Raw genomic sequence first — 70,000 nt, 5'->3', positions numbered from 1 at the left:
CATGTGCTAAATCTCTCACCTCTTTATTTTTGATCTTGCCCACTCCCACACCCTGTGTCTTATTCCCTTCCCCTTTAGATTGTAAGCTATTTTGCACAACGGCCTTCCTCACCTTTTTTACCGGTTGTGATGTATGTAACGCTGTATGTTCTATGTATGTAATTCATGTGATTTCTTTGTTTAAAAACAGTTATTTTACAGCGCTGCACAATATGTTTGTGCTCGAAGAATACATGTTAATAATATTATAGTTATTTTAAAGGTGAACAACCTCTTTACAGCTTAACTCTCAAAGGGGTTATGAAATAAAAGGCACCAAGATTTCCAAGGAGCAGTAGCCCATAACAACCAATCAGCAAGTAGGATTTACTGGTCACCTGTTTAAAAGCAAACCTCTTATTGGTTGCTTATTGGACGGACTACTGCTCCTGGGCAAACTCCTGGGCCTTTTATTACATATGGGGGAAAGGGGCTTATTAAAGTCTCAGGGGTCTCAGACTCTGACCATTATGAATACTGATTCCTTAACCCGTCCCTGGGGGGGTGACAGTAAAGAGCAGCTGGAGCACCACAGGCAACCAAACATGCCTGACATACAGTCTTGTCACCGCGTGTTTATTAGGCTTGGTCTCCGTGGTAACTGCTTTTCACCTGGGCCTCTGCGCATTCTCATTGGCTACTAGTTCATCCAATAGCGAGGGGACGTTTGAGGGCGAGCTGGCTCGGCGAACCAGAGAGTGACGTAGGAGGAGCCGTAGCCTGACCGGAAGAGGGGGTGTGGTTTGTTGCCGGAAGCGAAGGCACCGGCGGGGGAGATGGCGCCGAGCTCGAAATCAGAGCGGGGCGGGAAACGGAAATGGGGCCCACGGGACCATGTAATAAGGCAACTGGACCGCGTTAAGGTACCCGAAGTGTCTAAATTGCTGTGAGGGGAGTCGCGAGATTCATGGGGCAGAAGGGGCTGTTGTTATTATTGTTATTGTTGTAGTTCTGCTGCTGCTGCTGAGGGAAGGCCAGTGTAGGCTACTCGAGGTTATTGGGTTTGATTTATATCAGGACTTCAATTGATCCCGCTGAGGATCATGGGAAAGGAATAAATCACAGATGTTCCTCCTGTTGCAACTCCCAGCAACCCCCGACTCCAGGGCTGGACGTAGAGAAGTGGGGCCCCCAGAAATGCACAACGGGGGGGGTTTATTTGATGATGGGAAAAACCATTAATTAGGGGAGATCAACAAACCTTGGGCTGTTCACTAAGGATGCAGGGAGTTGCACTTTGGGGGCTGTGAGTCTTTGTAAGCGGTCAGCCACATTCATATATAGAAACCATGAAGAGCCACATCAGAATACAAAGAGTTCCTTGGGTGCTAAATAAGGGCTGTGATTGGCTACTGGTCGCCCCTATGTGGCCTGGCAATGGACAGGAGCCTCTAGTTGAAGGACATGTGGTTTTTATGAAACTAACACTTAACTACAGAGGAAGCAGACCCTGCGGCTCTAGGGGGCCCAGGAAGTATAGGGGCCCTAACTCATTTACAATTTCAATAAATATTGATAAAACAGCTCAATCTCTAGCTATTTTGGGGGCCTGCAAAATAATTTGCAGTGGGGGCCCGTAAATTATAGTTACAACACTGCTTGCCTGGAATTTAAAAATTAAAGTAGGGATGCACCGAATCCACTATTTTGGATTCAGCCGAACCCTTCACAAAAGATTCGGCCGAATACTGAACCGAATTTGCTTATGCCACAAATTGGAAAACATTTTTTACTTCCTTGTTTTGTGACAAAAAGTCACACAATTTCCCTCCCCGTCCCTAATTTGCATATGCAAATTAGGAATCCGCTCAGCCGGGCAAATCCTGCTGAAAGGCCGAATCCTGGATCCCCAAAAATAAGCACCTGCTTTGAGGCCACTGGGAGCAACATCCGAGTGTTTGGTGAGGAACATGTTGCTCAGGAGCCATTGCTTGAGGATCACTGCTCTAGAGACTGTGTATCATGGCTCTTATGGGAGATACACATGGTTTGTGCAGTTCTTGATATCAGGGCTTTCCAACTGTTGAGGGATACCAGGAGTTGTAGTTTTATAACTGCCAGAGGGCTGCAAAAGGAACATATCCAAAATACGATCTTTTATCACCCAAGATGCTGCCAAAATTCTTATTCACTCTCTCATCATATCACGTCTAGACTACTGTAACTCTCTTTTAATTGGCCTTCCCCTCCAGAGACTGTCACCTCTCCAGTCCATAATGAACACTGCTGCGAGGCTCATACACCTCAGCAACCGCTCCTCCTCTGCCTCACCATTCTGTCAATCCCTGCACTGGCTTCCGTTACCTTTCAGAATCAAATTCAAATTAATGACCCTGACATTCAAAGCACTTCATAACTCTGCCCCACCCTACATCTCTGAACTCATCTCTATATACTCACCCAACCGCTTACTACGCTCCTCTACTGACCTGCTACTCAACTCTTCTCTCATTACCTGCTCACATGCTCGCATTTAAGACTTTGCAAGGGCTGCACCCCTCCTCTGGAACTCTCTCCCACGGTCTGTCCGACTTTCTCCCAACCTTTCTGCTTTCAAGAAATCTCTTAAAACGCACTTTTTTCGAGAAGCCTTCCCTCACTCTGCTTAAATACCAAACGCAACACCACATACAGTACCACATTTCTCACCCACTTAATTCGATCTTGCCCACTCCCACACCTTGTGTATTACTCCCTTCCCTTTAGATTGTAAGCTCTTTCTGCATAGGGCCTTCCTCACCTTTTGTACCGGTATTGATTGTGATGTATGTAACTCCATATGTTCTATGTATATAATTTAATGTGCTTTAGTTGTATAATCACATTTACTTTACAGTGCTATGCAATATGTTGGCGCTATATAAAAACATGTTGATAATAATAATAATAATACAAGGTCATTATTTGGCGTGGTCATTCTATGATTGCTCATGTTAATTCAGCCACTGGGGGGCAGCATATCATTGGCTTCTACGAGACACAGTCATATATAACTAGTAAATATTTAACAGATAATAATAGTATGGAAACTCCCAAATACACCAATAAATATCAGTCTGCACTGAGAATCTTCCTTGTAGGTCCCATTCCAGGGTTTTTTCAGGCACGTTGATAGAAAGACTCTTGAATATTTTTTTTTTTAATCCTTTATACTCCATACTATTAATTACTGGGCTATACTGGATTTCTGTGGCATCGAGAGAAAAGGAAGGGAACTGGTATGTATGGTGGTTCCCAAGTCGGCAGAATCCTAGGAGCACCCTTGCTTGTGTTTATTGTAGTTCCTGGTTTAACTCTCCCTCCCTCTCTCGCTCTCTCTACTACGGCCACTACTACTCTCAGTAACTTTACAGTTGGTTGCACCCCTGGGCGTCCGTGTTTGTGCAGAAAGACTCGGCTGCTGTGTGCATTTATTTTTGGACTCTAGGGGATTCTACAATAATTTTGCTTTAAAGAGACAGAGCGCAGTTCCAGGTGGTCCAAATGTGTGAATCCCTCTGCGCATGACCAAGACCCGACAGGAATGAGTGGGTTCATCTTACACACTGACTCTTCTTCCCTCTCTCTCCAGATCACAGGTCAGCTGTCCCCGCGTCTCTTCCGGAAGCTTCCTCCCCGACTCTGCGTATCTTTGCGGAACATCGTGGACGAGGAATTCCTGCAGAAGGGGTAAGTGTTTGCATGTGGCAGAGGCTTAATCCCTGTATATTTAGAAGAGGTGTGATCATTCGCCACTTTGAGAAAGAGATTTCATATAAAGCTGCTCTGTCTCCTGCTCCTGTTCATTCTCGTGGTGTTTTTTTTTACCTCCAGTCACATCTTCCTGGGCTTCTCCAAGTGCGGCCGCTTTGTGCTGTCTTACACTAGTGATTTCCAAGACGACTATTTCTCCTCGTTCTCCTATCATCTGTACTGGTGGCAGTTCCACGTGCACAGCAAACTGCGCCTGGTGAGTTACACGCTCTCCTGACAACCCCAATTCCCTCACAGCCCACCTCCTCCACACTGCTAGTGGGATCCCCGGCATACGGAGCTGCTTCACGCTTTTGGGCTGCTCTCCATTGGTTAGTCTATGGGCGGGGCTTACAAATAAGGGCTCACCCACTGCAGTGAAGTAGGTTGTGGCCAAGAGCACCATCAGTCTACTTTGTAGAGCTCATAAAGATGAATAGTGAGGATCCACCTCCTGCCTATCCATGAGAAAGACATCATCCCTGGAGCAGGAATCACAGATATTTGTATAAAAGTAACTATTCGTCGGTAACTATTTGGCCACAGCTGCTGCCGGGAAACAAATAGAAGTTGTAAAATCTGTGGTGCTGGCAGTGTGTCCGTGACATTCCCTATGGCATGTGAAGAGTTAATGGAGTGCGGTGCTTCTCTCGCAGGTACGACAGGTGCGTCTGTTCCAGGATGAGGAGATTTACAGTGACCTGTTTCTGCACGTGTGCGAGTGGCCCAGTGACAGCTCCAAGGTTATAGTATTTGGCTTCAAGTGAGTTTGATTTATTTGTCATAGTCTGGCCACGCCTCCAAGTTGCCTGGTGCCCCACCCACTTGAACCTGTCAGGTTAACTCTGTGTTTCCCCCATCTCAGCACCTCGGGGAACGGGATGCTAATGAACATGATGAGTGATGAGAATCACCGTGATATTTATATCAGCACCGTGTCCGCTCCACCTACCTCCCCCTGCACAGACTGCAAAGAATCTCACATAGGTACGTGTACTACCCGATCCTTCTTATCCACTCCAACCTGGCAGCCATTTATAGGTAAAGAGATATTGGCATCAGAAAATAACCTTTTTAATTATCTATCTTAACATTGTCTTTGAATGCGATTTATAATTTTGCCATAAAAGTATTTGCCTGATGCACTTTAAGCATCCGACAGTGGCCCAAAGGTTGGACATTACAACAGCAAGTCCCTTACGTTGGTGTCTGACTAATGTCTCTGTTCCTCTGCAGGATCATGTCTGTCCCACAGCTTTATGCTCCACACCAAGTACCAAGTTGTCTACCCCTTCCCCACCTTCCAGCCTGCCTTCCAGCTGAAAAGGGATAATGTTGTTCTTCTGAATACCAGCTTCTCTCTTGTGGCCTGTGCTGTATCTGTGCGCTCAGCAGGTAAACTGGCCCAACTGGCTCCTTGTCATTGGCTAAAAGTCTTCCTCCTGTTAGTCAACCCTGCATGTTGGTTGGTGCTCAGGTCTGGACTGGGATTCAAACTAGGCCCTGACATTTTAAAGGAGAAGGGAAATTGTTTACTTACCTGAAACCCTAGGCCAGTGCTCCTATCAGCAGAAAGCTGCACCGGCCCTGCGGGCACAACGGATCGCTTCTCTTCCGGCTTCTTCTTTCTTCAAATTTCCCGGGGCAGACGCATGCGCATTACAGTGAAAAGCCAAACAAACTAAAAAGTCTGCTTTTTCATTCTACTGTGCATGCGTCTGCCCCGGGAAATCTGAAGAAAGAAGAAGCCGGAAGAGAAGCGATCCGTGGTGCCCGCAGGGCCGGTGGAGTTTTCTGCTGATAGGAGCACCGGCCCAGGGTTTCAGGTAAGTCAATACAATCATTGGGGGTGCCTAACATTTGGCACCCCCAATTGGTAAACAACTTTCCTTCTCCTTTAAAGGGGTTGTTCACCTTCCAACACTTTTTTTCTGTTCAGTTGGTTTCAGATAGTTAACCAGAAATAAAAACTTTTTCCAATGACTTTCTATTTTCTATGTGTGACCATTTATCTAATATTGAAGTGTAAAGTGTACTGATTCACCTTCTAAAGCAGCTCTCGGAGGGGGGGTAGCCGACTCTTTAACTGTTCCAAATTGATACATTTAGTTGATACATTTCTTATCTTTGTCCCTGCTGAGCAGAATCTCTGGGTTTCATTAAGGCAGCTGTTAGAATTGATACAATAGTTGCTAATACTCCAGAGATGCTGCTGAGAAATGGATCAACTAAATGTTGCAAAATTGTAACAGTTTCTAATACTTCTGGATCACTGAGCTGCCAGACTGAAACACCAGAGACAGGAACATTCAACTTTAAACTTCGATAGTAACATAGTAAATTAGGTTGAAAAAAGACACATGCCCATCAAGTTCAACCTTTTTAAATTTTTTTATTTTTTATCCTGCCTAACTGTTGGTTTTGGGAAAACGGTAAAAAAATAAAAGATAGAAAGCAATTGAAAAAAGTCTTTGTTTATGGTGAACAATCTTAAAACAACTGAACTGAAAAAAGTGTTTGGAAGGTGAACAACCATTTTAAGTACACAGAGACCCAAACAGCCCCCCACCAGCCCGTTAAATAGTTATTGTCTATGGCATTTTACAGCAGCACCTCTGGCATTTGCCACAATACACAAATTGCCAGTCGGGCCTGGTGGTGCTGTGGCGAGTTGTTTCCTAGTCCAGTAGCCCATTGTTTTCATTATTATAGCACTATGTTAAAGCTCATCACTGATTGGTTGCTAGACCAAGGCAAAAGGGGTTGCAATATGATTAGAGAAACACAACGTGTACAACCCCACTGCCCCTGTCTCACTCGTTATTTCCAAACGTTGATATTTTAGGAGAGGCGGAACCCAACCAGATACTCTACAGCAAGCAGAGCCCACAGCACAGAGACCCCAGCTGTTCCTTCCCTTCCAGCCCTAGCACCCCATCCCCCAGCACCCACTCTCCTCTTCCCTCCCCTCCCCCTCCTGGAACGCCACCCGCTGTGACTCGAGCCCGAGAGTTTGTGGCCGGTATCTTTCGGCGTGCAAGAGAAGCTTCTGGAGTTGAGATACAGGATAAAGGAGAGAGTCCTGGCACAAGCAGAGAGACTCCACCCCGGGTTTCCTTCCCAGACTCCCCTGTATGTCACCGTCCCTCCATTGAGGGGTCGGCACGCTCATCCCACCACTCCGAAGAGCCGAGCTACGTGAATTACACGCGATTTCGTTATATCCTGGGGGAGGCAACTGAATCTGAACATGATAGTGGTGAGACTTTTGTCATGGGTTGGTTGGAACTGGGTGCTGAGCAGTGAGGATATTCCTTTTGGAAAACTTTACCCCCAAAATGAATATTTAAAGGGCATGTAAAGGTAAAAATATCTTTTTCATCTTTAATGAAAAAGAAACCAGAATCTCCAATATACTTTGATTAAAAAATGGGTACTGTTTTTATAAGAAACCTGACTGTATGCAGTGAAATTCTCCCTTTATTTACTGCTGTGGAGAGGAATTGTCAGACGGTCCCTAACTGCTCTGCAGGGAAACAATCATACTTATGAACAGCAGGGGGAGCCCCCGCTTTACTTCCCAGCCATGCAGAACTCAAGCAGCTTTGTTTGTTTCCCTGTAGAGCAGTTGGCGACTATGTAGAGATTTGTATTGGATTTTATTTTTGCCTTTACATCCCCTTTACTGTTTCCAACTCCAGCTGCAGGGACAAAGATCATGGAGCCAGATTTAAACCGATAAACTGGGATTCTATTTGGAGGATTATTTTGCTGCAGCCACTGGTTCTGCAGAGTTGGAGAAAGTTTGTATTAAACAATACAAAAACTATAAAATCCACATTAGATTACATGACAACACAGGACCCAGTGCAGTCTGTATATTCTGATTATTAATCCGTCTTGTTGTATCGGCTTCTGGCAGATATTATTTGACTTGTGCTGATTTGATCATTTATGACGAGCCCTAAGCAGCCCAGACTACATTGAGCATGTGCACAGTCTTGGTCTTGCAAAGATGTTTAACAAAGTTACAAGATGGTGACCCCATATATAGCACATACTACTAAAACAGTATATTATTATGAAAATGGTTTATTTCCATGAAGCAGGGTTTTACATATGAGCTGTTTTATGTAATATCTTTTTATAGAGACCTACATTGTTCGGGGGTTATTTTCCTTTAAGGAGAAATATGTAGAAATAAGTCAAATAAACTGGACTTTTTTTATTTATTTATTTTTTTGAAGACATTTCACCAGTCATCCAACTGGTTTCTCAATTCAGAATCAGATGAAAGCCAGTTGGGTGATTGGTGAAACGTCTTCCAAGAAAAAAAAAAAACACACAGCAAGTCCAGTTGATTTGACTTATTTCTACAGATATACCATGACCTGGATGAATGAGAATCTTCACAAACCTTTAAGAAGAATTGACCTTATTGGTAAAGGAGGGGTGGGGTGTGTTGTACCTTTTAAAGGATAAGTCAACCCTAAAAATAATTTTTTGCCTAATAAAAGAAAACACAATTCTAAGCATCTTTCCCATATATATTCATTAAAATAGTTTCTATAATTTTTAAAGGGGGTGGTTCATCTTTAATTTAACTTTTAGCTTGTTATAGAATGGCTACTTCTAAGCAACTTGTCAATTGGTCTTTAGTTTACTTTTTTTTAGTTTTTTAATTATTTACCTTCTTCCCCTGACTCTTTCCAGCTTTCAAATGGGGGTCACTGACCCCATCTGAAAAACAAAAGTTCTGTAAGGCTACACATTTATTCTTATAGCTACTTTTTATCACTCCTCTTTCTATTCAGGCCTCTCCTATTCATATTCCAGTCTCTTATTTAGATCAGTGCATGGTTGCTAGGGGAATTTGGATCCTAGCAACAAGATGGCTGAAATTGTAAACTGGTAGAGCTGCTGAATAAAAAGCTAAATAACTCAAAAACCACAAATAATAAAAAATGAAACCCAATTGCAAATTGTCTCAGAATATCAGTCTCTACATCATACTAATAGTTAATTTAAAGGTGAACAACCCCTTTAAGTTATTTGTATATGTATTGCTATTGACAGCTGTGTTTGTCTGTCCCTGCCTATTCTCTGTCCTCCTACAACGTTGCAACAGTCAGTCCCTCACTAAAGACAAGTCTGTTAATCAGCTGCCTTGTCTTACATGCTATCAACAGTCAGAACCTCCAGTGCAGAGAATAGGCAGGGACAAGCACAGCTTTCAATAACAATACATATACAAATTACTTAAAAAAACATAGAAAATGTGTAATGAATGTATACAGGAAAGTTGCTTAGAATTTTATAAGGCAAGAAATTATTTTTGGGGTTTGACTTATCCTTTAAATCCCATTAACTAGTATATAAATGGGGTTTTAGGGAGGGTGGAAGTTCTGGATATAGGGGGGGACCTGTGGAGTGGTGGGTGTGTGAGGGGGTGACTAACGCTGAGTTTTTGCAGAGTATGGGGACGATAAGATTTCGCTGCCTTTCCTGGTGACTGATCTAAAGGGAAATCACTTGAAGCCCCTGAATGAGAAATCCTCCTTCCAGGTAACACCGGGCTCTCCCCCTCCCTCCGTTGGTTTCTGCTCTCTGTTCTCCAGTCATTTATTTTTTTCCTCCAATCACAGGGGCAGCATCTGAGCGTGGAGCAGCTGACTCTGGATTTCGAATACGTCATCAATGAAGTTATAAGAAACGACGCCTCCTGGTCCCAACAGTTCTGCTCCTTTAGTGACTACGATATTGTTATACTGGAGGTGAGGAGTCTGTATGTGCAGCACAAAGCATAAAACTTGCACTTAGTCCTTTTTATTTAATCCTTTATTCTCCCTCAGATGTGTCCTGAGACCAACAAAGTCATAATAAATATTGGCCTCCTCCTACTGGCCTTCCCAGCCCCGCAAGAAGAGGGACAACTCAGGTCAGTAAGAAATCATTGGTTTTGTCTGAACACCATTTACACTGGTATCTGTAATAATTCTTATGAGTTCTACTGGCAAAGTGTAATGGCATTCATCTGTACAGACTATGAGCAAACTTAGGGACTGTTCCTGCTGAATTGTGCTTAGTACAGGGGAATACCTATGCTGCCATAGTTTTATGGGATCTCTCTGTACAGACTATGAGCAAACTTAGGGGACTGTTCCTGCTGAATTGTGCTTAGTACAGGGGAATACCTATGCTGCCATAGTTTTATGGGATCTCTCTGTACAGACTATGAGCAAACTTAGGGGACTGTTCCTGCTGAATTGTGCTTAGTACAGGGAATACCTATGCTGCCATAGTTTTATGGGATCTCTCTGTACAGACTATGAGCAAACTTAAGGGACTGTTCCTGCTGAATTGTGCTTAGTACAGGGAATACCTATGCTGCCATAGTTTTATGGGATCTCTCTGTACAGACTATGAGCAAATTTAGGGAGCTGTTTCATTGTCTGCTATTTTTGTCTAACTATGCTGACAGATTAGGCCATGGTTTTTTTTTTTAAAGGTATTTTTTATTGAGGTTTTTCATAACATAATAGGTTACAGTAAAAGTAGGAGATTAGGCTATGTTTAGTTAAATGTTAACAAAGAATATTTGCAAAGAAGTGCAAAACAATTGCACAGGTATGGGACCTGTTATCCAGAATGCTCGGGACCTGGGGTTTACCGGATAACAGATCTTTCTGTAATTTGGATCTTCATCCCTTAAATCTACTAGAAAATCATGTTGCACGTGTTGCTTTTACATGTAGCTAAAAATTTATATTATCTTTAAAAACTGCCCCTTTATTGGAGCTCCCTATAGATGTTCTCTGGTCCCTGTCTGTGTTTCAAATGAGGGGTGGGCGTGTCCCTTCCAGAAGCACAGTAGGAGGGGGCAGCCAATCACAGCATTGTAATCACACAGGCTTCAGTTCCCTATCAGGTCCTGCTAGCTGCTGATTGGTTCCTGTCCTACAGTGCAGTGAGCTGAGTGCACAGCCTGGGAATTCAGGGAGCAGCAAGTGGAAGAGAAGGGAGAGATTTGGGTTTTTGCAGAAATATTCAATAAATCAGCCTGAAATACTACTTTTTAAAGCACAATTCTTCTATATCTAAATCAGTATAATGCACAGGTACATTCTTATTTTTTACACAAAATGTCTCCTTTAAAATAGACTTCGAGGGAGATGGCCTTTCCGTAATTCAGCACTTTCTGTATAATGGGTTTCCAGATAACGTATCCCATCTTCTATAAATGCAGATTCCACTTGGATTCTTTAATTGTTTGATGTGTTTGACTTTTACATGTGCATATTTTCAGTAAAGCTGATTAATACTTGTATTTCCGGAGCTGGTATTGTTCCATCTGATTGGTCGTCCCAATGTCCCATTGTCTCTCCGCAGGCCCAAGGCTCATCACACAAGCCTGAAGGTGGCGTGGGATTTGCACACGGGGATATTCATTACTCTCAGCGTGGGGGAACTAACGGAAGTCAAAGGTCAGACAAGGTGAATAAACCTGCGCCCTGGTCATGTGACCGAATACACTATTTTGGATTCCACCAAACCCTCGAATCCTTTGCAAAGGATTTGACGAATCCTAATTTCCATATGTAAATTAGGGGGTAAGGAGAAAACATTTTTTACTTTCTTATTTTGTGACAAAAAGTCACATGATTTCCCTCCCTGCCCCCAATTTGCATATGGAAATTAGAATCTAGATTCGGTTCGGTATTTTGCCTTTTTCAGCCGAACCGAATCGAGATTCTAATTTCCATATGCAAATTGGGGGCAGGGAGGGAAATCATGTGACTTTTTGTCACAAAATAAGGAAGTCAAAATGAATCCTAATTTGATATGTAAATTAAGGACGGGGAGGGGAAAACATTTTTTACTTCCTTATTTTATGACAAAAAGTCACATGATTTCCCGCCCAGCATATGCAAATTCAGATTCGGTTGAGCCTGGCAGAAGAATTTGGCCGAATCCGAACTTTGCTGAAAAAGGCAGAATACCGAATCCTAATTTGAATATGTAAATGGGGGAGCATTTCTACTTATTTTGTGACAAAAAGTCACCTGATTTCCCTCCCAATCCCTCATTTGCATATGTAAATTAGGAACGGGAGGGGGAATTTTTTTTTACTTCTTTTGTCTTTTGTGACAAAAAGTCACATGACTTCCCTCCCTTATGCAAATTAGGGGTGGGGATTCAGCGCATCCCTAGTTATTAGTCAGTCTGTCCATTTATGAACGTTATTATTTTGAGATATCGCCATTGGAAGAATCCGTTATCCCTTTCACTTCTCTTGTTCCGACTCCTGACACAATGTAGCACCAGTGTGTTCTCCAGGTTTGCTCGCTGGCTGGAGTCAGACAGTAGAGACGATTACTATGTACGGTATCTATGGAAGTGGAATTTAATGTAAAAGGCAGATATTGGGTGGCTGACCCCACGGTGTATGTCGTGGTCTCACACTGTCCCCCCTCCCCCACCAGCGGCAGCGTGTGGAGCTCCTATCGGAAGAGTTGTGTGGACACCGTTATGAAATGGTTGGTCCCGGAGAACAGTGTACGATATGTGAACCGAATGACAAACGAGGCTCTTCATAAAGGTGGGCGGAGCTTCTGAGGAGGCAATGTGGGGGGTTGGGATGAAGCCGGAATGCATATCATGTGACTTACACAATCTCCCTCTGTCCCTAGGCTGCTCCCTCAAGGTGCTGGCTGACAGTTTACGATACACTTGGATTGTGCTGTAACCTGCCGGTGCATGCGGGTGGCCAAACACTACCTCTCGTGGTGCCTCTCATTAGGGATCCAGCGGCAGCAGCAGGTCACTAGCCCCTCCCCCGTGAAGCTGCCATACACAGACTGTACTTTACAACGAGGAATGGGAAGCTGCTTTCGAAACTAATTTGCACCCCCTGTAACCGGACCGGGAAAGGGTTAAAGCGTGGGGGTGGATGGGGCCTGCGAGGTTCATTTAAAGGGGTTTGTTCACCTTTGAGTTAACTGTTCATATGATATAGAGGGTGATATTCTGAGGCAATTTGTTTTTGACTTATTTAGCTTTTTATTCAGCAGCTCTCCGGTTTTTAATTTCAGCCATCTGGTTGCTAGGATCCAAATTCCCCTAGCAACCGTGCATTGATTTGAATAAGAGACTGGAATATGAATAGGGGAGGGACTGAATAGAAAGATGAGTAATAAAAAATAGCAATAACAGTGACCCCCTATTTGAAAGCTGCAAAAAGTCAGAAGACTGAAAATAGTTTTAAAAAAAAAAAAAAACTATAATAAAAATAAAGGCCAATTGAAAAGTTGCTTAGACATGGCCATTCTATAACATACTGAAAGTTAACCATCTTTTTAAGCCATTTCCAGCTGTGGGGCCCGATATGTTGCAGCTTCTTTTTATTTTTGTCCGACTAGAACAAAGCAAAAGTTATTTTTAACAGCATGTGTGTAAATATTGTGTATCTCCAGCCCTCGTCTGTCCTTGTGTTGTGCAACTGTCGCTTCTTCTTTGTGGGAATAAAAACTTGTCGTTTCAGAGAAGCGTCTGAACCACAGGCTCCTGCGTTTGCGTTTATAACGGGGATTAAAGGGGCAGTAAGTACCAAGACTGAATCTAGTTGGGAGAGACTTACTGTTGCTCGAAACAGAGGAGCCCAGGTGATGTATAAAAAGTAGAAAATCTTTATTTAGGACATAATTAAGCCTGACTCGTTTCATGCCAAGGGGGAGCAGTTAGTCATAGACAGCCTGTGAGTAAGTCCCCACTCTTGGCACAAAACACGTCTGTTTCAAGCAACAGTAAGTCTCTCCCAACTTTTGCTTTTGTTCAATGTAAACTTCCTCTCATGAATAAACATGAGACAGGCAACAAAGGGGCTTGTTTATATGGAGATCAAAGTATAAAGGAGTTGGTAATTGGAGTGAAGCCAAAACAGTCCTCCGTTATTACTTTCTCATAGACAATTTCTCTAGTCGGCCCTCATGGGGGTTAATTTCCTCTCATCTCTGGAGGCAGGACAGAAGAATAAAACTTTTATCGGCGGCCATTATTACAATTTATTACACTTTCCTCACATCTTTGTCCCTGCAGCTGGAGTTGGAAACAGTAAAAGGGATGTAAAGGCAAAAATAAAATCCAATACAAATCTCTACACAGTCGCCGACTGCTCTACAGGGAAACAAACAAAGCTGCTTGAGTTCTACATGGCTGGGAAGTAAGGCGGGGGCTCCCCCTGCTGTTCATAAGTATGATTGTTTCACTGCAGAGCAGTTAGGGACTGTCTGACAATTCCTATCCACAGCAGTAAATGAAGGGAGAATTTCACGGCATACAGTCGGGTTTCTTATAAAAACGGTACAGATTTTTTAATTAAAGTATATTGGAGATAGGTTTCTCCAATATATATTGGAGATAGGTTTCTCCCCTCCCGCTGGGCAAATGCCCCTAACTTGTTACTTACCCTTCTGCGCAGGTCCAGTCCAGGGAGTTCACCGACGACATCTTCTTCCACGCGATCTTCTTCCTGCTTTGAACGGCGTTTTGGCGCATGCGCAGTAGGATCATTTCGTCGGTATGGATCTACTGCGCATGCGCCAAAAGTCACGCGCATGCGCAGTAGATCGTACCGGCGAAATGATCCTACTGCACATGCGCCAAAACGCCGTTCAAAGCAGGAAGAAGATCGCGTGGAAGAAGATGTCGTCGGTGAACTCCCTGGACTGGACCTGCGCAGAAGGGTAAGTAACAAGTTAGGGGCATTTGCCCATTGGGAGGGGTAGGCCAGGGGGGAGGAGGGAGGGTGGGCAACAAACGGGAGGGGGGGTGGTGGGTTTGCGCCGACAAGGTTTCCTTCCCCTTTAAAAGCTGCTTCCTCTGTTGGGAGAGCAGTTTGTTTAGATAGGCTGCAACTTCAGAATTAACTTTAGGGCTTTTATCTCACATCTTACCCTGTTTTTCTCGAATGGAGTAGGTGTTGTAAAATCAATTGGTCAAAGCCGAGCGGCGATCTGGTTGTTACAATTCAGTTACTATAGTTTGAGTAATTGCTTTAAATATGGGAAAATATTGTTTTTTTTCTTGTGCACTTCTAGCACTTTATCTGCTTTAGAAACCATCACTGACTCATATTTGATCTCTACATAGTTACACAGTTACATAGTTACACAGTTACATAGTTACACAGTTACATAGTTACATAGTTAAATTGGGTTGAAAAAAGACAAAGTCCATCAAGTCCAACCCCTCCAAATGAAAACCCAGCATCCATACACACACCCCTCCCTACTTTTAATTAAATTCTATATACCCATATCTATACTAACTATAGAGTTTAGTATCACAATAGCCTTTGATATTATGTCTGTCCAAAAAATCATCCAAGTCCCTCTTATAGTCATTAAATCAGCATCACAACATCACCCGGCAGTGCATTCCCCAACCTCACTGTCCTGACTGTGATGAACCCCCTACTCTGTTCCTTTAAATGAAACTTCTTTTCTTCTATTCTGAAGGGGGGACCTCTGGTATGTTATTCTCTTTATGGGTAAAAAGGTCCCCTGCTATTTGTCTATAATGTCCTCTAATGTACTTGTAAAGTCTAATCATGTCCCCTCGCAAGCACCTTTTTTCCAGAGAAAACAACCCCAACCTTGACAGTCTACCCTCATAATTTAACTCTTCCCTAACTCTAACCAGTTTAGTTGCACTTAGTCTCTGCACTCTCTCCAGCTCATTTATATCCCTCTTAAGGACTGGAGTCTCTGGACTAGGGTCTCCATCATAGGAGTTTGTTGTCCCTGATGGTGACCATAACATGTGCTGAGAGGGTATCAGAAATGGCAGCACTCTCTTGCAAGGAACCATGGCTGGTTATGCATCAGATAAAGTCGTCCTTAGAACGGTACCAGGTTTATTTCCAAAGGTTGTCTCCAGATTTCATATCAATCAGGAGTTAGTCTTACCATCCAGCTAATGATTAGGAGTTACAGCTGCACAAACTAGACGTTGGGATGTACCTAAAAGGGAATTTTGTACTCACCGAAAAATCCTTTTCTAGTAGGCCCGAACTGTCAGTGCAGACGTCGTGGGGTTATGTTATCCTTCACCTCTGGAGGCAGGACAGAAACTGTTAACTCATGGCCCCTCCTTCTGGCTATATATACTTGGCTCCACCGTCACTCCTCAGTTCCTTTGAAAAGCTCAGCTGGTGGAGACATCACAGATAGAAGGAAGAGCAGAGACAACAGGTAGAGAAGATAGCGAGAAAGATGTCCCATTGCCATACTAAAATCAGCCTGGGTGGGACTTACTGCACTGACAGTTCGGGCCTACTAGAAAAGGATTTTTCGGTGAGTACAAAATTCCCTTTTCTCTAGTCGGCCCTCCTGTCAGTGCAGACGTCGTGGGACGTCCAAAAGCTGTCCCTCTATTAGGGTGGGTATAACTGTAACTGCGTAGCTCAATTTGCCTAAACACTATGCTACCGCAGCCTGGAGAACTTTACGACCAAACATGGCCGATTGAGAGGCAAAAACATGTAACTTGTAAAATTTAATGAAAGTATTAGGAGAAACCCAGGTGGCCGCTTTGCAGATTTGTTCTGCTGTTGCCAAATTCTGAAGTGCCCAAGATGTGCTTTGTGCCCTTGTAGAATGAGCCTTCACTGCAAATGGCCTGGGTTTGTTTTGATGGTCATAAGCTAAGTTAATGGTTTCAACTAACCAACGAGCAATAGTTCTCTTGGAGATGGCGAGCCCTTTATGTGATAGTGCATATGAGACAAACAAATTGTCGGAGCGTCTGTAAGCCGACGACCGCTTAAGGTAAATCCTGAGAGCTCTCACAACATCCAGTGTATGTAAAAGCTTTTCCTTATCGTTAGCAGGTTGAGGGCAAAAAGAAGGCAGCACAATATCCTGATTTAAGTGGAAGTCGGACACAACTTTAGGTAGAAACCCCTGAACAGTCCTGAGTACTACCTTATCAGAATGGATAAGAAGCCAAGGTTCCTTGCAGGAAAGAGCCGCTAGTTCAGAGACACGTTTAGCTGACGTAATAGCCACCAAGAAAACAAATTTTAAGGGATAACCACTTGAGGTCACAGGATGCAAGTGGTTCAAACGGCGGTTTCTGCAAGGCATTGAGCACCAGTGGTAAATCCCAGGTGGAAATTGGGTGTTTCAGTGGTGGATGAGCTCTGGTCACGCCCCTTAGAAACTGTTGGATCTCCGATTTGTCAGCCCAACGGATATGAGTTAAAACTGTTAGAGCTGACACTTGTGACTTAAGAGTACGTAGAGCGAGACCCTTACGAAACCCGTCGGTGAGAAACTCAACTATAACAGCATTAGAAGGACAGTCCCAGTGGTAACCATGTTGAAGACACCATACCATAAAAGTTTTCCACACTCTATAATACACTTTAGTTGTTGATGGTTTGCGTGCTTGAAGTGAGACAGCTATAGCATTCTTGGAGTACCCTTGGTGAGTCCACCAGGCGGTCTCAATAGCCACGCCGTCAAATGCAATAGAGGTAGGTTGGGGTGACGGATGGGCCCCTGAGTAAGTAAGTCGGGACGATCGGGCAATCTCCATGGTTTGGATATGGACAGTCTGATCAGATCTGTGTACCACACTCTGTTGGGCCAGTCGGGTGCTATCAGTATTGTGGTGGCGGTGCTGTGTTTGATCCGCATGATGACCCTGGGAAGAATAGCTAGGGGAGGAAACACGTACACCATCTGAAAGGTCCAGGGAGAGACCAAAGCGTCCACGAACGCCGCACCGGGGTCGTTCGTTCTGGCACAGTAAAGTGGCAGTTTGTTGTTGTGCCGTGATGCCAACATATCGATCTGTGGTTTGCCCCATCTGGTTACTAACTGTTGAAAGACTTCGGAGTTGAGTGACCACTCTCCGTGGTCGAGGGTAGTTCTGCTCAGATAGTCCGCTTCCCAATTCAGAATTCCTGGTATGAACACTGCTGAAAGATTGGTCACCGTAAACTCTGCCCACTGTAATATCCTGGCTACTTCCTGCATGGCTAGTCTGCTGCGGGTGCTGCCCTGTTTGTTGACATATGCCACCGCCGTGGCATTGTCTGATTGTACCCGGACTGCCTGGGATTGTAGGAGGGTTGTCCAGCCCTCTAATGCTAGAGCAATTGCCCTGAGTTCGAGGACGTTGATTGGTAAGGAGCTTTCTGTTGGACTCCAAGTGCCCTGGAGTGTACGGTTGTGATAAATGGCTCCCCAGCCTCTGAGACTGGCGTCTGTTGTTATGATCTCCCATTGAGAGGGGGGCCAACTTTTGCCCCTGAGAAGGTTGGCTGGATTCATCCACCACTCTAGGCTTTGTTTGGTTGAGTCGGAGATATGTATGACTTGCTGTAAGTCCTTGTGATTTTTGTTCCACTGACTCAGAAAATTGTGTTGGAGAGGGCGTAGATGGAATCTGGCGAATGGAATCGCTTCCAAGGCCGACACCATAAACCCCAGAAGACGGAGGCAGTCCTCTGCTGATGTGGTCTGCGATCTGTGGAACGTCTTGGCTGCTCGAATCAATGTTTGCATCTTGTCCGTTGGCAAGAACACTTTCTGTAACAGAGAGTTGAAGTCGAGGCCTAAGAATCGGATAGACTGGGTTGGCTGCAGCGCACTTTTGCGGTAGTTTATCAACCAGCCATGTTGAGTTAACACCCGTAGACAGGTGCGAGTGTCCCTGGTTGCTTGGGGTAGGGAAGAAGCTATGATAAGCAAATCGTCTAAGTAGGGTAGAAGCTTGATTCCCAGCGCTCTGAGGTAGGCTATAACCGGAGTTAACACCTTGGTGAAAACACGTGGCGCAGTATAAAGTCCAAAGGGCAAGGCCGTAAATTGGTAGTGGTGATCGCCTATTGCGAAGCGAAGATATCGACGGGACTCTGGGTAAATGGGTACATGGAGGTAGGCGTCTTGGAGGTCTATGGAAGTCATGAAGGAGTTTGGTTCCATATTTGCTATAACAGACCGAATGGATTCCATCCTGAATTTTTGATTGGACACCAGCGTGTTGAGAGATCTGAGATTCAGTACTGGCCTGAAGGTGCCATCTTTTTTTCTGACGAGAAATAGGTTGGAGTAGAAACCTCGAAACCGCTGGTTTTGTGGGAATTCTTGTATAACTTCCGCTTGTAGCAGTGACTGGACTGAAGCGTGAAGGAGGTGTATTTTGTGTGGGGCAGTTGACGATGTACGGAATTTGGTGGAAGGTAGACGTGGGGAGAAAGGAATCCTGTAACCTTGTCGAATTATTGTCAACACCCACGTGTCTGTTACGTGAGTTTGCCATTCGCTGAGGTATCTTTGTAATCTGCCTCCCACCAGTCCCTGCCGTGTTGAGGCTGAGTCAGGCTGACGTGGTTCTACTTGGCACCGATTTCTTGACATGAGGTCGAGTTTGCTGGTGCCAAGGTGTTCTGTTGCGTTTAGTCTTCTGGTCAGAGGTAGCTGACCTGAAGTTTGACCGAAAGGGTCGAAAGGGCCTAGATTGGGGAGACCAATTCTTCCGAATGGGAAATCTTGGTGAGTTGTCAAATCTCGATTTTTTTCCTGTCGGGAGAAAAGTGCTTTTGCCTCCAGTTACCTCGGATATTATCTGTTTAAGATCAGGACCGAAAAGAGAATCACCCGTGAACCGTAGGGATAGCAGCCTGAGTTTGGAAGCAGTGTCTCCAGACCAGTGTTTCAGCCATAAGGCCCGTCTAGTCACCACAGTATTTACTGTTGCTTTAGCCGCCAGTTTAGTAATTTCCATGGCCGCTTCTGCGAGGAAGGAAAAGGTGGTTACAAGTTTGTCTACCTCGGACTGTAACTCCTGTCGTGATGATGGGAGATTGGTAGCCAATTCTTGTGCCCAATGTTTCGCTGTACGTGCCAAACCCGCTGAAGCTACTGCCGGTCGCAGTATTGCTGCCACCTGGACATAGGATTTTTTTAAAGTAGCTTCCATGCGACGGTCTAATGGGTCCTTGAAAGCCGCTTCTTCGGCTGGCAAAGCGGTATGTCTAGATAGGCGAGCTACTGCCGAGTCCACCCTGGGGGCTTTGTCCCACTTTTTCTGGTAGTCTTCTGGTATAGGATATGTTTTGAGAAATCTTTGGGTGAGAGCAATACGCCTCTCCGGTTGATTCCATTCAGCTTCAATGGCTTGTGTGACCGAATTGAACACTGGAAATGTTAATTTAGATTTTTTCTGAACGCCCAATAGTTTGTCAGCTTTAGAAAGCGCCACTGTTTCATCTTTAATCTCCAGAGTTTGCAACATTTCTCTAAGTAGTTTCTTAGACACCTCTGGAGTGATAGTGTGGGCTTGTTCATCCTCAGAATCCGTGTCAGAATTGGATTGTAGCTGATCAGACATGTCCTTATCTGGGCAGAGAATTTCTTCCTGTTCCGAATCTGAAACAACTCCTTCCTCTGAGTCTGAAGAGGAGTCTAATGTCAGTGCGACTTTACGCTTTTTAGGTTGTACTATCAACATTTGGTTGATAGGGTTGAACGGATTTCATTATCCATTGGAGGAAGTCTCCAAACTGTGGATGCATCTGAGCAGAGGAGCTTGTGGAAGGTTGATTGCAGAGTGGAGGTGGGGAGGTATCTCTAGTGCCCCGGAGTGGGGTCACTGGTGGTGGTGATGCTAGTTGGATTGAGCTTGGAGAGGACCTTCTATCCTCTGTATTTGGGAGTGGATCAGCTGGTGGTTGAGATAGAGTATATTGTGGGGACAAAGTAGGTGGCCCTTGAGTATTTGCTTTTGTATTGATGACCTTACACTCTGAACAATAAGTTCTTTCTGACCTTCTTAATGAATGCCTGCAAGTTTTACACTTTGGTAATTTCTCCGGTTTTTTTGCTTTCTTTAGAGATTGTATGTCTGCCCGCAGGTCCGTGAGAGAATTTGTCTTTTCCATATTGTTAGTCAATAAAATAGAGTTGTGACTCACCACCAGCCTGAGACTAATTATGTACTGTCTCTTTTATTGGTTGCGCTGAGCTGTGTCTGCAATGCGCTTATATAAGGAAGATTCAGCTGCCCTTGAACTCTTTCCTGAGCTTCTTGCCGTTGTGATGCAACACGAACGTATCTGTGAGGGAGATGTGCAATGCGCCAGTTGTGAGCGCCGCTTCACTAGTATGCGCGGCCGTGACTGATGACGTCAGTGCGCCGTGATCAACTGGCGCGAAAACTAGCTGCCGCGTCTATGCAGCTAAGAAGAAAGACGTCACTGCACTAGAGAAAAACGGCGCGAATTTCCTTCCACTAAATTTTCTCTATGGCGCGATTACTGCTGGCCCGGTTGTATTCTAGAAGTATCGATTGGCACAGATTTCACGTGTCTGTCAGTACCTGTGCGTTCCTCTGCTTCTCTAGGGAGATAACCCTTATTTACATGTGCTTCTGAGAAGCAGCTCTTGCACTCACTGCATTCATGTGCATTGGAACGCACAGGTCGGCCATTGGAGCTGTGTCTTCAAATGCTCCATAACAACCCAGTAGAATAGCGGGTAGCTCTGCTAACCCCGTAGGTTGTGTGCCTGTGACAGCTCTGCATGTCACTTATGGCCCATGTTGCGCAACTGAGACTCCCTTCAGTTGGCAATGTTGCACCGTAGGGACAGCTCTGCATGTCCAATAGGTGTTATCTGTGGAAAAAATAAAGCAAAAAAAAAAAAATAAATAAATAAATAAATAAATAAAAAATACTGTCCTTAACCTCCTGAGGCAGGACAAAGAACTGAGGAGTGACGGTGGAGCCAAGTATATATAGCCAGAAGGAGGGGCCATGAGTTAACAGTTTCTGTCCTGCCTCCAGAGGTGAAGGATAACATAACCCCACGACGTCTGCACTGACAGGAGGGCCGACTAGAGAAAAAGCATTGCGGAGATCAGACTCTCTAGTGATACAGTATCTTACTGGACAACTTACAAAGTTCTAGGAGTTTCCAAAAGAACCATTGCTAGATGGTTAGTAGAGATAATCAATTTCACTTATGAATTGAACAAAAAGCCATTCCAGGTTAAGGCTCACTCTACTAGAGCACAAAGTACTTGGTGGGTTTCACACAACTTGGCTACACATGAGCAGATACGCAGGGCAGACACTGGGGCTTCTCCCAACACTTTTATAAATGACACGTTTTTGCTTCAACTTCAGTCGTGTTTGGCAGCAAAGTGTTCCAGGCTGCGGTGGCGCAACACGTCTTCTCACAGTTTCAATAACGGCACAGTAAATGTTCCAATGTTTTATTGTTTGGCACAATCAAAATTCCAATGTTTATTGATTCAAACAGTAAAACATAAGTGTTACAACAAGTTTCCGTAAGTACAAAATCCCTTTATTTGAATGAAAGCTTTAGACAATGCTAAACCTCAGGCACACAAACCTCGGGGCACACAAACCTCGGGGCACACAAACCTCGGGTCACACAAACCTCGGGGCACACAAACCTCGGGGCACACAAACCTCGGGGCACACAAACCTCGGGGCACACAAACCTCGGGGCACACAAACCTCGGGGCACACAAACCTCGGGGCACACAAACCTCGGGTCACACAAACCTCGGGGCACACAAACCTCGGGGCACACAAACCTCAAGGCACACAAACCTCAGGCACACAAACCTCGGGGCACACAAAGCTCAAGACACACAAATCTCAAGGCACACAGACCTCAAGACACACAAACCTCTGGGGGCACATAAAGCTCTGTGCACATTGCTACTTTGAAGGGCAGGTGTGTTTGGCACTCATTCTGCTGCTGCTTAGGTTAAATCTATCAGATCTTGTAGGGAGAGATCAGACCGCAAGCTCCTCATATGCATTTCTCAAAGACTTCAGAACTCCATGTCATTGAGCTTGGGTGTACGGACAGCCGTTGTATGGATCCAAGATACTGAGCTTAAAGGAAAACTACACCCCCAATGTAGGTCTCTATAAAAAGATATTGCATAAAACAGCTCATATGTAAAACCCTGCTTCATGTAAATAAACCATTTTCATAATAATATACTTTTCTAATAGTATGTGCCATTGGGTAATCATAAATAGAAAATTGCCATTTAAAAAAACAAGGGCCGCCCCCTGGGATCGTAGGATTCACTGTACTCACAAACAAACTAGACATGTTAGGTCACATGAGCCAATTAACAGACAGTTGTGTCTTTTGCTCCCACACTTCTTCCTGTTACAGTTAGAGTTGCAGTATTTCTGGTCAGGTGATCTCTTCCTGTTACAGTTAGAGCTGCAGTATTTCTGGTCAGGTGATCTCTTCCTGTTACAGTTAGAGCTGCAGTATTTCTGGTCAGGTGATCTCTTCCTGTTATAGTTAGAGCTGCAGTATTTCTGGTCAGGTGATCTGTTACAGTTAGAGCTGCAGTATTTCTGGTCAGGTGATCTCTTCCTGTTACAGTTAGAGCTGCAGTATTTCTGGTCAGGTGATCTCTTCCTGTTACAGTTAGAGCTGCAGTATTTCTGGTCAGATGATCTCTGAGGCAGCACACAGACCATCACGAAATGGTGGCTCAAGGCAAGAGATGTAAAAGGGCAAGATTTACTTATATATATATATTGCAATTTAGTGAGATTCATTACTATGCCCCTTAATTTGATATAAACTATCTAGTGCTTAAGTGTTCATTTTGGGGGTATAGTTTTCCTTTAAATATATGGGTACCTGCTTGATGGTTCCATGTTATTGAGCTTAGATATATAGGGGGCAGTTGGATGAAACCATGTTAGATGTATGGGGGCTATTGGATGGCTCCATGTTATTGAGCTTAAGTGTATGGGGGGCTGTTGCATGGAACCATGCTATTGAGCTTATGGTGGGGGCTGTTGGATGGCTCTTGGATGTTGAGGTTAGATATATGGCGGCAGTTGGAGAGATCTATGTTATTGACCTTAGATATATGGGGGCTGTTCCATAGATCCATGTTACTGAACATAGACATAAAAGCAGTTGAATGGCTCAATTCAAGTATGTTCTTGATTTTTTTCTGAGCTTTCAAACTCCAAACTATTTTGACAGAGATCTTTCATTTCTTAGTCTGAGAGCCCACCATGTTCTTTCATAGTCAGGCACCTCAAGGCTTGGTTGTCTTGTAAATCCTGAGCTGGTGACTGGTACATCCCAGCAGTCCAGCAATTTACATATAAACCAATTCATTTGATGGCACCTGTGTGTGGCCCCATTCCCTTGATTTGGGAACAAGTGAAAGAAGTTTGGAACTTGAGGAGGTAGACCCCAATACAATCGTCGCACACCTGCACGAGGGAAGTTTTTGTGGAATCCAGTGTAAAACATTAGCTGTACCATGAGCCCCTCCGTCAATCGAACAAAGAAGCCTTGAAATGGACAGACCCAACCTAAATAGCAGGAGGTAGACATCTTCCCCGGGGGGTGTTTTTTTTTGGAGACAAACATCCCCGGTGATGTTGCTCATAGCAACCAAACAGCAAGAAAGTATGCTGAGACTCAGGCTTTGAGAACGTTATCCCTCGTATGAGAGTACCCTCAAATATCTATTACTCTATAGAGATGATTATGTTGGATTTTTAAAGGATAAGTAAACCTTTAAAATAAGTGAATGTAAAATTGATGAGGGTGCTATTCTAATAACTTTTGTAATTTACATTCATTATTTATTATTTTTTAATTCCAAGATATTAAGGGATACATGTACTGTTAATATGAATTAATTTAGTTACAACAGCGCCACCTGCTGGTCAGTTTCCCACCAGTCTGACCACCAAGTAGTCAAGGAAGTTGTCAGGAGAAAGAAAGAGGCTGCTCTGATGTTCTTCTGCTTAGGAAAGATTTGAGAAAGGTTTCTAATTGTATTCCTAAGCAGAAGAACATCAGAGCAGTCTCTTTCTTTCTCCTGACAACTTCCTTGACTACTTGGTGGTCAGACTGGTGGGAAACTGACCAGCAAGTGGCGCTGTTGTAACAAAATTCATTTATATTAACAGTACATGTATCCCTTAATATCTTGGATTAAAAAGCAAATAAATAATGAATGTAAATTGCAAAAGTGCTTAGAATAAATAGCCTCTCATCCATTTTACATTCACTTATTTTAAAGGTTTTACTTATCCTTTAATGGGTCACACCAAAACGTTGTAAACCTTCCATAATTTATGGTGGTTTCAACCATGGCTTACGGAGGCGTTCCTGACTCTTCACCCTATATCGAGGTGTAAAGCTTGCTGGGTGCTGTAAAAATAGAGCCCCCTTTGATTCAATTAAATTGCCTATTATAATTTTTAATAGTAACAAAGTAAAAATGGTTATTAAAGGGGTTCTTCAACTTAAAGTGAACTTTTAGTATGATGTAGTGACAATTTCCAATTTTTTCCTGTTTAACTTTTTATTCAGCAGTTTGCAATTTCAGCTATTGGGTTGCTAGGGTCCAATTTACCCTAGCAACCATGCATTGATTTAAATAAGAGACTGGAATATGAATAGGAGAGGCCTGAATAGAAAGAGGAGTAATAAAATGTAGCAATAAATGGCCACTGCTGAATTCACTTTGAGTCCTTACTAGGGGATGCACCGAATCCAGGATTCGGTTCGGTATTTGAGCAGGATTCGGCCGTTTTCAGCAGGATCCGATTCAGACGAATCCTTGTGCCTGGCTGAACCGAATCCGAAAAATCATGTGACTTTTCGTCACACAACAAGGAAGCAAAATATTTTTCCCTCACTGATTTGAATATGCAAATGAGGGTTCGGATTCGGTTCGGTATTCAGCCGAATCTTTCACGAAGGATTCGGGGTTTCGGCGAATCCAAAAAAATCAGATTCGGTGCATTCCTAGTCCTTACCTGTGGCTCTCACTGTATAACATGCTGGGGATGGCACTATCAATCGTCATGCTTTATATGAAGCAGATGAAAATACTGTTCCCCACCCACAAGATTTTAAAATCCTCTTCCAATAACCGGACAGAAATGAGGCCACCAGTCAGTGTTGTACATAACACAGCAAAATTTATTGTGTATTTAGCAAATAACTACAAAAGGTTAGAAAAGCTTTAGCTCCGGCGTCCGCCCGTCTGTCCTCCGCTCACCTTCCCTCTCTCTCTCGTGCCGACACAAAACGAAGCTTTATAGATGTATCACTTATACAAAATACGGGAGGATTCTTCCATTCGGTACAGATGATTATAGGACAGGCCGGACACAGACAGGTAAGGCCATAATGCGGGAGCTCAGTCACAGCCGTTTCCATGGCAACATCAAAAATAAGCCAATATATGAACGGTTTCCTCCGAGGGGAAATAAATCATCAGGAGAACGTTGTCTGGCGGCAACACATGGGGATCGGAGTCTGGTTAAGGCATTGGACAAGACTGATGTAGAGTTGCCGCGCAGGATCGGATCAAGCCCAGCGGTGCTGATGGAGCAAGTTGAGATTTGGCAGCGGTTCAATCAGGCCGACGTTTGGACTGGGCAACGGTGCGGCCATAATGCTGGGCACATTCGGCCAACCCAGTAGATGTGGCGCAGAGATTGATTGTGTGCTAAAATCACACACATTTCAATATAGATTTCTGTATATACACACATATATATATATATATATCATAGACATGGAGAGCGAGGCATTAAAATATTTACACAATCCATAGGTCTGTGCCAGCATGGCAGTACAAAGTGTGTGTGTTTATATTTATATATATAGTTATGTATTTACACAAACACACACAATGAGATTGATTGGCACAGACATGTGACTACACAGGCATGACAAGAAATGGTGCATTGTTTCTTTAAGAGAGAGCCAGGCTTGGGCTTTGTGTTACGTGTGTATTGTTGGGACACAACCCAAGCCGGGACACTAACAGCCCTTGTGTGTGTGTGAGAGAGATGAAAGAAGCAAGCTCTGCTTTACAGCCAGTGAAACGTCTCAGCAGGATGATAGGCTCTCACTTCCACCCCAGAACCACAAGGCTTGGCTGCAGTTTTGGGCTGGCAGTTGGCTGGAGGTTGACTGGCAGTTGGCTGGTTAGGAGGTTGGAGGCACCTGCACAAAGATCCCTTGGGAGTCGCTCCTTGCGAGCTTAGCAGGAGGCTCTAGCGAGTCACAGCCCAAAGTGTTGGAGGGGTCATTCATGGTCAGGGGCAACTCATGAGCCAGATCTTCATCACTCTCATCATCCTCTTCCTCTTCTTCCTCTGTTTAAAAGTAACACAACATGAGTACAGGATGGGCAGGGGCCATTTATATGTACAGCGATTGCACAGCTTGGCCTCGGTCTTCTGTTTAATAACTGGTGTTAAAGGGCAAGCACACCCATTTATGAAGCCTTAAAGGGGAACTATTGCAAAAATGAAAATGTAATTAACTTCCTCACACTGAAATAAGAAACTTTCTAAATACAATCAATTAAGCAATCAATACTGTTTCTGAAATAATCAAGTTTATTTTAGTTCACTCTCAGCATGTGTTTCTCTTCATTCTGTCTTCATTCAGGAGTTGGGTGTCAGATGAATGAGCCAATATATCTTATAGGGGGCTCCTTTTGCCTAGAAGATGTATTAGAGCTCACTCTAATAAAATCACCAGACATCGTGTCCCTCTACATGCAGAATTTTTGCAAAAAGCAGTTATTTTGTTAGATTTTTTTTGCACTGGAATCAGTTATTTGAACACCAGAGACAGGAAAACTACATTTTAAACTTGGATTTGGAAAAAACTGTAAAAAAAAATAAATAATGGAAAGTAATTGAAAAAAAGTCTTTATTTCTGGGGAACAATCTGAAAACAACTAAACTGAAAAAAGTGTTTGGAAGGTAAACAGCTCTTTTAAAGGAGAAGGAAAGACTAAAATGAAGTAAGTTTGATCAGAAAGGTCTATATAAATATTCCACATGTACCCAACCCGCTGCAGGTCTCTAGCACAAATGACTAGGTGCTCAGAATGTCTGTTATTTACATTTTATTCATATAAAATATGTCTAAGGAAATGACTGTTGAGGCAGGCTACATGCTAATATATAAAGGTAAACCAAACTTAACACAAACCAGGGATGTTTTGCTATTAAAGGGGTTGTTCACCTTCAAACACCTAGGGGCACATTTACTAAGCTCGAGTGAAGGATTAGAATTAAAAATACTTCGAATTTTGAAGTTTTTTTTTGGCTACTTCGACCATCGAATTGGCTACTTCGACCTTCGACTTCGAATCGAATGATTCGAACTAAAAATCGTTCGACTATTCGATAGTCAAAGTACTGTCTCTTTAAAAAAAAAACTTTAACCACTTACTTCGCCACCTAAAACCTACCGAGCACCAATGTTAGCCTATGGGGACCTTCCCCATAGGCTTTCTAAGTAATTTCTGATCGAAGGAAAATCGTTCGATTCGATCGAACAATATATCCTTCGATCGAACAAAATGCGGTAAATCCTTTGACTTCGATATTCGAAGTCCAAGGATTTTACTTCGATGGTCGAATATCGAGGGTTAATTAACCCTCGATATTCGACCCATAGTAAATGTGCCCCCTAGCTGGTTTCAGACAGATCACCCGAAATAAAGACTTTTTTCAGTTACTATAAATTTTTGGTTTGATTGTTTTTCTAATGTAAGTAGTGTAAAGTGTCATGTTTTACCTTCTAAAGCAGCTCTGGGGGGGGGTCGCCGACCCGATAAACTGTTCTAAATGGATACATTTAGTTGATCCATTTCTTATCTTTGTCCCTGCTGAGCACAATCCCTGGGTTTCATTACAGGCATCTGTTAGAATTGATACAATAGTTGCTAATACTCCCCATAGATCCTACTGAGAAATGGATCAACTCAATGTTGCAAAAATTGTAACAGTTTAGAATCTGCACCTGAATTACTGAGCTGCCAGACTCAAACACCAGAGACAGGGACATTAAAGAGGTTGTTCACCTTCCAAATACTTTTTTTCAATTCAGTAGATTTTAGGTTGTTCCCCAGAAATAAAGACTTTTTTTCAATTACTTTCCATTATTTATTTTTTACTGTTTTTCCAAAATCTAAGTGTAAAGTTGAATGTCCCTGTCTCTGGTGTTTGAGTCTGACAGCTCAGTAATTCAGGTGCAGATTCTAAACTGTTACAGTTCTGCAACATTTAGTTGATCCATTTCTCAGCAGCATCTCTGGAGTATCAGCAACTATTGTATCAATTCTAACAGCTGCCTGTAATGAAACCCAGAGATTCTGCTCAGCAGGGACAAAGATAAGAAATGTATCAACTAAATGTATCTATTTAGAACAGTTTACAGGGTCGGCGACCCCCCTCTCAGAGCTGCTTTAGAAGGTGAAAAATGACACTTTAAACTTCGATATTACAAAAACAGCCACACATAGAAAATAGAAAGTCATTGGAAAAAGTCATTATTCCTGGCGATCTGTCTGAAAGTAACTAGTTGAACAAGCCCTTTAAATTTTAAACTTAGATTTTGAAAAACTGTAAAAAAATTAATAATGGAAAGTAATTGAAAAAAGGTTTTTATTTCTGGGGAACAATCTGAAAACAATTGAACTGAAAAAAGTGTTTGGAAGGTGAAGAATCCCTTTAATGCAATGAAATGTCATAACAATGGTGTTACTGTTGCCCTGACAGCCAGTATTGCTCAGTCACAAGCAGAAGTGGAGCATCTATAGCACATGAGCACAGGAAAACAAAGCTGCTTATACAGCACCTACACACACACCACAAAAGAACAACAGCGCACGCTACAAAACACGCACATGAAAGTGATGTCATTACCTTTCTCTTGGTCGAGGGAGCGCAATGTGTTTCCTGGGGTCGCAAACTGCAGAATAAATAGAGGCAGATTCCATTACTGAGAGTCCCTTCCTCCGACGTTTACTCGCTGCTCAGATACCTATGGAATCAGCAACCTACACAACTCATGAAACTCTACAGAACCCGGCTCACTGCTGTCTGTGGGTTCTGACTCCATAGACTCTGTGCAGTTGGTCCCTTCCAGCCCTGAGACCTTTAAAGGGATACTGTCATGGGAAAATATGTTTTTTTCAAACACGTCAGTTAATAGTGCTGCTCCAGCAGAATTCTGCACTGAAATACGTTTCTCAAAAGAGCAAACTGATTTTTTTATATTTAATTTTCAAATCTGACATGGGGCTAGACATTTTGACAATTTCCCAGCTGCCCCCTGTCATGTGACTTGTGCTCTGATAAACTTCAATCACTCTTTACTGCTGTACTGCAAGTTGGAGTGATATCACCCCTCCCTTTCCCCCCCAGCAGCCTAACAACAGAACAATGGGAAGGTAACCAGATAGCAGCTCCTTAACACAAGATAACAGCTGCCTGGTAGATCTAAAGGTGGCCATACACGGGCCGATAAAAGCTGCCGACAGACCTTGTCAGCAGCTTATTGGCCCGTGTATGGGGCCCCCCCCGACGGGCTTCAACGATCGAGATCTGGCCGAAAGTCGGCCAGATCTCAATTGGATGGGACGAAAAATCCCATCGGATCGTGGCCGCATCTATTTGTTGATGAGGTCCCACGATCCGACCACCCATTACTACTCGTTAGGATCCGATTGTAGGGCCCTACGGCCCACGATCGGATAATCCCGATATTGTCCACCTCAAGGTGGGCATATCACGGAGAGATCTGCTCATTTGGCGACATCGCCAAATGAGCAGATCTCTCAGTGTATGGCCACCTTTAGAACAACACTCAATAGTAAAATCCAGGTCCCACTGAGACACATTCAGTTACATTGAGTAGGAGAAACAACAGCCTGCCAGAAAGCAGTTCCATCCTAAAGTGCTGGCTCTTTCTGAAATCACATGACCAGGCAAAATGACCTGAGATGCACCTACACACCAATATTACAACTAAAAAATACACTTGCTGGTTCAGGAATGAAATTTTATATTGTAGAGTGAATTATTTGCAGTGTAAACAGTATCATTTAGAAATAAAACTACATCATGAAAGAATCCCTTTAACTCACCTCTCCCATGACAGCGATAGGAGTCTCCCCACGAGCCTGTGCCACGCGGTGCTCTATCAGGTAGTACATGTACTCATCGTACAACAGCCGAATCAGGTGGAAAGATCCAAAACTGGCAGCGCTGCGGAGGGTCAGATCCCTTATAACCATTGAGCTGGGGGTTAGAGGGGGAAAGAAATACATAAATGCCCTATAGTGCCTGTCTATGTGCAGAACCTTTTCCTATGAGGTTTAAAGGGGAACTATCGCAAAAATGAAAATTTAATATAAGCTTCCTCATACTGAAATAAGAGACTGTCTAAATACAATCAATTAAAAATTCTACATTGTTGCTGAAATAATCAAGTTTATATTCACCATCCCTCTCTCAGCATCTGTTTCTCTTCATTCTCTCTTCATTCAGCAGTTGGGTGTCAGATATTCATTGACAGTTAGATCCAATATATCTTATAGGGGAGGCTCCTTTTGCCTAGAAGATGCATAAGAGCTCACTCAAATAACTGATTCCAGTACAATCAAAATAACTGCCTTTTGCACAAATCCTGCATGTAGAGAGACATGATGTCTGGTGAGTTTAATAGAGTGAGCTCTAATACATCTTCTAGGCAAAAGGAGCCCCCCCTATAAGATATATTGGATCTAACTGTTAATGAATATCTGACCCAACTGCTGCATGAAGATAGAATGAAGAGAAACAGATGCTGAGAGAGGGATGGTGAATATAAACTTGATTATTTCAGAAACAGTACAGAATGTTTAATTGATTGTATTTAGAAAGCTTCTTATTTCAGTATGAGGAAGCTTATATTACATTTTCACAATAGTTCCCCTTTAACATGCATGAAAGTTGAAATAAGCTCAGTTCTGTCCTTTATTTGTACTTTATTCACCTTGCACCCCCCCGACAGCTGTGCAATAAAGATTTCTTTACATGTAATAACAGGTTGTGCAACCCTCCATACACAGTGTCTCACCTGTAGAAGGACCACTTCAGCAGGAAGAGTTTCGCCGCTTTGGGAAATCCTGGGCTCCCCTGGTAAGGTTTCAGCACCTGGGAGACAACACTATCCAACCACTCGGCCCACTGCTCGAGGGAACTCTGCTGCTGAAGTGTCAGCTTGAAATCCTGCTCCAGCCTCTGTACCACCCGGTCTGCACAGCGACACACCCAGGAGGCTTGTTCCTAAGGAAGAGGCACGGGGAGGAGTAGAGAGTGAGAGAGCCCAGTTGTTACAAGGGTATACTAGAGGAGAAAGAGTTAAAGGAGAACTAAACCCTGAAATTTAATATGGCAAAAAATACCATATTTTATATACTGAACTTATTGCACGGGGCTAAAGTTTCAGCTTGTCAATAGCAGCAATGATCCAGGACTTCAAACTTGTCACAGGGGGTCACCATCTTGGAAAGTGTCTGTGACACTCACATGCTCAGTGGGCTCTGATTGGCTGTTGAGAAGCTAAGCTTAGGGCTCGTCACTAATTATCCAGCAGAAAATGAGCTTCCCTGGCTGTAATATAAGCTGATGCTACAGGTTTGCTGATTATTAAATTCTGATGCTAATTGCACTGTGCTGCCATGTAGTAATTATCTGTATTAATTACTAATCAGCCTTATATTGTGACATTTCTATTCTATGGGGCCCATTTACTTAGCTCGAGTCCCCATAGGCTTCCTAACAATTTTGTGAGCGAAGGAAAATCCTTCGATCGATGGATTCAAATCCTTCGAATCATTCGATTCGAAGGATTTAATCGTTCGATCAAATGATTATTCCTTCGATCGTTCAATCGTAGGAATAGAGCTAAATCCTTCAACTTCGATATTCGAAGTCGAAGGATTTACATTCGGCAGTCGAATATTGAGGGTTGATTAACCCTCGATATTCGACCCTTTGTAAATCTGCCCCTATGTGTACTGTATATTGTGAGTGGGTCCCTAAGCTCAGTAAGTGACAGCAGCACAGAGCATGTGCAGTGAATCAGCAGAAAAGAAGATGGGGAGCTACTGGGGCATCTTTGGAGACACAGATCTTTACTGCTAAAGGGCTGTGGTTGCCCTGGGCTGGTACAGAAGCACAAAACATCATGTACACCATTTTTAGCTACTTCTTTAGTTAGGCTTTAGTTCTCCTTTAAATCACATGTGTGAGGACAGGCTTTTTGGTTACCTGCACATTGGTGAAATCGACTCGGTTGAGGTCGCTGAGCATTTGGTTGATCTGAGCAGTGTTCTGCAGCACGGCACGAGCAGCTTGCGCCAGGTGATTCAGAGACGTGTATCGACGCAGCGTCTGGGCAAAGGCACTTGCAGCGCCAGCCTAATGGGTTTAATAGGCGAGTGGATGTAAAAGTGATCAGGATAACAAAGGGTTAAAGATGAAGGAAAGCTACCGAGGCAGTTTATTGCAAATAGATTAGCCACAATACACAATATTTATTCTGTAGAATTCTTTACCATACCTGAGCAACCAGCTCTAGAAGCTCTCTCTGTTTGTTTAAGATAGCAACTGCCATATTAGCTTGCTGTGACATCACTTCTTGCCTGAGTCTCTCCCTGCTTGATCGTAGCTCTGGGCTCAGATTACAGCAAGGAGGGGAGGAGGAAAAGGGGAGGGGGAAAGGAGCAAACTGAGCATGCTCAAGCCCTAGCCCTGGAGGTTTAAGCTGAAAACAGGAAGTCTGATACAGAAGCCCATGAGTACACAATAGAAGGAAAGAAATGTGGTGTTTCTTTTGACAGAGGACTCAGAGCAGCATTACTTTGAGGATTTACTGTGTATTTATATAGACCTTTCTGATAAAGCTTACTTAATTTTAGCCTTTACTTCTCCTTTAAATACTTCCATTGGGCAGACCTTAACTGAGCCCTAGCAATATAAACTTAGCTCAACCTCAAACACCCGCCGGGGGGCTTCTCTCATGCACTGCCGGTACGTTGTGCTCCATAATGAAAAACAAATGAGCAACTGCTGAGAGAAGGGCCCAGTGCCTATCACTGCTGAGCACGACTCCTGAGTGATGCTTCACAGCTCAGCCCGGCTGGGTGGCAAAAGCTTGTAGTCAGGTTTTAAAAAAGTTAGTGTGCTTATTCAATAGCCTAGCATATACAGGTACCCGTTATCCCGTAACCTGTTATCCAGAAAGCTCGAAATTACAGAGAGGGCTTCTTCCATAGACTCCATTTTTTCCAAATCAATATTTTTTTTAATGATTTCCTTTTTCTGTTTAATAATAAAACAGTGGCTTGTACTTGATCCCAACCAAGATATAATTAAGCAAATCCAACAAAGGACAGCACTCTGGTGAAAAATGGCAAGTTTATTGCTGGATCCTGCAGGTGTACATGGCCTTATGCGTTCCGGTCACAAGTGAACAGTTTTGGGGCAGTGAGTGTGGAGCGGTCCCTTGCATGTGATAAGATATAATTAATCCTTATTGGAAGCAAAACCAGCCTATTGGGCTTATTTAAATGAAAGTATTTTGAGGTAATAAAAATATAATGCAGTGTTGCCCTGCACTGGTAAAACTGATGTGTTTGCTTCAGAACCACTACTATAGTTTATATAAACAAGCTGCTGTGTAGCCATGGGGGCAGCCATTCAAGCACAGGATACACAGTAGATAACAGATAAGTACTACTATAGTTTATATAAACAAGCTGTTGTGTAGCCATGGGGGCAGCCATTCAAGCACAGGATACACAGTAGATAACAGATAAGTACTACTATAGTTAATATAAACAAGCTGTTGTGTAGCCATGGGGGCAGCCATTCAAGCACAGGATACACAGTAGATAACAGATAAGTACTACTATAGTTTATATAAACAAGCTGCTGTGTAACAATGGGGGCAGCCATTCAAAGGAGAAAAGGCTCAGGTTACACAGCAGATAAGCTCTATAGAACATAATGGTGTTATCTGTTATCCACTATTTAACCTGTGCCATATAGCCTTTTTTCAATTTCCACCATTTCCACCATTGCTACACAGCAGCTTGTTTATATGAACTACAGTAGTGTTTCTGAAGCAAACTGTAAGATGCGCCTGGGAGATTGCTGCAGCCTCTTACCTCCCGGCGCATCTCTCCCAGGAGTGCACTTCCGGCCCAGTGACGCTTTTCGCACCAAAGACAGCTTTAAAAGGCCAGTCCACCATTTTGTGAATGCCCAAGCTGGTTCCAGTTTTACTGTTCCTGCCAAAGCGTGCGTTTATGATTTTGGATTCCTGGTTTTCGACTTCTGCGCGACCCTTGACTACGATTTCTGCCGCCTGCCTTGAACTCTTCGCCTGACTTCGACTTTCTCTACAGCCCTGCCGGTACCTCGCTTACGGTCTTTTTACGCACTTCCTGGGTAACTTCCACAGCAGAAAGCCCGGGGCCCCAAAAGGGCATCGGTGAACACCTGTGCGTCCCTAAGGTACAGTCGCTGAATAAGATTCCTGATAAAGTGGTTGTTACACAAACACATCAGTTGTACCAGCGCAGGGCAACAGTACATGATATTTTCATTACTTTAAAACACTTGCATATTTTGGTTTTACTGTTCCTTTAATGTTTAAATGCTTTTCTAGTAGACTTAAGGTATGACTTAAGTTACAGAAGAACCCTTTATCGGGGAAACCCCAGGTACTGAGCATTCTGGATAACAGGTCCTGAAAGTTGCTGAATCTGTGCTGACCTATAACTTACAGGTTCAATAATGGCCCCTACCTTAATCCGCACCATCTCTTCAGGTATGTTCATCATTGCACTGGTTAGCCAGCTTTCCAGACTCTTTGCAAAGTTGCGAATAGCTTGTGTCAGGGCACCTAAGAAATATGGAGTCTCTGTGTGAGTGTCGTACGGTTGGTCCTAGTTTGCAGCTCCAGTTATAGAGCTCATGTGAAAAAGGAACCCAGTGGGGCTCATTAATAAACACTGGGCAAATTTGAACCTGGGCAGTAACCCATAGCAACCAAAGGTTTGCTTTCATTGTTCAACCTGCAGCTGTTTGAAAAAAGCAAGTAACTGATTGGTTGCTATGGGTTACTGCCCAGATGTAAATTGCCCAGTGTTTATAAATGAGCCCCAGTGATGTGTGTGTATAACTTTGGGGGGAGGGGGTTGCACTTACTTGGTATGGGGCGCAGAACATCTGGTATGAGTGTCTCCACCAGAACCTGATACAGGAGATGATCACAGTCTCTGCTCCATTTAAGCAAAGGCTCATATTTTGAGAGCAGCACCAGGCAGTCCTTAGGCAGACGCTTCTCAGCTTCATCATCTCTAGAGAGAGTAATGGACACAAATGTTGTTGCCCACTGTATATCTCAGATTCTTACTTAGAAACCTCGATTTTAAAGGAGAATTCAACCCTTAATAAAAAAAAAAACCCTCCCCCCTACCCTGGATAGACCCCCCTCCCTCCTCCCCCCCAGGCCTACCTGCCCCAGGCAAATGCCCCTAATTTTTTACTGACTCCTCTGTGCAGATTCTGGCCTCGGAGTACTTCCGAAAGAGACAGAAGAAAGAAGATGGCTGCCGTGAACTCTGGGGCCAGAATCTGCACAGAGGGGTGAGTAAAAATTTAGGGGCATTTGCCCGGGGGGGGGGTCTGCCCAGGGTAGGGTTTTTTTTAATTACCGGTTGAATTCTCCTTTAAGTCCCCTGATTTAAATTTTTCCTGCATTTTACATTTTTTATTTGTGGTCCCACCAATTTATAATGCATTTCAATGGGAGCATTTCCCTGATTTTAAGTAATGCTTTCCCGGATTTTACATCAAAATTTTGTCCTGATGTTCCCAAAAACTGAAAATAAAGAGGTTTAAATACTAAGCAGATGTATATTGTGCCCTGGTTCTGCCTGTAAATGGTCAATTGCAATGAGTCTGCCCCTTATACAGTCCTGCACCAATCACTTATTGCTTTAGGTTGTGTATGTGACTGACAGAGAGTCTTGCACATGCCCCCCATAGTGTAACATTAACACTGCAATGTTTAACCCTTCTTATTAACACACTAAAGATTGTATCTCAAAGTAAAAGACTCCTGTTCTTATATTCTTTCCGTACTTGAAGAAAAAGTTACTTTAATACATTTCCCTGATTTTATATTTTCCCGGATTTTACATAATTTTTCCCTGGTCCCCTGAAAAAACGGAAAATCGGGGTTCTACTGTAGTAATTTTGGTTGAAAAAAGACACACCCATCAAGTTCAACCTTTTAAAGGGGTTGTTCACCTTCAAACAACTAGTTGTTTTCATATTGTTCACCAGCAGTGGCGGAACTACCGGGGGAGCAGGGGGTGCGAGCAGGCCAGGGCAGTCCGTGCGCCACATACAAATGCGGTCAAATGCGGCCGTACGGAGGGGGGCGGGGCCCGGCTGCGCGTCATGCACCAGGGCCCACCCCCCTCTAGGATCGCTACTGTTCACCAGAAATAACTTGTTCCAATGACTTTCTATTTTCTACGTGTGACCGTTTTTCTAATATTCAAGTGTAAAGTGTAATTTTTCACCTTCTGAAGAACTGGGAGGGGGGTCGCCGACCCTGTAAACTGTTCTAAATTGATACATTTAGTTGATACATTTCTTATCTTTGTCCCTGCTTAGCAGAACCCCGGAGCTTCATTAAAGGCAGCTGTTAGAATTGATACAATAGTTGCTGATATTCCAGAGATGCTGCTGAGAAATGGATCAACTAAATGTTGCAGAATTGTAACAGCTGAGAATCTGCACCTGAATTACTGAGCTGTCAGACTCAAACACCAGAGACACAAACATTCAACTTTACACTTAGATTTTTTAGTAAAATATAAATAGTGGAAAGTAATTGAAAAAAAGTCTTTATTTCTGGGGAACAATCTGAAAACAACTGAACTGCAAAATGTTTTGGAAGGTGAACAACCCCTTTAAAGGAAAACTTTACCCCCCAAACAATGTAGGTCTCAATAAAAAGATATTGCATAAAACAGCTCATGTGTAAAACTCTGCTTTATGGAAATAAACCATTATCATAATAATATTCTTTTTTAGTAGTATGTGCCATTGGGTAATCATAAATAGAAAATTGCCATTTTAAAAAATAAGGGCCCCCCCCGGGATCATATGATTCACGGTGCACACAAATAAACCATACAGGTTAGGTCACATGAGCCAACAGACAGTTGTGTCTTTTGCTTCCACACTTCTTCCTGTTACAGCTAGAGCTGCAGTATTTCTGGTCAGATGATCTCTTCCTGTTACAGTTAGAGCTGCAGTATTTCTGGTCAGGTGATCTCTGAGGCAGCACACAGACCATCACAAAATGGTGGCTCAAGGCAAGAGATGTAAAAGGACAATATTTACTTAAATATATATTCCAGTTTGGTAAGATTATTTAATATGTCACTTAATATGATATAAACTATCTGTTGCTTAAGTATTCATTTTGGGGGTATAGTTTTCCTTTAAATCCATTGTAACCTGCCTAATGGACAGTTGAAGGCGAAACACCCTATCTGAAGCCTCTTCAATTTGAGGGGGAAAAATTCCTTCCGGACTCCAAAATGACAATGGGACCAGTCCCTGGATCAACTTGTACTATGAGTTATCTTCCATAAAAGACTTACATTGCGTTATCACTGTGCTGCGCTTGGTTGAACCTCCAAAAGGTTTTCCACAGGGTCTCTACCAGGGTAAACTGCAAATTCACAACCACGTCCACTATAGCCTGTAAAATAAAATGGTCATTGGTAACTGTATATAATACATTTTTCGGTCAAATTAAAATCGTTTGATCGATCATAGAAATCGATCGATCGAACTAACGATTTTCAAAAAAAATACTTTGACTTTTTAAAACTTTTGGCTATGGGTTCTAGGAGGTCCCCATAGGCTAACATAGCAATTCGGCAGATTTAAGGTGGCGAAGTGTCAAAGTTTTTAAAGGAGAAGGAAAGGTTAAAACTAAGTAAGCCTTATCAGAAAGGTCCATCTAAATATACCAGTAAACCCCCAAAGTAATGTTGCTCTGAGTCCTTTCCTTCTATTGTGTACTCATGGGCTTCTGTATCAGACTTCCTGCCTTCAGCTTAAACCTCATTGCCCTGGGCAAGAGCATGCTCAGTTTGCTCCTCTTCCCCTCCCCTTCTCTGCTGTAATCTGAGCCCAGAGCAGGGAGAGACTCAGGCAGGAAGTGATGTCACACCACATTAATACTGCAGCTCCTATCCTAAACAAACAGAGTTTCTAGAGCTTTTTAACTCAGGTATAGTAAAACATTCTACAGAATAAATATAGCATTCTGGCTTGCACTATTGCAGCTAATCTATTGGCAATAAAATGCCACCGTAGCTTTCCTTCTCCTTTAAAGAGACAGTACATCGATTTTCGAATGGTCGAATATTCAAAGTATTTTCAATTCGAATCGAAGTCAAATTTGGCATATTCGATGGTCGAAGTACCCAAAAAATACTTTGAAATTCGAAGTTTTTTAATTCGAAAAGAGGGCTTGGGTCTGTGTATAATGGTGGTTACCTCGCAGTGCTCTCTGTACAGCAGCTGGAAAGCTTTTACATTGGCCAGGGTAATATCATCAGGGAGGGGCTTCCCCTGCAAATCGATCTCTGCAAATTCTGGAAGTGTCTTTGAGCCATCTGCAAAGTCATGAAAATGAAGAAAAAAAGAGAGTTAAGAATAGACAGAGCAAATAAAGCGGTGTATCGACTTATAATGGGTGTTTGGCAACGTACCTAAAAACTGCTGGTACTGCTGCACCTGAGAACTGATGTCGGACAGACCAGGAGTCTGCTGCTGGGAGCCCCCGACCCCGTTACTCATTCCTTCCATTTTCTGGACAGCTTTAAGTCTGGTGAAGAAAGAGGTTTCCAATTTGTTGTCATTTATTTTGGTGGCGGCCACGGACAGCACCCCTAGTGGTAACGAATAAACTGTACTACTTAAAGGGCAGGGCGACCCCAAAAAAAAAATGTGCCTAATAAAAGAAAACATAATTCTAATTTCCAATATACATTTATTAAAAATGTTCAATGCTTTTAAAGTTATTTATAAAAATGTTTGCTATTAAAAGAAGCATTTGCTTAAAGGGTTGGTTCACCTTTAAATTAACTTTAAGTATGCTGTAGAGTGGCTTACTCTAAGCAACTGTAAAATTGGTAATCCTTATTTATTTTGTATAGTTTTTAAATTATTTGCATTCTTCTTAAAACTCTTTCCAGCTTTCAAATAGGGGGTCAATGACCCCATCTAAAAAAACAAATGCTCTGCAAGGCTACACATTTATTGTTATTGCTACTTTTTATTACTCCTCTTTCTATTCAGGCCTCTCCTATTCATATTCCAGTCTCTTATTCAAATCAGTGCATGGTTGCTACAGTCATTTGGATCATAGCAACCAGATTGAAGTAAATGTAAACTGGAGAGCTGCTGAATAAAAAGCTAAATAAACTACAAGTAATAAAAAATTAAAACCAATTGCAAGTTGTCTCAGAAGATCACGCTCTACATCATACTAACAGTTAATTTAAAGGTGAACAACCCTGTTAACTCCTGCTTGTTACTTTTTAAACGATGTTGCAAAAGTCTTGGTTCCCCAGGTCTGTTAATGAGCTGCTTGTCGTACATTGTATCAACAGTCTAGAAAGGGACAAACACTGCTTTCAATAGCAATATATATAAAAATAACTGTAAAACCATAGAAAATGTGTAATAAATGTACATTGCAAAATTGCTTAGAATATTTTTTTTTTTTTATTAGGCAAATTTTTATTTTGGGTTTGACTTGCTCTTTAACACAGAAAGGGCCATCATTCTACATATAGCCTCACAAAAGGTGGCTCAGTGAAGGGTGACTGGGCACAACCTTCAAGCACAGACCAATGACATAGAATTGAGTGGGGGAAGTAGGAGATGGGGGGAAAGTAAAATAGGCACAAGAACCTCTGCTTCTGGGAGAAGGGCTGCTGCCGCATAGCAAGGTGCTGCTGATCCTCCATCAGGCGCATTAGTGAGGAGCTGGCTTTGATTCTCAGGCCATAATAGTGGTACTTGGAGTTCCCCCTGTAGGATACAAATAGAGTAAAATATTTGGGATGCACTGAATACACGATTTTGGATTAGGCCGAATACTGTACCGATTCCTGGATTATATACATCCCTATAAAATATTTGAAGAAAGAAGTCCCAATGTAAAGCCAAATAATTTTTATTTATCTCACCAGTAGTACGTGGGGTCTGGGTGCTCAAGCCTCAGATCTACAGCTCAAAGTTGAGGTATCCAACCAAAGGAAAAAAACGGCACAAACAGATCCCAAAAACAGGCTTGTAAAAAGAACTGAAAACTTTATTTTAGGGCAAAAATCAATACATAGCCTAATGCGTATCATGCCATCCGGCACTTATTCATAGCCTATGTACAAAACGCATAAGGCTATGCATTGATTTTTGCCCTAAAATAACATTTTTAGTTCTTTTTACAAGCCTGTTTGTGGAATCTGTGAATGCCTGCTGTTTTTTCCTATGGTAAAATACATGAAGTCCCCAAGTGAACACTTTACACACAACAGAAGGCAGTGATAGGGCATATACATAAACACAACTCCTGCTTGAATGAGGATTATGTGATCAATGCAGAGTATCCATTGCGCCATAAATAGCCAGTAATTCCTTCTCTACATGATAATCATATATACCAGTTATCACTCAGGTCATGCTCACTTATCAAAAACTGTTCCCAACAGGTCACTTCTATATGAGCAGCACAGGGCACCTCTATATGAACAGCACAGGGCACCTCTATATGAGCAGCACAGGGCACCTCTATATGAGCAGCACAGGGCACCTCTATATGAACAGCACAGGGCACCTCTATATGAGCAGCACAGGGCACCTCTATATGAACAGCACAGGGCACCTCTATATGAGCAGCACAGGGCACCTCTATATGAGCAGCACAGGGCACCTCTATATGAGCAGCACAGGGCACCTCTATATGAGCAGCACAGGGCACCTCTATATGAACAGCACAGGGCACCTCTATATGAGCAGCACAGGGCACCTCTATATGAGCAGCACAGGGCACTTACTCTATATGAGTAAGTGGAAAGAGAAAGAATTACCCATTCATATTGCACCATCCCACTCTGATCATCCATCTTTCTCTATTGAATGATGTTAAGACTTAACTTTTATTAGGAACAAATAAAATGGAGTATGTCTAGAAAATGGGAGTTTAAAATAATTAGGCACGAAACGCGTTAGTTCGCACCACTTACCCACTGCCTGTTATCACTTATGCAAGCTGAATAAAAGCCGCTTTTCAAAGAATTAAGTGTGGCGAGTCTTGATGGGGACGGGCCAGCGCTGAACAGCGATACACAGATTTTGCCTAAAATAATTATAGGCAGAGGCGTACTGGGAACCATTTCATAGGGACTCAAACAGCTCCCAGGTCCGCTGTTAATAAGGCTATCACCTCAGGAATTAACAGTGTTGGCGGGAGTTAGTTAAGTTGTACACTAAGTTTAGTTAGCGCTAGACGCACCCTCACGTGATCAGAACAATATCCCGGCAGCCAGTCTTTACTGTACTATTGACTGTGCGGCAGGGAGATATTTGTGTCGTTGGATAGCGGTGTAAATCTGGAGTTACTCAGTCTTTCACCACCTAAATTGGTTTTGAATGCAACCCCCACCACTCGCCCAGCACCCTCCTTGCTGGTAATTAATTAGCAGTTGTAACAGTATTAACCAGTGCTGATGGCTACCCATGTCTAACCACTTTTAGTACTGATCACTCCTCCGCTACCTTCTACCACCCATAGGATGCCCTCCCACCTAATAGTTGTCCCAATTATTACATAAGTTGCGACGCCCTGCCTATATGATCTAAAATAGATTGGGCAGAGCTTTATCGACCACTACATTAACACACTGAGCCCGTGTGCCCAGGGCACCCTTCTCAAGCACTCACCTTGTGCCCAGTCGGCGGGTTCGCAAGCCCATGAAGACTGAGCGGATCAGCTTCCCAAAAGAGGCGGCATTTACAGGCTCCAGTTTCTGCTCCTGACAGTGCAGTAAGTAGTGGCAATAAAGGGTGCTGCGGGGTAGGCTCACCCCCTCGGCCGTCTCATAGTTATCCAGCAGCCACTGCACCTGTTGGATGAGGCAAGAGACTTTAGGGACAGGGTAGTACAACTGCAAAAAACAATGTAGTGAACAATGGAATGGGAGACTGATGTTGCAAGAGAATCATCACACTAACAGGGGGATGAACAGCTGTACCAAACTCTCTCTCTGGAAGCAATAGCCACACTTCTATTGTAGGGAATGGGAGGCACAAACGATGAAAAAAAAGGGGCACACAGACGAGTGAGAGGGGTCTCACCGTGGCTGGCGAGGCCCGTGTGGTATGAGAGTAGGACTGAGTAGAGCTGCCCATGATAAATCCACCCTGGATAACGTAGGTTCCTGATCCACTAGCACCTGCTCCAGTTCCACCTGAGGCCGCGGACTGGGTGGTGTTGGTGAGAATCTGCCCCCCAGACACATACATGGGCAACGACGGGCTGCTGGCCAAAGCTGGGGAGGAGGTGGGAGAGCTGACCTGCCCTGTGGCTCCCTGGGACTCGTAGTAAGTAGATCCCGTAGCCTGGTTGTACAGAGGAGTCTCAGTGTAGGAGTAGGACCCGGATCGGCTGCAGGAACAAAAAAATACACCAATCAGTTCTTTGCATGGGAGGAACTACACACACTGCTTACTTGACACCAATTCACATAGTGTTAATCATTTGCTCATCAATGCCCACAACATTCCTGTTATAAACCCTGGTTTTGTGTATTAGGAGTATGATACCAATATAGCTATCATGCCAACCAATGGCATCCATCCTGGGGTACAACATAGCATGCCAGTTCTGTTAGCATTTAAAGGGGTTGTTCACCTTTGAATATACCTTTTAGTATAACGTAGAGAGTGATATTCTGAGACAATTTGCAGTTGGTTTTAATTTTTTATTATTTGGTTTTTTTTGTTATTTAGCTTTTTATTCAGCAGCTCTCCAGTTTGCAGTTTCAGCAATCTGGTCGCTAGGGTCCAGATTACTCTAGCAACCATACACTGGGTTGAATTAGAGATTGGAATATGAATAGGTGAGGCCTGGATAGAAAAACACATTTAAAAAAAGTAGCAATAACAATAAATGTGCAGCCTTACAGAGCATCTGTTTTTAGATTGGGTCGGTGACTCTCATTTGAAAGCTGGAAAGAGTCAGAAGAAGAAGGCAAATCATTTAAAAACTATGCAAAATAAATCACGAAGACCAATTGAAAAGTTGCTTAGAATTGGCCATTCTATAACATACCAAACCAAGTTAATTTCAAGGTGAACCACCCCTTTAAAATTCCCCCAAAGGCTTGGTGTGCCATTAGCCAAAGGGTATAGAGGTTGGCATTTGGGGTTCCGCTCAAACAGTTCTACGGCTGCTAATCAGGGCTTTCCCCAATAGTTTAAGACTTGGCAGTAAGGATTTTCCCAAATGGTATTGGGGTTGGTATCTATGGTTATACAGAATGATTTTAGGGTTGATATTTAGGGATTTCTAATGTTAGGGTTGGTATTTAGGGTTTCAACCAAATGGTAACACATATAACATGCTTCAGTGTATATACGCAGTGTGTGTGTGTGTCACACTTACATGGTGCCTCCAGTATATGTGGTGTCAGTTCCCTCCACATATTGCACCTGGCTGGGATATACATGTTGCACTGGGACTTGCTGCAGCTGCTGGACCTTAGAGTAGAGAGAGAGAACATGCATTACAAACTGTCATCCCTGAGAGACACAAAGAGAAGGCAGACTGTCTAACTGCCATTTCCGGTTTAGCTAAAGAGACAGCCTACCCATCAGAAAACCATTACACACTACTGGTAGAGCCCACAGAATGAGATCTCACCCCCTCAGAGCCTACAAACTTTCACGTACGCCCCTCTGAGAGTGTGTGGATTCTGACTGGATAAGTGGCCACGGTAATGGTTGTATTTATGCATCTTTCTACCCATTCACTGCACAGTCACCGAAAACTAAGTAAAGTCTGTTTCTTATATACGGAATAAGGTTGATACTAACCGACAAAGGCCTGAAAATGGGGTCTCTACTAATCACATATCTAGTCTACTTATACATTGAGAACATCCCATAGTCAATATAGTTTATCTGACTCTCTGAGGTTCCCTTTGCATCTCGCTACCAATTCCCTGGCAACAAACACACGGTTCTGACTTCCCACACACATGAACTCCCGTGGTCTCGTGCAGTCCCAGTAAGTACCTCTGGGGTCCCCTGGACATGCTGTAGAGCCTGAACTGTCAGCTGATGAACGGGGGAGGATTTCTGAGGATTCGCCTGTACGACTGATCGCTGAGAGGGAAGCAGAGGAAAGTGAAATAAGAACACTAAAGACAGCACAGTACTAATAGGTGGCCAGACATTAAACTAACCAACCAACCAAATTACACCTTCACATAAAAGCTTTAGGACATCTCAGTCTAAAGGGGGCTGGAGCTCTCCCCAATATGTCCCCCTATAGTGGACTGATCTAATCATGGGCCCTTGGGCGATCAAATCATAATGCAGGACTACGGGCGGTCGGATCGTGGGTCCGCATCAATGAACAAATACGGTCCGTGATCCGATGGGATTTTTAACCCTGCTGATCTAAATCTGGATATCGATCAGGGAAGCCCTTCGGAGGGCCCCATACACTTGGTCTGTTGGTAGTTTTTATCTGCCTGTGTATGGCCACCTTTAGCCTTGACTTGTGCTTAAAATGCTCTAACAAGCGGCAGCATTTATTAAGACATTAGCAGTTTTATACAGCTAATATGTTTTTGCCTCAGCTATTCTAAACTGATTTGCATGGGCTGGTAGAGGGTTAAATGGTGGAGGCCCACCTGCCAACGATCCTAATGTGATTTAGTAAAATGCCCTGTACACCCCTGAGGTGGCTCTAATTTGAAAAGAAAAAAGGCAACTTGCAATCAGCAATAGGGATGGAGTCAGGAGGCTTACACTCGTTTCACAGGAGCAGGGTGGGCTATGATAATGGCTGATAAAATACAAGGTGGTTGGTTGGTTGCTCACCTCTTGTTGTGTTCCATGCAGCTGCAATGGTTGGGCTTGTCCTGCCTTCAGAGATGGGCTGTCCCCCTGAAACGCAAAGGGGTATATTTATCAAATAGTGAAGTTAGAGATCTCCACAGTCTACTAGAGTGAATTTCCACCATTCTCCATTCATTTCTATGGCATTTTGAAAGGTATATTTATCATTTACTTTCACCCATTGTTAAATACTCTTTTAAAAATCCCATAGAAATTAATGGAAAGTGGAGGAATTTCAATCTAGTGGACTGTGGAGATCTTTAACTTCACTCTTTGATAAATATGCCCCAAAGAGTCTTCACATCCTAATGCACCCCAAAAAATGCTCAAATTTCCCAAGAGCTTTAACAATTAAACATGCACCACACGATAAAATAAAACTGAGCTAGTAAATATGTTATGCCACTCCGGTAATTACCAATAGGCACTCATTTCCAAGACAGGGGTTCCAATGAGCTCTATATCCCCAAATAATAGCCCTGTTGATAAAGAGGAATGAATGCTACGAGGGTAGATAGTACTCACATCAGATGGGGAGAGTGCTGGCTGCTGCACGGTGTGTACTGTTAGTGAGACTTGTGCTGCTTTAGTTCCCTGAGGAGAGCTCTGCACCACCAGCCGCTGACATAGAACAGAAGGAGAATTTGAAGTTAGAGGAGAGCGAGACCCTTGTGCAGATATACAGCATGGGACAGTGTCACTGGGCAGTCACGGGGTAGGTGTGCAATGCAGAGCATAACTACAGTGCCATAGAAAAGATCTCTAGAATTTGAACTAACTCCAGAATGTGGGATATACTGACAGACGTTATTTCTTTACAAATATACAGCCATGAGATTAAAATGCTTCATGCAAAGCACTGCAGGCCCTTCCAGGTTGAATGGGACGTGCGGTGACAGTTGTTTGTGGGATGCGATTGCCAGGGAACATACTTGCTGGGGTAGCGATGATCCAGTCAGCTGCAGCGGGGAGACTGCAGTGATTTTGGGCTGCACCCTTGCTTCTAACAGCAGCCTCTGTGTGTGTGAAGACACAGATTGAGAGTTAGAGAAGGGCACAGCAAGCAGCCCACAGGACAGATTGACGAGACACAGACAATGATGCTCAGTAAAGCCTTGAAAGTGGCGCAACTTGCAGGAGACACCACTAGGGGGGCACATCAGCCAAGCACATTAAAGGAGAACTAATGCATTTATTGCACGAGGCTAAAGTTTCAGCTTGTCAATAGCAGCAATGATCCAGGACTTCAAACTTGTCACAGGGGGTCACCATCTTGGAAAGTGTCTGTGACACTCACATGCTCAGTGGGCTCTGATTGGCTGTTGAGAAGCTAAGCTTAGGGCTTGTCACTAATTATCCAGCAGAAAATGAGCTTCCCTGGCTGTAATATAAGCTGATGCTACAGGTTTGCTGATTATTAAATTCTGATGCTAATTGCACTGGTTTCTGTGCTGCCATGTAGTAATTATCTGTATTAATTACTAATCAGCCTTATATTGTGACATTTCTATTCTATGTGTACTGTATATTGTGAGTGGGTCCCTAAGCTCAGTAAGTGACAGCAGCACAGAGCATGTGCAGTGAATCAGCAGAAAAGAAGATGGGGAGCTACTGGGGCATCTTTGGAGACACAGATCTTTACTGCTAAAGGGCTGTGGTTGCCTTGGGCTGGTACAGAAGCACAAAACATCATGTACAACATTTCTACCTACTTCTTTAGTTAGGCTTTAGATCTCCTTAAAGAAATATAGAAGTTGCAGAGGGAGGGAGGAATAAAAGTTACTGCAAGCCATAGGGAGGCAGAAAAAAACAGGGAGAAAGACAATGTAGAGAGGCAAGAAAATGAGGGAATGACAGAACATTGGACTTTGCTGGTAGGCAGAACAACGGGTGTTGGGAGCAAACTGTGGGTGGTGTGAGGGTAAGTAATGGATGACACTGTAACAGAGCTAAATACCCCTCTAAAAACTCCAATATGGCAATAATATCTGGAGAGTTTAATGCAATGCAGGGGAACAGGGTGTGTTTTTTGTAGAGACTGCAGAGGTGACAGAGCACAGAGACAGCTAAAGATACAATAGGGGAGACGGCTAACAATGGGGGAGACAGATAACAATAGGGGAGACACTGCAGCAGATACAAGAGTAACTAACAGACATGAGAGCACATAAAGCTTCAGAGCTTGTCAGTATTATGCAGCAAGGTTCACCCCAGCTTGTCTGATGATGACTTATAATATATAATACACATTGTACCTGCTGTGCTGCCTGCACTTGTTGTACCACCTGTGTGGCGACTGCGGCTGTGGGTGTCGGGGTTCCCTCTGGGCTGAGCTCTCCATCACTGCCTCTCACTGACCCTTCTGCGTGGGGATAAGGAAGACAGAATGTTGGGCTGATATTATGAGTTATAACAGGGCTCTGAATCCTCCATGCTTCTCAATGACCCCAGCTGTCCCCCCACAAAGGTCGGTACATAAATCCTTCCACTTCTCTGCTTATGGGACCTCCTTTGTTTTTAAAGGAACAGTAACACCAAAAACAAAGTGTATCACAGTAATTAAAATATAATGTACTGTTGTTCTTAGAAACAGAATTGCTTCTGCCATATCCTCCTTTATAGAAGCTCTCACATTTTAATTTGATTATTTTCAGTGTCGGAACATTTTTGGCAACTCCGACTCCACAGCTCTGGTAGTGCACTCAGTAGCCAATCACAGCATTTTCTGCTACCTTATTTTATAACCCATATCGGTTAAAGGGGTGGTTCGCCTTTAAATTAACTGTAAGTATGATGTAGAGAGGGATATTCTGAGACAATTTGCAATTGGTTTTAATTTTCTGTTATTGGTGGTTTTTGATTTATTTCGCTTTTTATTCAGCAGCTCTCCAGTTTGCAATTTCAGCAATTTGGCTGCTAGGGTCCAATTTACCCTAGCAACCATGCACTGATTTGAATAAGAGACTGGAATATGAATAGGAGAGGCCTGAATAGAAAGAGGAGTAATAAAAAGTAGCAATAACAATAAGGGGCAGATTTATCAAGGGGTCCAATTTCGAATCCATGGGAGACTTTCAAAACTCCCATGAACTTGACATTCAACAAGTCAAAATTTATTTTAAAAAACTGAATTTTCAAAACTCGGGTGAATAGTATCCAACCGAAAATTCTAATCAAATTCAATTCACGTTTTAAAACTTGATTGCTAGGGTCCAAATTACCCTAGCAACCATGCATTGATTTCAATAAGAGACTGGAATATGAATAGGAGAGGCTTGAATAGAAAGATGAGTAATAAAAAGGGGCAGATTTATTAAGGGTCAAATTTCGAATTCATGGGAGTTTTTAAAACTCCCATGAACTTGAAATTCGACCAATTGAAATTTACTTAAAAAAATTAATTTTCAAATCTCTGGTGAATAGGATCAACCCCGAAAATTTTTAATCAAATTTGATTTGAGTTTTTTCTCCGAAAATAAGGCAGCAAATAACTCCAAATTGATCCCAGGACATCCCCCATTGACAGCAATTCGGCAGGGTTTAGGTGGCAAATAGTCTAATTTGATTTCTTAAAGGGCCAGAGTATGATAAATCTCATAAAAACTCAAATCAAATTTTAAGAATTCCCTAGTCGAATTTGACAATTTTGGCCATTAAAAAAACTCGAAAATTTGAATTTTCAATTCAACCCTTGATGAATCTGACTATAAATGTGTAGCTTTACAGAGCATTTGTTTTTTTAGATGGGGTCAGTGACCCCCCCCCCATTTGAAAGCTGGAACACGTCAGAAGAAAAAGACAAACAATTTAAAAACTATAAAAAATAAATAATGAAGACCAGTTGGAAAGGTTTCTTAGAATTGGCAATTTTATAACATACTAAAAGTTAACTTAAAGGGATACTGTCATGGGAAAACATTTTTTTCCAAAATGAATCAGTTAATAGTGCTACTAAAGCAGAATTCTGCACTGAAATCCATTTCTCAAAAGAGCAAACAGATTTTTTTATATTCAATTTTGAAATCTGACATGGGGCTAGACATATTGTCAATTTCCCAGCTGCCCCTGGTCATGTGACTTGTGCTCTGATAAACTTCAATCACTCTTTACTGCTGTACTGCAAGTTGTAGTGATATCACCCCCTCCCTCCCCCCCCCCCCAGCAGCCACTGAGACACATTCAGTTACATTGAGAAGGAAAAACAGCAGCCTCCCAGAAAGCATTTCTCTCCTAAAGTGCAGGCACAAGTCACATGACCAGGGGCAGCTGGGAAATTGACAAAATGTCTAGCCCCATGTCAGATTTCAAAATTGAATATAAAAAAATCTGTTTGCTCTTTTGAGAAATGGATTTCAGTGCAGAATTCTCCTGGAGCACCACTATTAACTGAGATATTTTGATATCCCTTTAAAGGTGAACCACCCCTTTAACAGCACTTCATAAATTGTTGTGCTGCAACTCACCATCTGCCATGTTTGCACACAATAACTAGGACTGAGAACTCTCCCACATCTGCAAAAGCCCGCCCACGCGGAACATCATTCTTCCTGCTCTGCACTCTACAGCTTGCAAGGACCTTGAGCAAAGCAAAAGGGACTTCCTGTTTGTGGTTATTCTGCTGCAGTTACTCTGGATACTCACCCGAGACAGTAACTACAATGTACTGCTGAGCAGTGGGAGTCTGGGATCCTGCCGACTGGGAGCTGCCAGGGGTCGTCTGCTGTGTGACCTGCAGCTCCGCCACATACTGCTGTGAGGTGCCCTGAGTGGGAGCGGGTGGAGCTGCCTGGAGCTCTGTCACATAGGCCTGTGTGGCCATTACGGGTATTACCCAGGTGCAGCTGAAAAGGATCAAAAAAGGGGTCAGGTTTGAAATGATCACTTCCATCAATGGGGTAAATTTATCAGAAAGTGAAGTTAGAGGTCGCCACAGTCCTCTACAGTGACATTCCGACACTCTCCATTCATTTCTATGGGATTTTTAAAAGAGTATTTACCAATGGGGGAAAGTGAAAGTTCCTCCTTTGATAAATACGCCTTTCAAAATCCCATAGAAATGAATGGAGAGTGTCGGAATTTCACTCTAGATGACTGGGGTGATCTTTAAAGGGGGTTGTTCAACTTCCAACACTTTTTTCAGTTCAGTTGGTTTCAGACAGTTCACCAGAAATAAAAAGACTTTTTCCAATTACTTTCTATTTTCTCTATGTGACAGTTTTTCTAATATTGAAGTGTAAAGTGTCATTTCTCACCTTCTAAAGCAGCTCTGGGGGGGGGGGTCACCGACCCTGTAAACTGTTCTAAATTGATACATTTGGTTGATACATTTCTTATCTTTGTCCCTGCTGAGCAGAATCCATGAGTTTTATTAAAGGAGAACTAAACCCACAACCTTACCCTCCATAGTCCCCCCTCCCCGCATAGGTGTTAATACCTGTAAATGCCCCTAATTTTTTAATTACTCCTCGATGCAGAGTCAGCACAGCGGAGCTCACAGGCACCATCTTCACCGCTTCGGGAGTCTTCAGTAAGTAAGCGGTGTATCGGTGCATGCACAGTTGTAGTAATTTTCCAGTCCTGAACAACTGCTCATGCGCCGACTCACACGGAAATTGCAGAAGGGACCAGAAGAGGTAAATATGGCGCCTTTGAGCTCAGCTGCACTGACTCTGCATCATAGTGGTTTTCATTAGTTGGGGGGTATAGTTCTTTAAAGGAGAACTAAACCCTAAAAATTAATATGGCTAAAAATTGCATATTTTATATAGTGAACTTATTGCACAAGGATAAAGTTTGAGCTTGTCAATAGCAGCAATGATCCAGGACTTCAAACTTGTCACAGGGGGTCACCATCTTGGAAAGTGTCTGTGACACTCACATGCTCAGTGGGCTCTGATTGGCTGTTGAGAAGCTAAGCTTAGGGCTCGTCACTAATTATCCAGCAGAAAATGACCTTCCCTGGCTGTAATATAAGCTGATGCTACAGGTTTGCTGATTATTAAATTCTGATGCTAATTACACTGGTTTCTGTGCTGCCATGTAGTAATTATGTGTATTAATTACTAATCAGCCTTATATTGTGTGATTTCTATTCTATGTGTACTGTATATTGTGAGTGGGTCCCTAAGCTCAGTAAGTGACAGCAGCACAGAGCATGTGCAGTGAATCAGCAGAAAAGAAGATGGGGAGCTACTGGGGCATCTTTGGAGACACAGATCTTTACTGCTAAAGGGCTGTGGTTGCCTTGGGCTGGTACAGAAGCACAAAACATAATATACAGCATTTATAGCTACTTCTTTAGTTAGGCTTTAGTTCTCCTTTAAATGTATCTGTTAGAATTGATACAATAGTTGCTAATACTCCAGAGATGCTGCTGAGAAATGTATCAACTAAAAGTTGCAAAATTGTAACAGTTCAGAATCAGCACCTGAATTACTGAGCTGCCAGACTCAAACACCAGAAACAGGGACATTCAACTTTAAACTAAAGCTGGCCATAGATGTTGAGATTTTTAAAAGATCAGATCCTCATCGCGAGACCACGATCTTCTCGGAACGATCGTACGAATTTACCATCAACTAAAAAGACCAATTTGCCAGGAAAACAAAGGGGAGCTGCCTGCTTGGCCTTCAAACATAGATACATTGCACTGGGACCGACAAAGATTTTTTGACCTGGCCGATCAATTTCCCGACAGATGTCGGCCGATAAAATCGTTAGATGTACGATCGTTCGAATACCACTAACCGCACGATAATTTCGAAGGATCGGTCGGGCTTCCCTAAAATCGGTCGTTCGGCAAGAAGAATCGTCGCGTCTATGGGGACCTTTAGATTTTGGAAAAACAGTAAAAAAATAGAAAGTAATTGGAAAAAGTCTTTATTTCTGATGAACTGTCTGAAACCAACTGAACTAAAAAAAGTGTTGGAAGGTGAACAATTCCTTTAACTTCACTCTTTGATAGATAAACCCCAAGCTGTTATACAAAATAGCGACAGATTAAAGCAATTTTTATTCTAAAAATAGTGAGGAAAAGAAAGACTGTTTATCTGCCTCCATACAAAGGGCAACTGACCCTGCCTCATCAGACAGCGCGAGTAACTGTGAGAGTATCTACAACAACACTGCCCCATAGAGTCAGATAGCTATTCACCATTATACACGTTTATGGGGGGCAAGTAATAATAATAATCATAATAATACAGTAGAACCCCCATTTTACGTTTTCCAGGGGACCAGAAAATAATGGAGTAAAATCCAGGAAAATGTAAAATGAGGGAAATGTATTATTTGCATAATATATAGTTGGGACCACAAAACAACAATGTAAAATGAGTGAAAATGTAAAATTAGGGGATGAAAAATTGTAAGTTTCACTGTAATATGATAATGTCATATATATGTCTGCAGGGTGTAACAGAGTAGATCTGGAAGGATTACTGCCATAAAGCAAGTCAGAACTGCTGAGATCTGGCAGAAAGAGTACAGAAATTGGAACGCGAGTAGCAGAAAATGAATTCAGTAGAATTGTCTTCCCAAAACAACACAATGTTACACACATTCTATGCCGACAACAATGCCTTTTTTATTACAAGAATAAGCACAGGCCGGTGTATTGGCTCGGGAAAATAAAGGTGCGGCTATCTGACTCCAAGCCTTCAGGCTAAAGGTTGTGCGTGTAAATTAATTTATATGAGAACGAGGCTGTTAAACATGAGGCCCGCGTGGTGACATTTTTGACCACGCCCATTTTATGGCCACACCTCCTAATTACCGTGTCCATTTTACAAAACGCTTGAACACATTTCTGGGAGGCTTAGTGCCGTGTTTTATCTTTGTTTACCTTAAATTGTTACAAATATATCTAAATGCAGCTGCTGAGTGTTCTGGACTCACTACCAAAAAGCTTTTCATTTTAATTAAGTTTTAGAAATGTTGTATCTTTTTCTGGTGTCAGTGTGGGAGGTCGAAGAGAAAGACGGGACATTTCAGTAACAATCTGGGACTGTGGGCTGAGCTGTCAAAGTCGTGACTGTCCCGTAGAAAACAGGACAAGTTGGGAGATATGCAGGGGTCAAAGAGCTTAGGACAGAGATGAGAAGAGTGGTTCCCTGAACTAAGGGAGAAAAGTAACTTGGGCCCAGGACTGGCTGTGGGTTCTGGCAACTGCCAGAGGGGCTACTGCAAGATGCCATAGACAGTCATTATTTATTGGGTCTGTGGGGGGGGGCTGTTTGGGCCTCTGTGTACTTGAAATCCCAGGGCCTATATTGACTCTCAGTCCAGACCTGTTTAAAACCCCCACGATGCTCCCAATGTTAGTGACTGTGTAGAAACACATTAGGGCAGCAGGTTGGACATTCCTGAGAGGTCAAGTAAGAAATACTGGGGGCCCAGGGCAAATACTAACATCTGCCTTACCTTCCCGATCATTATCTATGTTTTTTTATGTGTTTTTATACAGGTCATGGAATTCCAAGGTGACTTCTAATATCCTAATATTTTGCAACTGGGGGTACTTTATTTATTATGATACACACGTTTCAGTGAGTCATGTGACAGAAATGACATCAGAACTCATTGTTTATAACTGATGACATCAGAACTCACCATTTATAAGAATATAATTTACAAGATATTCATGGCTTTTGTGTATTATATAGTGAATAAAGTGGGGGCGGTCTGTGACGCAATAAGGGGTGGAGCTACGTGGTGTGCCGCTAAAGGGGCTGAGCAACATTGCAGAGATGTCCACAGCACTGGAAAAAAGGTAAGTTCTGTGCGAATTGGGGCCAGGCCAGGGGCTTTTTTTAAAGGGTATTACAAATTACCAGTAACTGCATTGCCGGTAAATTTGTAATACCGGCCCCGGCCTTGGCAGGTGTTTTACCGGCTAGGCCGTTAAAATTCCGGCCGGGTGGCAACTCTAGGTATAGGGGCCCCATAAGGCCCTAATAAATATACAATTTCAATAAATATTGGTAAAACAGCTCAACCTCTAGACATTTTGGTGGCCGGCAGATTTTTGTCACAAAATTGTCTGAAATTGAGAGAAGTCACCAGAAAATGTGAGAATTTTTAAGTGTGACAGGAGACTGGGGAACAGAGGCCAAAATCTGGTAACTCCCGACTTCTACACAAGTCAGAATATCAAATGAAAAAGGTTGGCACAAACTGGATCACTCTCCACGATGTAGTTAAAAAAATTATTTATTTATTCATAGCCTATGATTAAGTGCCCAAAAGGCACGAAACGCGTAAGGCATTTGGGATGTTGCTGTTCTAAATAAATACATTTTTTAACTACATCGTGGAGAGTGATCCAGTTTGTGCCAACCTTTTTCATTTGATATTCTCATACCTCCCAACTGTCCCTTTTTCGGAGGGACAGTCCCTCTTTTGACAGCTCAACCCGCAGTCCCTCATTTGAACTGGAATGTCCCTCTTTTCTCTGCACTGAGCAGCCAGAAAAAGAAACAAAGTTTCTCACTTAACTGGCTTTTAGCAGAGAGCCCAGAACAGCTAACAGGTGCAAATAAGATACTTTGTAACAATTTTGAGACACAAAAACACAGTTTAGATAAGGAGAAATATTTTCAAACTTTCATAACCTGCCAAATTTTGTAAAACAAACATGGTAATTAGGGGGGGTGGCCACAGAAAGGGGTGTGGTCAGAAAATTTGCTGCACTACGTGCAGAAAAAAAATATATGTCCCTCTTTTTACTTCCAAAATGTTGGGAGGTATGGATTCTGTCACAGTGCCTTCCTGAGCTGAAGGCTTAAGGTGTGAGCACCTGGATCCCCCAATGCACTGGGTAAGTTAAACCCTCATAAAATGTACAATTTGGAGCTTGAAGCACTATACGAATTATTTATATAATTTCTACACAAGTCAGTCCCATTGCATGCTGGGTATTGTAGTCTTACATTCAACTTGGCAGTCAGCAAATGATTAAGCAAAAACGACATTACCCAAAATGCATTGGGAAAAGCAGGCTTGGCACATTAGGGCAAGAAAAAAACTTGGTCTGGTTTGTACTTTGGAAACCAGCCTAAGGCCCAAACCCTTACTTTGGCTAGTTTGTACTTTCAAACCGCGCCTGGGCTTTAAATTAGTAAATCTGTCTGGAAACCAGACAAACCTGCCCCCCACGTTACTCCCCTTAATGCGCCACGCCCATCTATGGGTTTCACCCAACCGCCATCGAACTCCTTCATAACCATAGCTACCGCTCTACTCCCTCCCCCTCTATTTCCATAGCGACGCGCAACCCGCGCCTCGCTCTCCCGCTCACAGCAGGCGCCGCCATTTTGAAAAGGGGGCGGAGGGTGGAAAGACCGTTTGACGTAGTCATAACGACCAAGGGTCACCCGTTTCCCCCACCGTCATAAACCCGACAGTGAAATCCAAGCCCTCGTCGTCCACTAACTTGAGGAACAGCCGCTCACTTACCAAACCACACGGCTTCACTTTAACGTCAGACCCTGGGTAGTGCACGTTCAGCAAGGAAGTGACTTGTACACAGACAATAATAACGGGACGAGGAGTCCGTTAATTGGGGGTGGACCGTGGGGGTCCCGAGTTGCAGAGGTCGTTGTTGTTGTTGATTCCTGTTGCCGGGGTTCTTGTCGCCACGACTACCGTGGCTATGGCCGCTCCGTCCCTCACCCGGGCAACTGTTGCTACCGACCCTCCCCCTTCACTGAAGTCGTCAGCGACGGTCTGAGTAACCGTTAAACAATTGGTTGCTTTTTGCGTCAGTCAAAATGAATCTAAGTTCCAATTTGATGGCAGAAACGTCTGTCACGTGTGTGGGCGGTCCTACTCGGGGCTCGGCCGTTCCCTGTAGGAGAGGATGTATGTCATTCTACGGGGAAATTGTTACCATTGGCTGCATGGCCAAGTTGTAGCGGACCTTCTGATACCATGGAAACCACTGCCGCCTCTAAACCGCTGATTGGCTTGCTCGCATTGCGTCCGATCCCCATTAGTTAGGAGGACCTGTCAGTTACACGAGGGCGTCTCATGTGGGGCAGTACGCATGCGCACGGGAAGCTGGGACATGTAGGAACCATAGTAACCGGAAAAGCTTCTAGAATTACATGAAAGTGCGTGCGAAGGCCCAAACTATTTTAATAAATGTTACATTAGTCGCCCTCTAAATGGCACACTGGGCAAACGTATGGAATTATTTACTGGTTAGAGAAACGCTTTAATTTATAAGTACTGTAAGTTTTATCCTTCAGTTTCCTTGTCATGAGTTTGATTGTGACAGGAATTGAGCAGCTTTTATGTGACTTGTGGATTGTGTGAGAGGAATTCGGTTTAATGGATCCAGAACCACCATCACTACTCATGGGTCCCATATACACTGCCTGAATGCTTATGTTTCTGCTCTACTAATAATATCAATATTATACCTCTCCTATACACTAGTGATGTGCGGCCCTTAGGGTTACCACCTTTTCTGCAAAAAATTACCTTCTTTCCCTATTAATAACATTGGGATCAACCATCATTTTCACCGGCCAGGCCAGTAAAATACCGGTCGGCGTGGGAGCCGCAGGTTTGGGCCGGCCTCGCACCCCCCTTTCCGGGTGGAAAGATCTCTTTTGACTGCTCTCCCCATCTGCGACCTTCCGAATGCCGGCTTCCGACTTACGGGTTGAACTTTTATAGACACATGCCTCTCGCCTAGGGTTGCCACCCGGCCGGTATTTTACTGGCCTAGCTGGTAAAAAACCTGCCGGGGCCGGTATTACAAATTACAAGCAATGTAGCTGCCGGTAAATCTGTAATACCCCTATCAAAAGCCCTTGGCCTGCCCCAAATCTGCTGAAAACTCACCTTTTTTTTCCAGCGTCTGTCCAATCGCGTGTCGTGGCTCTGCCCCTTTGATGTCACGGCACACCCCCTTTATTCCCGCCCCCACCATGGCCGGTGGAAATCTTTTTGAAAGGTGGCAACCCTACTCTTGACATTTCAGGTACACATAGGCCCAATCAGCCCACATAGAGGCCCACCAGCCCACTAAATACTGACTTACTATGGAACCTTATAGCAGCCCCTCTGGCATTTGCCAGAACCCACAGATTGCCAGTCCGGGCCTGCGCAGTTCTATAAATGGAACCCTGAAGTCAGGCTCGGGCGGGTGCGAGTCGGGAAAAGTCCGACCTGCACATCACTACTATATACTACTAAGCCCCAGTGAAACAGCCACGCCTTGATCTGCCCTTAACTGTCAACTCCCAGGTAGGGTTGCCACCTTTTCTGGAAAAAAATACCGGCCTTCCTATATATTTTTCTTTTTTCCCTATTAATAACATTCAGGGATCAACCATCATTTTTACCGGCCAGGTGGCAACCCTACTTCCAGGGTCAGACTGGAGCAGTGCCGGGCCAACGCGGGCAGGCGCCCTAGGCAGCCTGGCCCGGCAAAGTGCCCAATACGCAAGTGCGCATGCGCGAAAAGACACAAGCGCACTAGTATTTTTCGCGCACGTCGGCCAGAGCAGGGACCGGACTGGGGATAGCAGAGGCAGAGAAGGTGCGTGCCTGGCGCCCCTCCAGCTTTGCACCTTAGGCACGTGCCTACTCTGCCTTCCCCTAGTTCTGGCCCTGGCCTGGAGTATTGGGGGCCCACTGGAGCTGCAACACAAAGGGCCCCCCTGGCAGTCACTGGGGCCCCCTCCCGACTTCTAAACCCTGATCACAAACAAAAATATCGTTCACTTGTAATTAATGTTCCCCCACTTGTATTACCCAATTTCAGGCCGTGTAGAGGTATATAAACCAGAATAGGGATTCAAAAACCAAGAAAAAGCAGTAAAACCTCACACTACCTTACTAAAATTAATTAAGATCTAATTATATAAGTGCTTAGTGCTATTATAATCATATGCTTAGTTCTCAATCAATTTAGCACCAACATACAGTGAATGGTATTTCAATCGATTGTGTTATATACAAGTAATTAAAATGATTAAAGTGCTTCACCATTAACTGTATGTTGGTGCTACATTGATTGAGAACTAAGCATAAATAAGGGGTGTCTTGGCAGAGAGCCCAGAACACTCAGTGCCTGCATTTAGATACATTTGTAACAATTTAAGATAAGCCAAAATACCGTTTTAACTATTTAAGAGAAGCAGGTCTTCAGCCTAAAGGGCAATACACCTTCATTAGCAAAACTGTAACAACACATAAACGATGGCTCTAAAACCCCACAGAAATGTGTTCAAACTTTCCATAACCTGCCAAATTTTGTAAAATGGTCATGATATTTAGGGTTTGTGGCCAAAAAATGTTCTCCACACTACACACTGCAGATCTTTTTGTTCCTCTTTCCGTTCTTCAAATGTCGGGAGGTATGTTTTTTAGAGGTTTTTGAAACCACAAATAAACTCATTTCCACAACGGTCTGTTACTTCTCAAAGGATCTAGAAAAAGCACACATAGGAACAGTCGCAGAAAAGTCACAAAGACTACAACTTTTTCAACTTGGCGCACAATAACTACGACTTTTTCTTATTATTGCACAAAAGCTAACTTCAAGAAAACCTCAAAAAACACAAAACGATCTTCCAGCTGTAAAAGGGACAGCTGCCATTGACTTTTAAATATTTTCAACAGGTTTTCACTTTTAAGCGGTTGTGTAATAAATCTCCAAAAAAAAAGAAAATTTCCCACAACTTTTTTTTGTTTTTGGCACCAAAAAGCCAGATCCGAAAAATTTGCTTTTTAGTAAATCGTCCATGTGGAGGCCTATTTATTGAAGGTTGAATTTTAGCGGTTTTAGAGTTTTTTGAAACCACGAATAATCTCATTTCTACATATGCAATTTATCAAAAGATCAGAACTGAAAAAGCATGAACAGAAAAAACAGTGAAAATGCGGATTGGATCGAAAAAAAGATCTTCCAGTTGTAAAAGAGACATCTGCCATTGAATTCTAAATATTTTCAACAGGTTTGAGCTGGAGTTTTTTCGGATTAGCAGTTGTCACCGTTTTGTTACATAATAAATCCCCAAAAAGTTGTTTTTTTCCCAGCTACTTTTCCAGTCAAGAAGCCTGATCCGAAAATGTAATTAAACCCAATAGGCTGGTTTTGCTTCCAATAAGGATTAACTAAATCTTGTTTGGGATCAAGTACAAGCTATTGTTTTATTATTAAAAAGAAAAAGGAAATCGTTTTAAAAAATGTGAATTATTTGATTACAATGGAGTCTATGGGAGATGGCCTTGCCGCTGATTTAGAAGGCAGCCTGAGCTCACATAACTGGAACGCAGTAGCCACTTCAGTAGCCACTTTTTGCATTAATTGCGACTTGTTGGTCTCAGTGTGCAGAGTGTATTAGTTCAAGGATCACACTAATGATCTAACTAACAAATGATAACTTTTTCATTCAGAAGAGACTATTATATGAAAGCAGCAATATGAGTGCAGTCAATTACCAATCTGAGCATGTAGAGTGTGATAGTTCAACAACCACAGTACAAATGATTATGATTGTGAATTCCATATTGCGAGATTATTATATTTCTTTAAAAAATCTTATAGTGCATCACCCAACCTTTTAATAGTCACTCAACTGCCTTAAAGGAGAACTTACCCCTCAAAACGAATAGGGCTAAAAATGGCATATTTTATATAGTGAACTTATTGCACTGGCCTGAAGTTTCAGCTTGTCAATAGCAGCAATGATCCAGGACTTCAAACTTGTCACAGGGGGTCACCATCTTGGAAAGTGTCTGTGACACTCACATGCTCAGTGGGCTCTGATTGGCTGTTGAGAAGCTAAGCTTAGGGCTCGTCACTAATTATCCAGCAGAAAATGAGCTTCCCTGGCTGTAATATAAGCTGATGCTACAGGTTTGCTGATTATTACATTCTGATGCTAATTGCACTGGATTCTGTGCTGCCATGTAGTAATTATCTGTATTAATTACTAATCAGCCTTATATTGTGACATTTCTATTCTATGGGGCCCATTTACTTGAGTGAAGGAATAGAAGAAAAAATACTTAGAATTTCGAATGGTCGAATATGGCTACTTCGACCATCGAATAGGCTACTTCGACTACGACTTCGAATTGAACGATTCGAACTAAAAATCGTTCGACTATTCGACCATTCGGTAGTCGAAGTACTGTCTCTTTAAAAAATACTTCGCCACCTAAAACCTACCAAGGCCAATGTTAGCCTATGAGGAAGGTCCCCATAGGCTTTCGTTCAATCAAAGGAATAGCGCTAAATCCTTCGAAGGATTTACATTCGGCAGTCGAATATCGAGGGTTAATCAACCCTCGATATTCGACCCTATGTAAATCTGCCCCTATGTGTACTGTATATTGTGAGTGGGTCCCTAAGCTCAGTAAGTGACAGCAGCACAGAGCATGTGCAGTGAATCAGCAGAAAAGAAGATGGGGAGCTACTGGGGCATCTTTGGAGACACAGATCTTTACTGCTAAAGGGCTGTGGTTGCCTTGGGCTGGTACAGAAGCACAAAACATCATGTACAACATTTCGCCCTACTTCTTTAGTTAGGCTTTAGTTCTCCTTTAAGAAAGATCTCACCCAAGCAATATTCTCGGCAGAGAAACCCCTTTTACTGCTCTGTCTCATTCATGTCCAAAACCCTTAGTTGTTTCAGTTATCGCCACTCCTCCAGCTCAACCAAGATGGCATTGCGTGTAGCCAAGAACTGGCCAGAAATATACGACAGATGGTTGACATCTGTTTCTATATATAATAATGATAATACGTAGGGTTGGACTGGCCCACCTGGATACCTGGAGAAAACCCAGGGTATAATTTGCGTGTTGTGGAGACCCCCCCCCTGCAATCCATCTGACTAGTTAACGACTTTGCCCATGTCGGTGGGTGTTTCGGTCTGCACACAGTAGTGCAGTGGGTCTCCTTGTTAGTAACTGATTCCCCCCACAGACTCTATGTACCTGCCCACTTCCTAATCTCTCTTTGCTGACATAAACTCTTTACTATCTGCCTCAACATCTTAATATACCCTCCTCTCCATGCTGCTCTCACAATCATTCATTCTTCCTGTGGGAGCTGCCACTTTCCCTGTTGCTCATTTCCAGTAGCTCTGTCTACCTTTTATTTCTTTCTGGGGTTAATGGAGTGCTCATTGTCCTTTGCAGTCATCTTGCCAGCATGTCTGGAGTTGATATGCTCATCCACTGTTTGCAATGGTCTTACTTAAAGCTCATCGTCCATTTCTGCAGGGATCATGTCTTTAAGAATCTCCTCATTTTATAAGTTATGGAATGGGTTTAAAATAAACGATTCATTCTTTAATTCTCTAATGAGCTGGCAGCATTACTTAATATATCTATCTATATAGCACGTCCTATGTAGATGCATGTGATGCACTGTGCCCCATGTAGAACTGTCTGTATTTGTAACCCATAGCAACAGTGTTGTGGTTGACTGATTAGGGCTAAATGGCAATTTATGGGATACTATTCAACAGTAAAAGTAGCCATAAATGAGCTGATAATTTTACACAGTGCATAACAAGGCATAAACACAAACTGGGTACAGTTAATATGTATGTAAATCTTTATAATACACAAAAGCCATGAATATCTTGTTAATTATATACTTATAAACGGTGAGTTCTGATGTCATCAGTTTTAAACGGTGAGTTCTGATGTCATTTCTGTCACATGACTCACTGAAATTTGTGTATTATAATAAATAAAGTTCCCCCAGTTGCAAAATATGAAGATATTAGAAGTTACGTCGGAGTTCCATGACCTGTATAAAAACACTCGGCCTTTGGCCTCGTGTTTTTATACGGTCATGAAACTCCTCGGTGACTTATAATATCTTTATAATTTACAAGAGGGGGTACTTTATTCACTATATAATACAGAAAAGCCATGACGATCCTGTAAATTATATCCTTGTAAACGGTGAGTTCTGATGTCATTTTTTGTCACATGACTCACTGAAACTTGTGTATTATAATAAATAAAGTTCCCCTTGTTGGAAAATATGAGGATCTTATAAGTTACCTCGGAGTTCCATGACCTGTATAAAAACACTCGACCTTCGACCTCGTGTTTTTATATGGTCATGAAACTCCTCGGTAACTTATAATATCCTTATATTTTACAATAGGGGGTACTGTATTCACTATATTAAAGGCTCTTATAATCCATGCTTAGTGATGTAATTTCTGGCACAAGACTCACTGAAACTTGTTTAATACATAGTGAATAAAGTACCCCCTATTGTAAAATACAGATATGGGATCCATTATCCGGAAACCCTTTATCCAGAAAGTTCCAAATTACGGAAAAGCCGTCTACCATAGACTCCATTATAATCAAATAATCCAAATTTTAATATAGTGTATATAGTGTAATAATAAAACAGTAGCTTGTTCTTGATCCCAACTAAGATATAATTAATCCTTATTGGAGGCAAAACCTGCCTATTGGGTTTATTTCATGTTTACGTGATTTTCTAGTAGACTTAAGGTATGAAGATCCAAATTACAGAAAGATCCATTATCTGGAAAGCCCCAGCTCCCGAGCATTCTGGATAACAGGTCCCATACCTGTATAAGGATTTTATAAGTCACCGAGGAGTATGACCATATAAAAACACGAGGCCAAAGGTAACTTCTAATATCCTCATATTTTCTAACAAGGGGAACTTTGTTTATTATAATACACAAGTTTTAGTGAGTCATGTGACAAAAATGACATCACTACTCACCGCTTATAACTGATGATGTCACTAGTCACCATTTATAAGGATATAATTTACAAGATATTCATGGCTTTTGTGTATTATAAGGATATTATAAGTCACAGAGGAGTTCCATGACCATATAAAAGCATGAGGCATGAGGCTGTTTTTACACAGGTCATGGAACGCCAAGGAATTCCGAGACTGAGATATGAATAGGAGAGGCCTGAATAGAAAGATGAGGAATAACTAGTAGCATTAACAACAAATGTTAAAAGTTATTTTAAAGGTGAACAACCCCTTTAAAACAAGTTAGATAATGACTTTTTAAGTTAGTAAAACTGTGAACTACTACTAGTAATTTCCGTAAGTATTTCACACCTTTTTTTGTTCAAAGTGAATGTGCTGGTGCAGGAAAGCCTATGTAGCGGTATGGCTGGGTGGACTTGCTATTTATATATATATATGGTTCTCTGGTCTCTTTGCTGGGGAACAGAGACTTCAGTTTCACAGACATAACCAGGGTCCAGCCTCTGTGCCTTCACTCTGACTGCACAAATAAGGCTTATTCACCTTCTTTATTGTCAGTCTCTTGGATTTAGACCTAAACCTTCCATCTCTAAAACAGCCAACTTCTGCCTTGTGTTTGCTTGAGATCCGGAAATACTGCTATTTTCAGCCCTAGGGCATTACAGTTCTATTTCCAGACAGAGGCCAAGAAGGCAAATAACTGTATTTGCCTTCATAAACAAACATTCGGTCTGTCTAGGGTTGCCACCTTGCCTCCCGACTACAAGTGGCCATACACAGAGAGATCCACTCGTTTGGCAATGTCGCTAAACGAGCGGATCTCTCCCCCTAGGGCCCAATAATCGGATCATAATGAAAGGGGTCAATGAACAGATGTGGTCCACGATCCAACGGAATCTTTACCCCTGCCCGATCGACATCTGGCCAACCCTCGGGTAGATATTGATTGAGGAAGCCCGTCAAAGGGCTCCATACACAATTAGATGCCAACTCGGTCTGTGGGCAGCTTTTATCGGCTTGTGTATGGCCACCTTAACTCCGGGAGGGAAAGCGGGACCATGATGTAACAGGGCGGGACATGACGTAGCGGGGGTGGGACATGATGTAGCTTTGTATTCGGGTATCTTATCCTTTATTACTCCTTCCAAAAGCTTTCCTACCACTGGCAGACCAATAAGCCTATGGTTTTGAGGTAGAGAACAGGATCCCTTTTTAAATAGGGGCACCACTTTAGCAATTCACCAGTCTCGATACTATGAATTCATTTTACTCCTAACTGCAGTACCTCTTTTACCTCTATTTTAGCTTGTCCGATAGCTTTTTTTGCTGCTTTATTGGCCTCCTTGTACCCAATGAAAGTCCCAGGTAACTTGAATGCCTCAATATCTCTGCAATATAATCCCATGTTATGATCACTATTCCTTAAATGCTCACCCACCAGGGCTGCTTTAAGGTACCAGTGGCCCCAGGGCAAACATTTCATTGGTGGGCCCCCACAACTGCTCCAATAAATGTCTGATAGGACTTACCTTCAAACAGAGGAAAAAACCCACAGATGACTGTGTTTACTAAAATGGAAAACCAGACTTGCCAGCCGGTGCCAACAGTGTTTTACCAAGACTACCTCGGCTAACATTACCAGCTTTGGGCAATGATATCACTTGGGGGTGGGGCGGTGATGTAACAGGTCGGAGAAATGGCAAGTGGTGGGGAAATGGGTAGGGCAAAGGTGGGCCCCCTGCTTATAAGGGTAATCGGTAGCAAAGCGAGTCAGGGAACTGAAGGATTTATAAGTAGGGTTGCCATCCTTATGACTACCGCAGAAGCTATCTTATTAACAAACCTATGAAGGTGCCTGTAAGGCATTTTTGGAATTGGCTGGTGGTGATTTGGCTTCACTGTTTCAAATATCAGAACCAGCAGTGAGCGCAGAGCATTGCAAGGGACCGACACTACTTTCAATGGCAATTACACTTAAAACTTTAAAATCACTGAATATTGTTCATATGTAATTTTGGGAGGCATGAGGCTCCTTGTGCAGAGCAGGTTTATGGTATAAGACCGTGACGTTGTACTATAATATATATACACATCAACACAACAGCCTGTTTTATGACTTGACATTGTATCCTGACACTTTCACCCATTGTATTGTCTCCTCTACATAAATCCACTGTGACGTCGACTCCTGCTCATTAGAATTTTCAGGAGTCTTTGTTTTTTTCGGATCTCAGGGGCCTTCGGGTTTACGTTGGTTTAAATGTCCCCGTGCGGCCACGTCAGAGATATGAACCCAGAGGTGACAGATGGATTCCTTTGTCATTGAAATGTTAGGGCAGCGAGGAGCAGGGTACACTGCACTATCTGAGGCTGTTCGATGGTATCACTCAGCAGGTGACATTATACCAGACAAAGGGAGCCGTGTTGCAGCGAGGCGAGCTAATGAAATCCAGATTAGGAAAGTTCAGCCTATCACCATGCAAATAGATTTGTGCATTTGTATAAGGATTCTGTAATTCTAATGAGCACTGCTGCTGTAACAATTACCCAAATTACGGAAAGGCATACACATTCCCAAAGAGCATCTAGGATCTTTAATCACCATCACTGGGCATAAAGGGCACAACAAAAGGGGATGGTTCACCTTTAAGTTAACTTTTAGGATGTTCTAAAATGGTTCATTCTAAGCAACTCTTCAATTGATCTTCATTTTTTCTTTTTCATAGTTTTTTTTTCAATTATTTGCCTTCCTCTTCTGACTCTTTCACCCCATCTAAAAACAAATGCTTTGTAAGGTTACACATTTAAGTTGTTATTTATCAAAGGTCAAGTGTTTTTTTTTTACCTCGAATGAATTCGAAACCCGAATGGTATCTTATTTAAGAAAAAACGCGAATGGCAAAAACCCAATGCTGCAAATCTGAGTCCCGAAACCTCAAATTTATTGAGTTTTCGGCAAAAAAAACCAAATTTGAATCATTCAAGTTTTTTTCAAATGGTTCAAGGGACCTTTGACATTGATTTCTACAAGACCTCAACAGGTTTTAGGTGGTGTATGTTTGGATTGAAGCTATTTGGGGCACAATAAGGGACAGATTTATCAAGGGTCGAATTTCGAAGTACAAAAAACTTCGAAATTCGATCATCGAATTAAAAAACGTAAGTTTTTTCAGCAAATCTGGCAATCCTGCCGTCGAATAAAAATCGTTGGATCGAACGATTAAATCGTTCGAATCGAACAATTCAAACGATTTTAGTGTACGATCGAAGGATTTTTATTCGATGTGTAAGGACTTAGAAAAATGTTGTAGGAGGTCCCCATAGGCTAACATAGCACTTCGGCAGGTTTAATTTGGCGAAGTATTGAAGTCGAAGTTTTTTTAAAGAGACAGTACTTCTATTATCGAATGGTCGAATATTCGAACGATTTTTACTTCAAATTGAAATCGAAGTGGTATCCTATTCGATGGTCGAAGTATCCAAAAAATTACTTCGAATTTTTTTACTTAGAAAATTCCCTCAAATTCACTTCGACCCTTGATAAATCTGCCCAGTAATCTCGAAAATTCAAATTCTTTTGTTTAACCTGAAAATGCGAGTTTTGACCAAAAAATACAACTCGAAAACTCAAATTGGAACCTTAATAAATCTGCCTCTTATTGTTATTGATAATTTTTACTACTCATCTTTCTATCCAGGCCTCTCCTGCTCACGTCTCTTATTCATATCAGTGCAAGGTTGGTAGGGTAATTTGTTCCCTAGCAACCAGAATGCTGCCATTACAAACTGGAGAGCTGCTGAATAAAAAGCTAAATAACTCAAAAACCAAATCGTCCCAGATTAGTATAATACAAGTAGCCTTTGCTCTTATGATAAGAAGAGGATTCCTACAGAGGGACACTGCAGCTAGTAAAGGTGGCCAGACCAGTCAGGGTCAAACTGTCCTATTAGAATACAAGGTGATCTCCTGGTGGGCCTCAGCCTGGGAAAATTCTCATTAGTCCTTTCTTATTTCAGCCATAAGCCTATATATATGCTCTATATACAGTATTATTCAGTGCTGGACCAAGTTCTGTTTGTGCCCAAGGCCTGGTGTAAGGGTCGGACTGAGCCCCAGTGTGCCCAAACCCATTCCCTGCCTCAAACCATTTCTGCTGCCCCGATCTCCTTCCCTGTGCTCGGGTGCTGCTGTAAGAAAGAAAGAGGTATGCTCAGTGGGTGGCCGGAGGATTGTGGCTGGGGCAAGGGGGCTTTATAGTAGGGTTACCACCGATAGCCAGCAGTCCCAGGGTGCCCAGTCTGATTCTGCTTGGTGCCCAGGCATCACATTCACACCTACCTCCCCTTGCCTTGACTAGTATGGTGAAAAATGATCTTAGCTTTGGAATTAGACTTATACAAGTGATTGAGAGTTGACTTGGGGTTCTGGGGCCCCACTTTAATTCACAGTACAGTCAGTAGGGACGCACCGAATCCACTATTTTGGATTTGGCCGAACCCCCGAATCCTTCGTGAAAGATTCGGCTGAATACCGAATCCTAATTTGCAAATGCAAATTATGGGTGGGAAGGGGAAATCATGTTTTCACCTCCTACGTCCCTAATTTGCATATGCATTTTAGGATTTGGATTCAGTTCGGCCAGGCAGAAGGATTTGGCCAAATCCGAATCCTGCTGAAACTGGCCGAATCCCGAACCGAATCCTGGATTCGCTGCATCCCTAGTACAGTGCAACCCTTCTTTTACGTTTTCCCAGATATGAAGTTTGCAGTCGTACTGAATTTTACGCCGTTTTATTGGTCCCCTAGAAATAGGGTTCCGTTTTGAACAGTTCGGTTTTTGTAAGGAGTGTTCGGGTCTGAACTTTCAGCCTTTTGAAACCCGAACAATAATCTGGCCAATACATGAGAAACATTTAAATACTAAGATACTAAGATAAACGTGGCTTAGTTACAGTTCATTTCTTATTATTACAAAAAAAAGCAAATCACTGTCGAGTGCAGTTCATTTCTTAATGCAAAATAAGAATGTTTTTTTTTTTTCTAAATTAGCTTTGCTGTATTTCAGAGCTTTCTGGATAACTTCAGTATAATAGATCTCATTCCTGTAATTAAAGGATTGGGCTTACTCATCAAGCAGAATATAGCTGATAGGGTTGCCACCTCTGTGGTTTTGAACTGGGCATCAACACTTTAACACATTGTGAAAACTGGATAGAATCCAGCCAGTTTCATTTAAGTGATGCAATAGCCTCGCCCTGTCATCACTGACATCATTTTGCCCACCTCTGATGTCATCATGTCTGTTCCTGCATCACTGCCCCACCCCCAATGCTATCTGGTTTAGCCATCAGCAAAGGTGGCAACCCTACCTAGAAAACAGGGGTTCCAATTTATCTCCCAATATCTTCTGCTCTGCAGTTTCTGATTTCCACAAGGCCTTGACATACACCCTTCTACATACACAGGGCACCTACCTGGGAAGCTTCTGCAGTGTTTGTGGAGGAGACGCTGGGACTTACCAGCATGTGCCTCCATGTAGTAGATATTGCTCAGGGAGAATGAAATACTATAGAAAGAGTAATTCTCTGTATATAGGCCTAAGGTATAAGGGAGACATGTGGGGGGACATAGAGACAGTTCCAGGGGCTGAAGCTGTGACAAAGTTGCTTGGATTCCACTTGCAGCGTAAATAGTTATTTTAAAGTGAACTTCCCCTTTAAACCAAGAAGACTTTTTACAGCCATTGGCGACAGAGCTGGTTCTAGGCCAGAGTAAAGTAGCACCCAGCATCAGAGGGGACACCCACTTTGTCAGCTCACCCGTATTTCAACTGGGAGCAACATCCAAGAGGTTGGAGAGTAACATGTTGCTCACGAGCCACTGGTTGGGGATCACTGCACTATGATCATTGTACAGGTTTGGGACCTGTTATCCAGAATGCTGAGGACCTGGTTTTCCAGTTAACAGATCTTTCTGTAATTTGGATCTTCATACCTTAAGTCTACTAGAAAATCATGTAAACATTAAATAAATAGGGATGGGCAAACTTTTTCGCCTTGTTTCGCCGCGGAAATGACGCCCATAGACTTCTATGGCGTTGTGTGTCAAAAAAATTTCGCCACGGGACAACATTTTTTTTGACGCCCATAGACTTTTATGGGCATCGGCGACATTTCACCAGCGGCGAATTTTTGGCGAAACAAAACGGGTCAAATTCGCCCATCTCTATAAATAAACCTAATAGGCTGGTTTTGCTTCCAATAAGGATTAATTATATCTTAGTTGGGATTAAGTACCAAGCTACTGTTTTTATTATTAG

At 42.8% G+C, this 70,000-nt stretch overlaps 2 protein-coding genes across 6 annotated transcripts; one reads left to right on the top strand and one right to left on the bottom strand.

Moving 5' to 3' along the window:
* The first annotated feature begins 724 nt into the window (after positions 1–724).
* Positions 725–13,325, top strand: dcaf15.L (DDB1 and CUL4 associated factor 15 L homeolog). Its single transcript, XM_018253715.2, has 13 exons — positions 725–902; positions 3,611–3,708; positions 3,853–3,988; positions 4,428–4,534; positions 4,637–4,758; positions 5,008–5,166; positions 6,617–7,030; positions 9,245–9,336; positions 9,417–9,545; positions 9,624–9,709; positions 11,161–11,265; positions 12,255–12,370; positions 12,462–13,325. The coding sequence occupies exons 1-13, from the start codon at positions 816–818 to the stop codon at positions 12,515–12,517; spliced, it is 1,707 nt and encodes a 568-aa protein (XP_018109204.1). The 5' UTR covers positions 725–815; the 3' UTR covers positions 12,518–13,325.
* A 12,462-nt stretch (positions 13,326–25,787) lies between these two features.
* rfx1.L (regulatory factor X1 L homeolog) lies at positions 25,788–57,281 on the bottom strand. Of its 5 annotated transcripts, none has more exons than XM_018253710.2 (21): positions 56,381–57,281; positions 50,567–50,766; positions 48,181–48,287; positions 46,858–46,941; positions 46,451–46,546; positions 45,908–45,973; positions 45,095–45,184; positions 44,463–44,557; positions 43,154–43,463; positions 42,740–42,921; positions 40,709–40,828; positions 39,502–39,617; positions 39,287–39,405; positions 38,380–38,480; positions 35,903–36,054; positions 35,500–35,597; positions 32,957–33,106; positions 31,761–31,969; positions 30,787–30,940; positions 29,564–29,609; positions 25,788–26,992 (listed from the first exon to the last, which is right to left on the bottom strand). In XM_018253710.2, exons 2-21 carry the CDS (start codon positions 50,742–50,744, stop codon positions 26,823–26,825), a joined length of 2,643 nt encoding a protein of 880 aa, XP_018109199.1. In that variant the 5' UTR covers positions 50,745–50,766; positions 56,381–57,281; the 3' UTR covers positions 25,788–26,822. The 5 variants fall into 5 exon arrangements, with proteins under 5 accessions (XP_018109199.1, XP_018109203.1, XP_018109200.1 ...); XM_018253714.2 differs by having other exon boundaries at positions 43,373–43,463; XM_018253711.2 differs by lacking the exon at positions 45,908–45,973.
* Positions 57,282–70,000: the final 12,719 nt, after the last annotated feature.

This window comes from Xenopus laevis, chromosome 3L (genome assembly GCF_017654675.1).
Source record: "Xenopus laevis strain J_2021 chromosome 3L, Xenopus_laevis_v10.1, whole genome shotgun sequence".
Classification (NCBI taxonomy): Eukaryota; Metazoa; Chordata; class Amphibia; order Anura; family Pipidae; genus Xenopus; species Xenopus laevis.
The sequence above is the reverse complement of the archived record's forward strand: the minus strand, read 5'-3'. Positions and strand labels throughout refer to the sequence as shown.

What these genes read in the sequence shown, in the direction of transcription:
- rfx1.L (XM_018253710.2), bottom strand. Translation starts at nt 50,744, where the DNA reads ATGGCCACACAGGCCTATGTGACAGAGCTCCAGGCAGCTCCACCCGCT. An exon ending in GCAGTACCAGCAGTTTTTAG is followed by an intron (nt 39,406 to 39,501) that starts GTACGTTGCCAA and finishes ATGACTTTGCAG; the next exon opens with ATGGCTCAAAGACACTTCCA. An exon ending in TGTTCTGCGCCCCATACCAA is followed by an intron (nt 35,598 to 35,902) that starts GTAAGTGCAACC and finishes CATATTTCTTAG; the next exon opens with GTGCCCTGACACAAGCTATT.
- dcaf15.L (XM_018253715.2), top strand. Translation starts at nt 816, where the DNA reads ATGGCGCCGAGCTCGAAATCAGAGCGGGGCGGGAAACGGAAATGGGGC. An exon ending in TGTATCTGTGCGCTCAGCAG is followed by an intron (nt 5,167 to 6,616) that starts GTAAACTGGCCC and finishes TTGATATTTTAG; the next exon opens with GAGAGGCGGAACCCAACCAG. An exon ending in ACGATATTGTTATACTGGAG is followed by an intron (nt 9,546 to 9,623) that starts GTGAGGAGTCTG and finishes ATTCTCCCTCAG; the next exon opens with ATGTGTCCTGAGACCAACAA.